Below are 72,089 nucleotides of genomic sequence, written 5' to 3' on the forward strand. Positions count from 1 at the left end.
GCGCCGCACCGAGCCGGGACGGCAAAATGGGGGAAAATCCACTTCTCCGATTTTCATGTTTTAAAATTTTTTAGCGGTATATAAGACTTCGCCACATCGTTTTATGAACTTATTTTTTCCTTAAAAGCGTTACTTACGTCGTGAAAAAAGAAAAAGTCTACTTTTCGTTTCGCGTGATTTCTTAGTTTCGTAACGCTTCCCAACCGATTTTGAAGAAAGTATGCGGCTAAAGAATCTGATTTTTGTACACGTGGTAGTGCAACATCTTAGCTTCGTATTGAATCATTTATCTTTCCATATTTCTTAACAGTCATTGTGAAATGATGCTATTTGTCAACGTTGTGCACTTGATTTACAAATCTTGTAGTGAAAAAGTTATGTAGCGGGTAGCTTAGTGTTAGATCCGTTTTAGACCATACATTGTTGGGAATGAAATGTAGCTAAAAGTACCAAAAATTTTTTGAAATGATAATGATACTGATATCTGTCTCTGGTCTCAAGTAATGCGAGCTATTCAGTGGCGTCAGTGCCGCGTCCGCAAGCCACGGAGTTCGCGCGGTTACAGCTTGGTTTAGTGTAGTCATATAATGCAGGACAGAAAAAAAGTAATTACTAGTGATCAGCGCAGACCTAGTGCCGGTCCCTCTTATTATTTTAATGGTCTCATTCTCTAGATAAATCCAAATGTATAAGAATTTTTCCCTCGGCTACTGGACAATCATCTGCTATGCTTTTATAATTGGCCACACGTTGCATCACAAAAGACAAACAATTATTTGTCATCAACATCCTACAATTAGTATGATTTACATTTCGTATTTCGAACTAAAAGATAACTGAAGCGCAATTCTGTAGTCTCGTTGTCTACTTTGACAGAAAAAATAATGGAGAGTTAATGAAACTACTGTAGATCGGCACAGATGTGCGTTTCATTGTTCTTCATTGTTTTTTTTTCTTCCTTGGCGGGCTGCGCTGCACTGTCAAGGTAATCCCCACTCTTTGGCTAAATGGCTGGCGGGAGGCCAAATAAATAAATTTAAAAAGATCTCCACCCTTCGACAGCTGACAAGCAAGTCAGTAGAAAACGCAGCTGCAGTCAACAGTTGCTCGCCTTTAGCTAGTCTGTGCTGTCATGTAGAACAATGTCTTCACTCTTTTATTGGTATTGTTTTGACTCTGCAGTAACTCGTCGAGTTTTGAAGTAGAGAAGAACTAGGAGGTTATGGATTCATCCCATGAATAGCGACAGACATTTAGGAGAGTTTTTTTCTTTATATGAAGAACTTAAAACCTATCCTGAAAAATTTTATTCATATTACAGAATGAATCATAATACATTTCAGTATGTGCTGCAGAACATTCAAGACAAAATTTCTAAACAGAACACAAATTTTCGCAGAAGTATAACAGCAGAAGAAAAATTGTGTATAACGATAAGGTAAGATTCGTTAGTACACACTTTTTGGCTCACAGTAGAACTTTGTACGGCATTCACTACCTCCAGTTAATTGTAGTCATGCTTTTGTATTTTAAATTTCACAAACGCTTACCTCTGAGGGGAAGAGAGTTTATGGGACTCCTGAGAATCATTAGAAAGTAATTAGCTTCGTCATTTTGGGTAATGTCTTGCTGTGCCTTCAACGAAGAATCGCAGAAATACTCCTTCAGAATTTTCCAACTTTTTTCTTCTTTTTTCTTCATGATGCAGCGCTTGGCAGTGGTGATGGTTCATCATGTGGAGCCACTGATGACCTCACAGAATTCTTTTCATTACCTTGTAAGATAGACAGATTAATAGGCGAAGAGTTTTGAGATAATGCCCTTTGACTCTGTGGCTCTATTTCCAGTGATAAGTAACTGCCACAGCATGACTTTACAATGCATTATCATCTGGTAGGGACACATTTCCGTCCCTCAGTGACACTCATATGTCTCCGTTCACAAGTAAATGCGAACTATTCAGTGGCGGCAATGCCGCGATCGCTGGCAAGCTATTGTTGTAAATGCATGTAAATACGGTAGATTAAATAAATGAAATAAAAGTAATTTCGCATGTATCATTATAATAAACGTAATTTTTCATCACTGATTGTGAAATGTGAGGTAACACCTTAAAATAAAAGACGTGTGCAGTCACACTTGTAGTGAAAGCAGAAGGGAGACGTGTGATGCGTGTACTGCAGAAGCCGTAGTGCTGCTCCACAGGCTCGCGCCTGCGGTCGGCTCGCGCCGGCAATATTAAACACTCGAGATGTCGCCGGCTCGGCTCCGGGAGGCTCACGCCGTGTCGTCGCGGCCCGGCCGCCAGTGTGAACACCGCAATTCAAAACCATGTGTTTGATACCGAAGCGAGCGGCGGCCCGGCCAGGCTCGGGTCGGCCCGGCCGGCAGTGTGAACGCAGCCTATTAGAGTCAGAATTCAATAGATCGTTGAAAACTTGCAGTCGAATAAGGCAGAAAGAATAGATAACATTTCTTCGGAATTTCGGATATCATTGGGGGAAATGACAACAAAACGACTATTCAAATTAGTGTGAGTGTAATATTCTGCAGAAAAAACTATCAGGCTTTCAGGGACGTATGCTCCAAACAATCCCGACGATAATAAGGGCAGACAAGTGCGAGAACCGTTGCACAGGCAGCTTAACGGCTCTTGCATCCAAGCTACTGAATAAAATACGGAATAATTGTGAGGAAAATTGAGTATCTGATAGATGACAATCATTTCAGCTTTCGGAAAGGCAACGGCACCCTAGAGGCAGTTCTGACGTTGCGGCTGATTACGTGACCAAGACTTAAGTAAAATCAAGACACGTTCATAAGATTTTTCATCCTGAAAAAAGCGTTCTACAATGTAAAATGGTGCAATATGTTCGAAATTCTGATAGAATATAATACAATTTATGGAAGTACCAAGAGGGGATGGAAGACTAGGGACGAAGTGCTCGGATTAAAAAGGGTGTAAGACAGGGATGCAGTCTTCCGCCCCTAGCCCTCAGTTTACACATCTAAGAAGCAACGGCGCATATAGCAGAAAGATTCAACATTAGAACTAAACTCCTAAGGATGTCAAAGATAAGTTTTGCTGATGACGGTGCAATCTTCAGTGAAAGTGAAGAAGAATTATATTTATGTATTCATTTAATCTGATCTGATTACAACCGTCAGACTCTCTCTTACACCGGACGAGGGCTTCACACACACACAGTATCAATTACATTGTACCTACCTAAGCAAATAACAATTTTAATATGACAGCTAACATTAAAATGATTTGAGCGTCTACTGTGGCCTCTGAGTAAATTATACTGACTACGGACTAACAAAGTTAATATTGGCATTAATTTTACTTCTGCATCTGTAGTCACTGATAATGATAATAACAATTACAAAAATAATAATAATAGTATTAAATATAATAATAAGGACAATAATTTTGACACTTAAAACAATAATGATAGTCGCAGATAAAAGAAGAGTTAATAGATCTATAAGACACATGTTTTTTGATATAGCGAATTCCAAAAAAAGGAAATTTAAGGAGACTTCACTGATTAAGAATCCTGGGAAAAGAAGCAGATCGGTTTCGAAAAAGGTATTTACAAAGTTAACGCTAATCTCATTGCTACTTTATTTGACAGGAGACCTGCTGAAACTGTACTCCAAAACGTACGTTCTTAGAAAAGTTTTATATTGCCATACTTCCATTTGCGTGTGATAATCTGCTTCTTATATCGTTCTTGCTTCGTCCATCATGTGTTCTGTCGCTTCAAAGGTAGCAGAATTCTTTCACCTACGTCGCGGTTCCCGATTTCGATGTTAACAATTTCTCTAACCTCATTTCTGCTACTCCTTCTTACCCTCGTCTTTCATCGGTTTACTCTCAGTCCAGCATTAATCAGATTAGTGATAACCTTAATATCTTACGTGAAGAATACAAAATAACATATGACTAATGAAGCAAGGAGGACATAGAAAGCAGATTATTGCAGGCAAAGAGAAGTCTGATGGTATAAAACACCTACGAGAAAGTACTTTTAGAACACAGCTTTGTAATGTACTGAATCAAGGAATTAGAAAGGCAGTGCATTGAAGCGTTTGAGATAAGGTGCCACAGAGAGATCTTGAAATTTATGTGGAGTGGTAATCAAAGGAGTGAGGTGGTTCTCAGCAGACCCGGCGAAAACAGGAACAGATGGAAAAAGAGTTCATCATAATATTATCTGCACCCCATAGTGTCTTGTGTCCTGATACCTGCTCTCACAAAAGACAGTTTTGAGTGAGAAACGTAGAACAAACCTGCGTCTGTCATTGGCTCCAGAAAATCGTGGTATTGTCAGTGGAGGATAGGCATAATAAACTGTATACTACAGTACATAGTGAAGGCAATTGAGGACAATGGCATATTCTATTTCAGAATGCCTGATTCTGAATCACAAAAGGTGCTAGGGGAACTACAGAAAGGAGGAAAAATACTTGCAATGGAAGATTTTCGTGACAGATAATTGAAAAGGAGTTTCCAGGAGGGCAGCTTGAAAACCGTTTCAAGAATAAATCTAGAATCGTAGCACCAAGTTAAAAAAGCGACCATCATATTGGTTTAATGTATAGAAAAAGGTATGTTGGTGAAGTTTCAATTTATCAAAAGGTAGACGTAGTTTGAACTGAAGTAAGTTCTAGAAAAATTAGCAGAGGCAAAGAGCAGGTGATCAGAAGAGATGAGGAGGAAATTTAGTGTATAAATGAAGAAGTGGGAAGGGAAGAACAGAAAAAGCAGCAAATTTGTTTTCACCACTGTAAGCCATATCGACGATGAAAAATGAAGTAATGATCAGTATTCTTGTATTCGGCACATACGAATGTGTTTCCCGAAGTATTTAGACCCCTGGGTGTGCCACAAGTGTCCTTAGTTTCGACTTGTATTTTCATTATTTTATCTAATTGCTTTATAAAATAAATTCTCACAAAAACCCTCACTTTAGGTTTTATTGGTTACTGTTTTCAGTACTGGGAAGTTGTTTTCTTATATATTTTCATCTGTGTTTCTCTGATGTGCCTTTGTACGAACAAAATTTTGTACCTGTCTGCGCACTTTTACTCTGGTGAATGCTGCACGAAAATCTCAGTGTTTCCATGACTCTCAATATTTTATGTTCCTATTTATCTGTTGATTTCGTACCCTTTTCATCTCATCAAGCCGTGCATGTAGTCATCTGAAACCATGCGAACTGATCTCTTACTGTAAGCCGGTTTGTTTTCCAGCGCCATCTGTTTTCATTAATATAATGCTCATACTCAATGAGCAGCTGCAGTTGCGTAATAAAACATTCTTAAACGGTATGAAACCGGTACTTGACTTAATTTCAGGTCACCTCGTGCAGTTACCGAAATGTTTTTTTACATCTAAGTCAACTCATAATTTTTAATTTATTAAATGGTTTATTTGGCTGGATTTCACGTTATATCATTTTCTACAGGCTGTTATTCAGCCCTTTCTATATTTTTACACTTCAGATTGTACTTCTAAGCTCTGATGTAGACAAAATGTTACTTTATCTGTCGCTGTTAAACAAAATATTGTCTTTTACATAAAGTACTGAATAATGTTTCTCATAATATTCGTCTGTCTACATTTGGATGTTAAATAGGCAAGTTGTACTTGCGGCTCCTAGCCGGCACTCTCGGTGCAATGTTCACCTGCCCGCAGTTGTTAACGCGGGCGCCTCAATCCGAAGCACGACATATGCGAGCAGCCCGTAGTGGCTCGCCTTCCACACGTTTTGTTTTAAATTGTGACTAAAGCTGTTTCGCTTCATATGTATTTTACACATGACGTGTAAGAACTGCTTCTTTTTGTACTGCTAATCAGTTTTCATTTTTCAAACTGTATTTCTCTGCTTTTGCATAAGCAAAGTGTTACCATGTCTGCTGTTGTCATATATAACTTTGTTGTGAGTTCAAGTACTAAATACTGTTCATTTTAACATTCAGCTGTCTATATTTTAAATGTCAAGTAGCCTATTTATATTTACGGCTACCAGATGGAACTCTTGGTGTCACTTCACTTGCCCGCACTTATTAACGCGGGCGCCTCAGGCTGTTGCTACCTGTGGCTTTACAGATATGAGCAGCCCATAGTGGCTCGCATTCATGCATTCTTTTTTTTTTTTTTAAAAAAAAGCACTTCTGGCCTGTTATTTATTTTATACGTGGCATACAAGTACTGTCTCTGTCTTGTATTGCTACTCAGTACTCACTTTTATATAAAAATTTTCTTTTCTCATAAGTTTGTAATTATATTATAGGCCACTTTAAAGATTTAAATTCTAATGAAGGTACTCTTAGAAGTGTTGAAGCCCGATTAATAAGGCTAAAAATTGTGACCGAGGCCTCATTTGTTTCAACTTTTATTTATGAACGGTCACTGAACCAAGCAACCACGTTTAAAACTTTGCGAAAAAGTAAAATGTAAATAGCAGTCTAGACGGGCACTTGTATTGTCTCACATATCGGCCACCTGGTCTATCTGTTCTCCAGTACTCCCATTGACTGAAAGCAAGCGTAACTCGGCAGAGGTGAACACGTTACAACACCAGTGCCTGCTGGAGAGATAACAGTACAGGATATCTTTTCGAAAGTTGAAAGACTGTTTCGCAATCTAATGTAAAGAAAACTGTGGATCATTTGAAAGTTCAGTTTCACATAGATCTTTCTAGATATGTGAATAAAATTCTGCCGGCCGAAGTGGCCGTTCGGTTAAAGGCGCTGCAGTCTGGAACCGCAAGACCGCTACGGTCGTAGGTTCGAATCCTGCCTCGGGCATGGATGTTTGTGTTGTCCTTAGGTTAGTTAGGTTTAACTAGTTCTAAGTTCTAGGGGACTAATGACCTCAGCAGTTGAGTCCCATAGTGCTCAGAGCCATTTGAACCATTTTTTTTGAATAAAATTCTAAATGTTCATTTCACTCAGTTTTTAATCTTTACAATCTGTGCACTTTCAAGCCAGCTTTTTGGGACCACCAGAATATTTCAAATTAAAAAGAAAAAACGGCGTTCGTTCACAAATGTGATTTTCAGATATACTGTGATGCGTTTCCTGCCCTGAGTTTGCTTATTCAGATACTTTCGTTTATATTTTACGAACTGAATTCAGCCACGACAGCAGCTAAAACACCTACTTGGGCATCATCATTTGTTGCAGGGCAAGATTGACATTTCACATGTGGCTGAACACTTCCTGTTTCCTTAAATACCGCAACTATCCGGCGAACGGTCCGAACACTTGGATGATGTCGTCCAGGATACCGAGCAGCATACGTAGCACACGCCCGTTGGGAATTTTGATCACAATAGTCATACATCAACACGATATCGACCTTTTCCGCGATTGTTAAAGGTCCATTTTAACACGGGTAATGTCTCACGAAGCAAATACCGTCAGCACTGGCGGAATGTTACGTGATACCACGTACTTAAACGTTTGTGACTATTACAGCACCATCTATCACAAAGCGAAAAAAGTGGTCCAACTTAAACAATCATATTTCTTTACGTACTACACGAAAATGTAATAAAAATGGGGGTTCCTATCTTTAAAAAAAACGCAGTTGATATCGGTTTGACCTACGGCAGCGTCATCTAGCGGGCCAACCATAGCGCCACCTGGTTTCCCTCTTCAAGCTAGACGAGTTTCATTCTTTTTAGTTTTTTTTTCGTTTGATGTTTATTTCGTGAGATATTTGGCCCGGTCACTATCAATGGACCACCCTGTATACTGTATATGGCCCGTCTCTCGCTATAGCTTATTTCTTTTTTCTCCGAAATTTCAACATCTTGCCACATTTTGCACAGTGCGACACTCTTTTTAGATCTGCACCTCCTATAAAAGTGTCTCTATTTAAGTCTTGCTTTCATTATCAGTGACGATGTCTCGCACTTATCTGCATTTGTTATCTTGTGAATTGCGTCGTTGATATTTTCCCGAAAGTGTAATGGTATTTCTGCAGGCTCATAGATTCAACATAACACTCTGAAAAATTGTTTGGTTGGCATTTCTTCCAATGATTTCGGAAATTCCTAAGGAATCTTACCTATCCCTTCTGCATTTAATTAATCTATTACACTCTGATTCTAATATTAGATCCCCTATGTCTCCGATATCAATTTCTTCTTTTATCACGTTATCAGACAAGTCCTTCCCCTCGTACTTCCCGTGTTCTCCTCTGCACTTAGCAGTGGAATTCCCATTGCACCCTTAATGTTGACATGCTTGCTTTTAAGTTTACCGAAAGCTGTTTTGAATCCATTTTTATTTCTGCACATTTTTCCTGTGATCATTTCACCTTGGTTTCCCCGGACTTTCTATTTAATTTATTCTAAGCGACTTATGTTTCCGTATTCCTGAAATCCTCAGAATATTTTTTTGTACTTTATTCTTCCACCGATAGTTGAAAATTCTTTTTATTAACTAACGTTACTTCGCAATTTACCTTCGAAGGCCGAAGTGGCAGAGCGGTTCTAGGCGCTACAGTCTGGAACCGCGCGACCTCTACGGTCGCAGGTTCGAATCTTGCCTCGGGTATGAATGTGTGTCATGTCCTTAGATTAATAAGGTTTAAGTAGTTCTAAGTTCTACGGGACTGATGACCTCAGAAGTTAAGTCCCATAGTGCTCAGAGCCATTTGAACCATTTGAAATTTACCTTCTTTGCATCTGTTGTGGTAGCTTCTGCCACCAAATACACTCCTGGAAATGGAAACAAGAACACATTGACACCGGTGTGTCAGACCCACCATACTTGCTCCGGACACTGCGAGAGGGCTGTACAAGCAATGATCACACGCACGGCACAGCGGACACACCAGGAACCGCGGTGTTGGCCGTCGAATGGCGCTAGTTGCGCAGCATTTGTGCACCGCCGCCGTCAGTGTCAGCCAGTTTGCTGTGGCATACGGAGCTCCATCGCAGTCTTTAACACTGGTAGCATGCCGCGACAGCGTGGACGTGAACCGTATGTGCAGTAGATGGACTTTGAGCGAGGGCGTATAGTGGGCATGCGGGAGGCCGGGTGGACGTACCGCCGAATTGCTCAACACGTGGGGCGTGAGGTCTCCACAGTACATCGATGTTGTCGCCAGTGGTCGGCGGAAGGTGCACGTGCCCGTCGACCTGGGTCCGGACCGCAGCGACGCACGGATGCACGCCAAGACCGTAGGATCCTACGCAGTGCCGTAGGGGACCGCACCGCCACTTCCCAGCAAATTAGGGACACTGTTGCTCCTGGGGTATTGGCGAGGACCATTCGCTACCGTCTCCATGAAGCTGGGCTACGGTCCCGCACACCGTTAGGCCGTCTTCCGCTCACGCCCCAACATCGTGCAGCCCGCCTCCAGTGGTGTCGCGACAGGCGTGAATGGAGGGACGAATGAAGACGTGTCGTCTTCAGCGATGAGAGTCGCTTCTGCCTTGGTGCCAATGATGGTCGTATGCGTGTTTGGCGCCGTGCAGGTGAGCGCCACAATCAGGACTGCATACTACCGAGGCACACAGGGCCAACACCCGGCATCATGGTGTGGGGAGCGATCTCCTACACTGGCCGTACACCACTGGTGATCGTCGAGGGGACACTGAATAGTGCACGGTACATCCAAACCGTCATCGAACCCATCGTTCTACCATTCCTAGACCGGCAAGGGAACTTGCTGTTCCAACAGGACAATGCACGTCCGCATGTATCCCGTGCCACCCAACGTGCTCTAGAAGGTGTAAGTCAACTACCCTGGCCAGCAAGATCTCCGGATCTGTCCCCCATTGAGCATGTTTGGGACTGGATGAAGCGTCGTCTCACGCGGTCTGCACGTCCAGCACGAACGCTGGTCCAACTGAGGCGCCAGGTGGAAATGGCATGGCAAGCCGTTCCACAGGACTACATCCAGCATCTCTACGATCGTCTCCATGGGAGAATAGCAGCCTGCATTGCTGCGAAAGGTTGATATACACTGTACTAGTGCCAACATTGTGCATGCTCTGTTGCCTGTGTCTATGTGCCTGTGGTTCTGTCAGTGTGATCATGTGATGTATCTGACCCCAGGAATGTGTCAATAAAGTTTCCCCTTCCTGGGACAATGAATTCACGGTGTTCTTATTTCAATTTCCAGGAGTGTATATCAGAATGACCAAATATAGCGGGAAGACACCAAGTGTAGTGGGTGGATGCCAGGAGGTGCCATATTAAAACTCGGCGAGAACTTTCCTAATGATTTATTGGTTTCCACTGTAGGGCTCTGTTCACCTCAGCCTGCATTACAGGGCCCCGCAATGCTGAAGCAGCACCCCAGTGGCCTGTTCAACGCAACTCTGTGTTGTGCCGGCCTTGTTCACCAGCTGTAGATTTCCGATTACATCAGGATGGCTGCGCCAGCAGTCGGCTCAGCGGCCATCGTCCCTGTTCACTCTGCGCTGCTCCACCGGGAGCTGTAGGCCAGCCCTACTGCTGCTTCTTCCTCGCTGGTGTCGCTGAGAATGCGGCGGCAACGACTGCCCACGATCTGGCGTCCGAATGTGCAGCCCTGCCTCGGAAGTCTCTGGCATGTGTCGGGAGCCGAGACGACTGCCCGCGGTGCAGTCCGGAACCGCGCGACTGCTACGGTCGCAGGTTCGAATCCTGCCTCTTGCATGGATGTGTCTGATGTCCTTAGGTTAGTTAGGTTTAAGTAGTTCTAAGTTCTAGGGGACTGATGACCACAGCTGTTAAGTCCCATAGTGCTCAGAGCCATTTGAACCATTTGACTGCCCGCGGTAGCGAGCCGAAGAGTGGCCCGCCGCTGGCTGGCTGTGGACCCCACGTTGGCCTCAGAGAGTCGAACCAATGACCCGCCATGGACTGGGAAGCTGTCGCCCCATCTGGTGCTACGTGTAGCCTGATGGTGTGACATGCCCCGTCATCCAGGAGAGCTGCGACACTTGAATCAATCTTGTTCGAAAATGGCACCTATTTATTTAAAATCGGCTGTGTGCGTTTGTTTTGTCAAGCACGCCACTTCGCATCACGTATGCATAACACTTAGATTGGCCAGTGGCCCTCTTCTGCATGTGACTTGCGCCATGGAAACTGCTGTGTGAGCCCTCTCCTGCAGTCTTCGCCCCTGTGGCCTCTATTTGCCTTCGCAACTGCTGGTATGCGCAACTTACTGCAATCTGGCCTGCACCTGGCTGTAACTCATGCTCAACATATAGCACAAAACTAACTTTCCCTATCCTAAATGGTGGTGCTGCTACACATCTATGTTGACCAAAAGTGTGGCAGGAATATCAAACTCTGGGACAGCATAAAAATTCTCTCTACCGAGATATAAATGTCAAAGCCGAAATTCATCAGGATGGAGATTTCAGTTTAAAGAAGGGGTTGGGTCCCGGCTCTCAGTTTGCTAAGATGTCATCCATCGGAGCTGTAAAGAGCCGAGCGACCGTGAATTTCATGGAATTATAGTGCTGCCTCCTTGAAACAAAGTAGTAACAACTGAGCGCCAAAGAAAGTGCGAACTCAGCCAAGATAGTGGTGCAGTATTAGCTGGACTGACCCTGTACAACCATCACACTGCCGACACAACCGAGGACCGACCGCGTACAGTCGGAGCTGTGCACAGATGATAGGGCAGCGCCGGCTACAGAGCGCCTGCAGGGAAGTAGCCACCTAGTGTGGCAAGCAGCTGCTCAGTTGTGTAGCAGCTAAAACCCAGGCCATCTTCATCACAGGCTGACGAGTTTCAAATTATCTTCAGTAGATCGGCATCCTCTGCAGCGCATTTCCCCAGCGCGATAAAGCACGTTAACTTGGCCTCGCGTTGGCCAAGCGTCTAACGCGTCGACTAGACATCAACGACATCGGAAGAAAGGCTCACGGAAGATTAACTATCACCTGCCTTTATTTTTAAAAATATTGTTATTATCTGTTGAACTTACATACTTAATTCATAATTGTAAACTGGAAATAATTTGAAGTTTATTAGAATTCTAGTGTTACTTGGTGGCGGACTCTGTGTAGTGCAGGGCGGGATGTGCGGGACGCACGTGAGCCGCCGAGACCCACCCAGCCTGTCTCTGCTTATCTCGGTCCTTCTTGGAAGTACCCGTCACAGCGCGACATTTCATTCACGGTTGCAGTGAGCCATTTTTCAGTCGGTTTAACTCTCTGCACTTCGCCATAATCGTGGTGTCGGCCGTGTTTACCCTTCGCTGTTTGTTCGTGGTATGAAGGACGTGCACAGGTCCAGTGGCTGTTTGCACAAAAAGAGGCAGTCCAGTAAAGTACCGTCACGAGACATTAAAAACGAGTGGGAATGATACAATAGAGGGATGAGAATTCTCAGTATCTATTGTGCGGTTGCATAGGCGACGCATACCGCAAAGTTTGCTATGGAATGACGATACAATATCATGCAGAAAGAATTTAAAGATTTAATCGACAATGAAAGAGATAAAAATTACAATAATCAACAGACCGAATTCATTGTTCTGTGCATCAATAAGCACATTATCCTACATTTGGAGGCAAGCACGGCAAGAAATTGGTAGTATGAGGAGTAAAATTTCTCAAGTCGTATGCTTCATTACAATATCAGTTACAATAGTTTACCATGAACCTGAACGTAGAGTATGGAGACATATACAGGATGATTATAATCAAAGTTAAGCTTTCAAACCGATGTAGAAATAACGCCACTGGTCAGAATGACGCCAAATTTCAACGGAATGCTATCGGAGAAGGGGCAAAACGTATGGCAGAAGAAAAATGAATAGTTAAAAAATGCAGCAATAGATGGCGCAGGAAGCATTATAATTTAAGAGTGGTCGACTACAAATGACAAATGAATCATACAACAATGCCTAAGGTGTTCGTTTGACGTCAAACAAACTACTACTCAGTGTGCAAAGGTGTACAGGTGTGATACTGTTAGTTACGTAAGCCCATCCACCATGGCACGCTCGTATGACATCTGATGGGAAAAAACAGTTTTTAATTGTCTTGAGGCCAAAAACCGCATAAAAACCATGAATCGTATCGGTTTTTAATTGTCCTGAAACCAAAAACCGCGTAAAAAGCATCAATCAAAATCAAATCGGATTATTAATTTCCGTGTGACCGGTGCAAACAATGCTCAATATGCTGTGCACCGTTTTCTGCAACAAGTTGAAATCGAGAAACAGCATATTCCACAACTTATCGAAGTGTTTCCGAGGTCACGTTCAGAATGTGTTGCGCAATGCGTGCCTCCAATGCAACTAAGTTTGATATCGGAACACTGAACTCAACGTCTTTCAGACATTCCCACAGCCAGAACTCACACGAGTTAAGATCAGGCGACGCCGGGAGAAGCGCACTCCGCTACTCGAAATTTTTCTAAGTCCGCGCCTTGGGTAACGTGTCGTCTATAAATAGTGTGTTTCCGGTAGCTGGCGCATAGTCGGCAGCATACCTCGTCGCAGGATACATCGTGTCTTCCGATGGAGGCCTACGATTTACATGTCTATTTTGGATGTGGAGACCGAGTATAACATGAACGCCAGTTCGTCCGTTTTACTTGATGTGTTTAAAGGACAGACTGTTTTTCGAGGAGGTCGTTTGATTTTACTTTTTCTGTTACCCATAATCCAGTCGATCAATGTTGGTTGACTGCTGCAATTCGTTGAGCCGGAGTCTGTCTGCGTCCGTAAGGAATAGTTTCATGTCACGCAAGAGACAAGAAGTTGCGTTCTTTCCAGAGATTTTCCTCTGCAAAAGTTCTGTAACATAGTGCTGCATTTCATATATAGTGTGTCCCATTCAAACCTCCCTGATTTCAAGGACCGAGGAGAGATAAACCACAGTAGATAAGACAATGAAAAATGCACCACATTGTAGAGCATCTCAAAGAACTTATATTCCCGCGTCAGAAGTGCCATGATTGTCGCCAGAGTGCAGCATGGTCGCATGAAGTGAAAATGGCTACAGCAGCGGACGCAAACAGTAGTGTGGTTTGCAGAAACAAAATCGTCGATTACTCTGAAAAGAAATTATCGTCGTGTGTGTGAATGTGATCCACTTGGTGTGAAAACAGTTAAGGAATGGTATAGGAGGTTTCTGGCAATGGGAAGTGTTCTGAAACATTCTGGCGGTGCACGTTACGGAGTTTCAGTGGAGGACATCAATCGTTTCTCAGAAGCCCACGTAAGTCAATTCGTCAAGCATCTAGGCAACTTGATGCACCTCGATTAACATTGCATCGTGTAGTTCACCACTATCGTCGTATGTGTACTTATAAAGTGCAAATTCCGCAACATCTGCCGCCGAACGACAAACCACACCGACAGCAATTTGCTGCGGATATGCTGCAGCGTATTGATATGGATGCCATGTTCCTGGAAATATGTTTATTCTCAGACGAGGCAGCCTTTCATCTATCAGAAAGGGTTAATAGGCATAATGTTCGGATTTGGGGTTCGCAAAACCAGCACGTTGTCATTGAACATGTTCGTGATCGCCCTAAACTAAACGTCTGGTGCGGGATAATGCACGACAGGATTGTTGGACCATTCTTCTTTGTGGAACAAACAGCGAATGGGTCAGAAAGAAAGATCCTTTATCATTTAGCTACAATATAGCAGGTCAGCAACTGGAAGCAGTTAATGACAAATTATCTGGGAGTACGCATTAAAAGTGATTTAAAATGGAATGATCATATAAAGTTGATCGTCGGTAAAGCAGATGCCAGACAGACTCATTGGAAGAATCCTAAGCAAATGTAATCCGAAAACAAAGGAAGCAGGTTACAGTAGACTTGTTCGCCCACTGCTTGAATACTGCTCACTGGTGTGGGATCCGTACCAGATAGGGATGATAGAAGAGATAGAGAAGATCCAACGGAGAGTAGCGCGCTTCGTTACAGGATCATGTAGTAATCGCGAAAGCGGTACGGAGATGATAGATAAACTCCAGTGGAAGACGCTGCAGGAGAGACGCTCAGTAGCTCGGTACGGGCTTTTGTTCAAGTTTCGAGAACAAACCTTCACCGAGGAGCCAGGCAGTATATTGCTCCCTCCTACGTATATCTCGCGAAGAGACCATGAGGATAAAATCAGAGATTAGAGCCCACACAGAGGCATACCGACAATCTTTATTTGCACGAACAATACGAGACTGAAATAGAAGGGAGAACTGATAGAGATACTCAAGGTACCCTCCGCCACACACCGTCAGGTGGCTTGCGGAGTATGGATGTAGATGTAGATGCAGATGTAGAACATATTGGAGCAGTTTTGTACCCTCAGGTACAAGACTTGCAACCCAAAATCATGTTTCAACAAGATGGAGCTCCGCCGCATTGGTCAACGGCTGTTCGCAAGATCCTGGACAGGAAATTTCCCGATCGCTGGATCGGACGCGGAGGACCAATTGCCTGGCCACCAAATTCACCCGACTTTACGCCGCTTGATTTCTTCATGTGGGTATTCGTGAAGGACCGCGTGTATGCGACCAGAGTAGACGACATTCCTACGTTGCGACATCGTATCACCAATGCGATTGCAACAACAACAATGGAAATTTTACAAAGAACTTGGCAAGAAATTGGATATAGACTCGATATTCTTCGTGCTACAAATGGTTCACATCTAGAGGTGTACTGATGATAAAAAATAAATTCTCTGAGATTCTGTACAATGCGGTGCATTTTTCGTTGTCGTATCTACTGTGTTCTTATTTCCTGGGTCTTTGAAGTCAGAGAGGTTTCGGTGGGACACCCCATGTAATACCATGCAGTGTCTCAGTGTACCTTGTGGTACATTGGCCATCCCTTCTGTTTCTCAATTTATGACATGTGACGGTTTCGCCTTGATCTTCCCTATTTGTGGCAACATACACGTGTTTCCTCCGTGAACTCCTAAATGCATCTTCGCCAAAGGCTTTTTCTGTGATGCAGGCTATGACATGGCCGGTTTCGCACAAAACGTCCACCACATCAGAGTGCTGCCATACGTCAGTTTTTTCCTGAAAACTCTCTTCTCACGAACAGAGAATCTCTTTGTGGGAACCAGCTTCTGAGATGTTGAATGCTTAGTTTCTGTACTCCCTAGTGGCGGTGTTTACCTGCGCTAGAGAGGTGTAAATGGCAGTAGTATGAGCAGTGTTTTGAGAAACTGGCTGATAACATTTGAAAGTCGACTGCATGGTGGGAACAGCACCGCGATGTGTAGAGAAGGTCGACGCTGGCCCTTGTGGGTAGGAGAAGAAGAACTTTACTTCGCGTGCGTGGGGCTGCCGCCATGTATCTGCCATGTGCAATTTGTCCACCATAGTATGCAGTTCGCGACACTTCTTTGTTCTGAAGACCGTGTCGTTGTCGGATAGCACACAGTTAAAATCGCCTCCTGTGGAGGTTCACTCAGTGCCTTTGAAGCAGTTTACAAGTTTATGTAGTAAAGGAGCGGCACTTATCTGTCTACTCCCTGCGTCTAATGGTGCATAGATGTTAACAAGGTGCGTCTGTCCGTCTCTCGTCAGTAGTCATGGGGGTTACGATTTCAAGATCTGTTTATACTAAAATCACTGGCCCACATTTGGTTTCTGGGGCTTATATAAGTGAGTGCAGTAGCCTGGTATCTTTTCCATACTGTCATTTGTCACTTCCCGTGATAATTTGAGGCCACCTTTGGTAAACACGATGAAGTCCGTTGGAGCTTATATTTTATAATTTGATTTATTATATTTATATTGATTGAAAGGATATTACACCCATGCTAAGTAAAACGTTATAAAAAACAAAATAAAACAATCGATGTGCGACATGAAATGTATTCACATTTGTGAATACGGTCAACCATCAACTGTATTATGGAATGAAGAAAATGAAAATTTGTACCTGGTTGGGGACTCGAACCCACATTTCCTGCTTATCGCGAGAGGTGAGTCAGAGCACGCTTCGCGGCCAGACTCAAACTTCCGTAAGTCATCATCAATTTTCTGCAACCTTTACTCGTATATTAATTATGCTGGGGGACAGGGGAGACATTTTAAGTGAAAATCGCTTCCGCGGTGTCGGTGCATAAATACCACATTGCAGTGCGTGAACTGTTCAGAATTACGATGCAGTGTTCCCTCCGACGAGCATGAATATGTGAAGGAACATTACATCGTACTTCTGAACAGCACACGCAATGGAATATCGAATCCATGTGTTGCAAAAGGGAACAATTACAAATGAATTGGGGAATCGCTTTCAGATTCATATTTACAATTAATCTTCTGGTTTCTCTTTCCAGATACTCTATTTAGTTGTCTCATTAACGACGGTGTCTCCTTCATCCTCTGATGTACTGTGTGCTGCCGAGAGGGATGTCGACGAGTCCCGGTCAGAAATATCTTCTCCCGACTCCTTTGTTCGTCTGACACGCGATTCAGGCATTTTGCGCTTCGTTTTCTACGCTAACGAATCGTCTTGCATAGCTAATATTTTGCTCTTCTTCTTTTTTACGTCTGCTGCTTTCCGCTGACTGTGTAGGAGTTTTGTATCGTGACGTATAGTTTCTCTTTTCGTTCACAACCGCTATTTCGGAGACTTCCGTAGCTTCTACGGATTTAATAATATCTGAAGGTTTGGGATTTGCGTGACTCTACTGAGCGCCCATCTGTTCGTCGCGGTTCAGTTGTTTTCCGGTCTTGTCTGTTGTGCTCGTCGTCATAAGAGCGTTTAACAGGACTGCTCTGTGATGGATTTTCTTGCGGTGTCCTGTGTCGCTCGGTTGCCTATCTGGGATACCACGTGCCCCTGAGCCACTGTCGCATATTTGTCGCCCTACTGCCTGCGGTATCGCACGTATTTGTATTGGTTTTCATTTTGTGCAGTTTGCGTGTATATGATCAGGCGAATTACATAGCGCACATGTCTGTGACTGTCCGTTGTATGAAATGAAAGCCCGATTCCCCGCCGTAGCTAGGATAGAGGAGATATGTTTGTTTCAAATCTTCATCTACATCTACATTTATACTCCGCACGCTACCCAACGGTGTGTGGTGGAGAGCACTTTACGTGTCACTGTCACTACCTCCCTTTCCTGTTCCAGTCGCGTATGGTTCGCGGGAAGAACGACTGTCTGAAAGCCTCCGTGCGCGCTCTAATCTCTCTAATTTTACATTCGTGATCTCCTCGGGAGGTATAAGTAAGGGGAAGCAATATATTCGATACCTCATCCAGAAACGCACCCTCTTGAAACCTGGAAAACAAGCTACACCGCAATGCAGAGCGCCTCTCTTGCAGAGCCTGCCACTTGAGTTTACTAAAAATCTCCGTAACGCTATCACGCTTACCAAATAACCCTGTGACGAAACGCGCCGCTCTTCTTTGGATCTTCTCTATCTCCTCTGTCAACCCGACTTGGTACGGATCCCACACTGATGAGCAATACTCAAGTATAGGTCGAACGAGTGTTTTGTAAGCCACCCCCTATGTTGATCGACTTCATTGTCTAAGGACTCTCCCAATGAATCTCAACTTGGCAACCACCTTACCAACAATTAATTTTACATGATCATTTCATTTCAAATCGTTCCGTACGCATACTCCCAGATATTTTACAGAAGTAACTGCTACCAGTGTTTGTTCCGCTATCGTATAATCATACAGTAAAGGATCCTTCCTTCTATGTATTCGCATTACATTTGTCTATGTTAAGGGCCAGTTGCCACTCCCTGCACCAAGTACCTATCCGCTGCAGATCTTCCTGCATTTTTCTGCAATTTGCTAATACAACAGCACCATCCGCGAAAAGCCACGTGGAACTTCCAACACTATCTACTAGGTCATTTATACATATTTATTTTATATATTATATATATTTCTTATATAATATTAGGCCTATATATATTATATATATTTATTATATATATTTATTATATATATTTTTTTCCTTTACGAAAGTTTCTAACGCCGTTGTCCATTTCATACCTAAATACCAAAAATACTGTTTAAAACTGGCTAAAATATCTCGTAATTGCCTCTTTCGGGAATTCGAAGAGCAAAATGATTCAAATGGCTCTGAGCACTATGGGACTTAACATCTGAGGTCATCAGTCCCCTAGACTACTTAAACCTAGACTACCTAAACCTAACTAACCTAAGGACAGCGCACACATCCATGCCCGAGGCAGGATTCGAACCTGCGACCGTAGCGGTCGCGTGGTTCCAGACTGAAGCGCCAGATCCGCTCAGCCACACTGGCCGGCTTCTAAGAGCAAGTTGAACATCCTCACAATTGTAATTTCGCATCCAACATGCGATATAGTTACGTTATTTGGAGAGCAATCAATATGTCGAAATTGCGCTTTTACACCCTTGTCTGTGGACACCCTTTCACAAAAGTCATCTTTGTTGATTTTCGTAAATAGACTATTTTAAGTAAGATATAATTGGAGATGTAGTATGCTATCCTCGGGTATATTTAATTCCTGATTGATCCACTCGTGCGTTTCGTAGGCAGACTGGTGGGCCCCGTTCCTATTAAATACACACTGAAAAGTCGTTTCCCTGTTGCAAGGTTTCACTAAACTGACACAATGTCTGCAAACAGAGTGAGCGCTAAACGCCGAAGCAGCTAGCTTCTGCCAGAGAGCCCTAGAAACCCACCGCCAGCCACAGGGAAACACAGACACCGCACCATACACTGCCACTGCACGAGCAGTTCTGCAATTAACTCAAACAATTGGAGACCTTAGAGCAGCGGACGTTGATATCGGCGTGATACCGTACAAGGCGCTGCCCCGACCTGCACTCGAGTACGCTGTGGTGGTACGGGGCACGCCTCTGAAAATCACATCAAGAGGCGCCCATCTCCGCTAAATTTGCATCTGGTGGAATGGGCTATGCCTGAAACCAAATAAAATAAAAAAAACGTCTCTACAGAACCGAGCGCCAAGGGTAGTGCGACCAGAGATCGTACATGAAATTACCGGCGTTCAACGTCTCCGTGAAAGCTTTCACGAGACTTGTGAGAGTACAGACATCAAACATAAACGATCGAGTGATTCCTTACGCTTCTTTTATGCAACGCAGCGGCATCCCTGACGGGGGTGCCCCATATTTCTAGAAGGGACAGTTTGGCGCCTGGGGATTGATTGGCGCCCCGGAGCAGGTCAGTCGAGACGGAATACGCCTGCAGGGCAGATCACAAGTGGCCACGCATGCCGCGATCGCGTATAAAAGTTAAGTACTTTCTGGAAAGCTTATAGTCAGTCGCACCACAGCCATCACGCGAGTCCGCCGCGAATGTTTATTTTTTTTATTTAATAAAATTGCCGCCATATAGCCATATACAGTTACTTTTTTTACATTCACGTATACATTTTACGTTTTTGCATATTCATTTATAGCTTGCACTCGTTTACTGCACAGTTCTATGTGATATCGTTCACAGGCTTCGTTACATAGTTCACACACACATGTTGTGGTTGGGCAGTGATAGGTATTGTTTTTGCAAATTAGACGATGAAATCCGTGAATAGATAATCTGGTTACGACACATCGCAGTTCGAAGTTTGGTGCTGTCCATGAGGGGTTCGTCACTGCTTTGGTGCCGTAGAAATCCGGTCATACTTCTTCTCGTTATCGTCCATGATCTTCAGTTGATTTCTGGAAGCCCTGGTGTGTGGCATCATATATCGAAGTTTGATGTCTTCATTTAGGAATGTCTCTCTCGCTAGCAGGTATACTAGTCTAGATCTTGTTGTCTTTGAGAGACCTAGTGCTCTTTTTAGATAAGTCGATTTTACCTTTTGTAGTGTTTCTAGTCTGAAAGTACTTGTATGGAGTGTAGCCATGTATGGAAGTGAAACATGGACGATAAATAGTTTAGACAAGAAGAGAATAGAATCTTTCGAAATGTGGTGCTACAGAAGAATGCTGAATATTAGATGGGTAGATCACATAACTAATGAGGAGGTATTGAATAGAACTGGGGAGAAGAGAAATTTGTGGCACAACTTGATAAGAAGAAGGGACCGGTTGTTATGACATGTTCTGAGGCATCAGAGGATCACAAATTTAGCATTGGAGGGCAGCGTGGAGGGCAAAAATCGTAGAGGGAGACCAAAAGATGAATACACTAAGCAGATTCAGAAGGATGTAGGTTGCAGTAAGTACTGGGAGATGAAAAAGCTTGCACAGGATAGAGTAGCAATCCATTCTCAGGACTGAAGACAACAACAACAACAACAACAACAGTGTTTCTAGATTTTTTTTCTGTCAGGTGGTCCCATATAACCTCTATGCCATAGGCCAGGATTGGCAAAATTTTTGCGTTGAATAATGGCCGTTTCTAGTCTGAGTAGGCGGGTGTTTTTGATGTCCTGAATTGGTATTATTGCTTGGACTGCACGTTTGTTGTATGTTTTGTGAAGCATTTGGCTGTTGGTTGCAATGTCACCCCTAGTTATTTAAAATCTGATGAGATTTTTATTTTGTGTTCTCTGATGTTGATTTCCGCAATCTTGGGTTGTTTTCCCTCCTTTTCTGAAAATCACGAATTCTTTGATAGGTTTGCTGTTCACTGCACCATTTATCTCTTTTATCAATAATTTTCTGCAGCTTCTGTATATCTGTTGATCCTGCGGCTATGTCGTCAGCATATGCGTATATGTATACATCTTCATTTTCTCCAATTCGCAGTACTTTTTCAGTGGCAAGAAAGTACAGCAAAGGGCTCACTGGGCGCCCTGTAAGACTCCGTTCGATTGCAGAATGAGGTTCGAAAAAGATAGATTGTCTGATATTGAGATTAAGTTGTATTCGAGGATTGACTTGATTATTCTTGCCCATACGCTATCTTCTCCCATTGTGTTTTCCAGTTTTCGGACTATGAGATCTCTTTCCAGTAGGTCAAAGGCTTTGGTAAAGTCTATGAACACTGTGTAGAACATCTGTTTCTTTTGTAGCGTTTCGTCTATGTTGTTTAGTAGAAGCCTGACGCGTATGTTCATGAGATGACGCGTATGTTTATGAGTAAAGTAAAGATATTGAAGCTCAGTACTAATTTCGTAGCGGGGGAGTTGTTATATAACTACACATGACCTCAAAGTAAGGAAACGGTAACGGTAAACTCATATAAACATAACTCTGTCCGAACAGACCACGATGTCCCAACGGTAACGACCGACCGCCGTGTCATCTCCAACCCACTGGCGCCCCTGGATGCAGATATAGAGGCGGCAGGTGGTCAGCACACCGCTCTCCCAGCCGTTGTCATTTCTCGTGAGCGGAGGCGCTGCTTCCCAATGGAGAACCTCCTCAACTGGCCTCAGAAGAGCTGAGTGCTGCTTGCCAACAGTGCTCGACAGACCGGACAGTCAACCATCCAGGTGCTACTCCTACTCCAGTCCGACAGTGATTAACCTCGGTGATCTGACAGGGATCGCTGTTGCCACTGCGGCAAGGCTGTTGGCGGTAAACTCATATAAACTCCTGAAAAAGGAGTGACCTTTATCGGAGAGTGAGTGAACCCAGAACAAATGAGGACGTAATACTTGAATTTAAAATGTTATAAATTAACTGTGTCGTACAAAAGTGTTCGCACATTACAACTTCTTCATTATTATTACAATATTTTGGAAATGATTTGTATAACAGTGTGAGAGGACAGACAGGGCATGCGTCGTAGGATCACGGCCTAAACTTCAGTTACCGGCGCACGTGCCCTGGGAGTAATCTCGCCCTCAAAAACTGGCTACTTATGAATGTCAGATGCCTAATTTTCCAACCAGCCGGACTACAGCAAGCAATAATCAGTTCTAAATCATTGAACAGCACGGTGGCGATTTGCAGACCGCTCGATGTTTCTACAGAAAAAGCCGGTCTTGCAGAACCTGATGATCCAGGCGTTTTACGAAATATTAAACTTCTGAGTATCCTCGAGATGGGCGGACCAACCGCTTGCCAATCCCAGACCAGCACCAGAAGACACTAAGAAAACGGGATCACCTATATGGAAAGACACAACGAAAACTGAACTAGGGAGAAGAGCAGCAGAACCAGAGAAATAAGCGCAGTATTTAAACTCCTAAAACAATAAGGAATAGGAAACTCCCAAAACAGATCCGCCAGCTACAATAGCATTTCACGTTTGGAGCCGGGCAGTGGGTACGTAAAAGAACACCGCGCGCAGCACCAGCGGAAGACAACGGGGTCGGTCGTCGAAAAATCGTGAAAAAAGTATGGTATCAACCTCTCGGCTGACTGAAGTGAAGACATGTTTTCTCTATCTGGACGTCAAGCCTGGCCTCATTCTACTCATTTTGCAGAGGTGCAAGAGCGATTGTTACGCGATTTCCTTTAGAAATAAAATGGTCTTTAATCTTTTCACTAAACACGTAATGCTTGATGCTATAAACATTTTTGGTCGCAGTTTTTCTCTTTGATCAGGCATATTTCCCAATTCATCCTTTTTAATGTCGCTGGTAAAGCCACGTGGAAGATGCACGACTGCAAAATGCTAATATTTTTAAGGCAAACTCTGATTATTGTAAGTTGTATACGTCTCAGCTGTTGGTCAAAGCTTGTATTGTCCCTTTTTCTAAATTAGAGACAATGGGTGCATTGTAGCCTTCATATACACTGATCAACCAAAACATTATGACCATCTACCTAATAGCTGGGATGACCTCTTTAGACATGGATAACAGCAGCGACGTGTCGTGCCATGGAAGCAATGAGGCCTTGGTAGGTCGCTGAAGGGAATGGACACCACATCTGCAGACATAGCTCACCGAATTCCCGTAAATTCCGGGGAGGGAGTGATGTACTCTGACACCATGTAGGTGTGTTCGATCAGGTTCAGGTCTGGCCAGTTGGGGGGGGGGGGGGGGGGAGGCGGAGGGGAGACGAGGTAGCACATCAATTGGAACTCGCCATTATATTCCTCGAACCACGCCATCACTCTCGTGTCCTTGTGACATGGCGTATTATCGTCCTGAAAAATGCCGTTGTCGTCGGGAAACACGATCGTCATGAAGGAGTGTACGTGGTCTGCAACCAATTTACGATACTCCTTAGCCGTCATGGTGCCTTGCACGAGCTCCAGTGGACACATGGATGCCCACGTGACTGTTCCCCAGAGCGTAATAGAGTCGCCTCCACCTTGTCACCGTCCCGCCGCACAGGTGTCAAGGAACTGTTTCCCTGGAAGAAGACGGATTCGCGTCCTCCCATCGACATGATGAAGAACTTATCAGAATTCATCAGGCCATGCAACGCTCTGCCACTGCACCAACGTTCAACGCTGATGGTCACGTTCCCATTTCAGCCGTTGTTTGCCGTGATACAATTCAGATTATTCAAGCATAACCGAGGATTACAATTCCCTCCGTGCAAGGAAACCCCTGTAACCAAACTCATGAAAACAGTCCTATCAATTAGAAAGGTATAATTCGACAATAAAAAACGATAATTCCATAAAATATGGCACGGAGTACAACGTGTAAGAGAACACTTTTATTGTTTTAAGAAGACGATTAGAATAGAACTGCAATCATTCCATTATCCAAGAATTGGATTTCGGTACTAATGAACAAAGATAACAAAATGTCACCCATGTGTGGATATTTGAAACTCTTTTTCGTAATATAATCATAATCGTGATTTCCAATTATATCAACCTTTTCTGGATGTAAAAGTAATTTTATGAATTGACATATAGTGTTCGAGTATAAAAAAAATATTAATTTTGTAGATATCTTCCTGTCCTATTGTACAGCAAGCGAGGTTTGTAATTACCACCTGCTAAACGACAGAGAGATTGAGAGACGGAAAAGTAATGAATTTCATGTTAGTAAGTCAACAGTGCAAGCATTTCGGTTTTACAAGTACCAACGCAAGCTTTCATTCGCAAAACAAAGCACGAAGGGCAGCCAGATATGAAAATTCGAACAGTCTACTGCAAGCATCCAACGACATTTTAATTACAAAGACAAACGCGTCACGTTTGACCCGGCATAAATTCAATAGTTACTGTGCTGAAGAATGAAAAAGTATTTCTTTGTTACACTGCGACGAGACAGAGCGTGTGTACAACTCGCGCGATTCAAATATCGCGGAAATGGAAAGCAACACGAGGATACCGAGATATGCAAATAGGAATTACGCAGCAACGACGCCGTGAAAAACCAGAGATAGCGGTTTGTACGGCTTCTGAAGTGAACTGCTGCTTCTAAAATGTCATTGTGTAGGAGTTACAGAGGTGAAAAAATTTGTCGACTGGAACGAGGAGAGGATTGTAAACATGTATTAGCTGAGGACGATGAACTTATGAAGGTAAAAATACGTGTGCTTTCTGATTCCAGTTACGATGAAACTTCTAACAGTCACGAGATGTGTTTACGTCAAACGGCATGCTGACGCTGTTCATAGACGACTCACACATTTTAGATATGTTGTTTATTTCCATACTATATTTTGTGTAGTGAAGAACTAGAACTTCCTTGTATTGAACGATATAGACTTCTACATTTACTAAATTTTTTCGTATTTCTAATTTCCGTATACACCAACCAGAGCCATTTACCATCTCGAATTTTTCTCCTTTCCTTGATGGTTTGTCATTTCCCACAATTCAGTCGCATCTTCAACACAGGTCGGTTTTTTTCTCGCAACGTAGTTTCACTTGTGATAGCTATCTATAAATCCTCATAAATTTAATAGTCAGTTTCGAAAGTAACTGAGTTTTTTGTTTCAAAAAGCTAAATATTATTTCTTCGTTCTGGGAGGAGAATGGAAGGAAAGAGAAGGTAGACGATGGTGGATGACATTAAAAGAAAAGGAAACTACGTGAAACGAAGAGAGCAGCAGATGAAAGAAGGACACGGATGGCAACTGTGGCAACACCTGCCTTTGCACTGAACATATAAGATTAAAACATAATTCAAGTTAAAGACGTCTGAGATGTAATCATGTCAGTACAACAGAAGAAAAAGACAATTGAAGTTCAGTGGATGCCAAGTCATTGTGTTTTAAATGGTAATGAAACAGCAGAAAGGGCACAAAAATTAAATATATCGGAAAAAGTAATTTGTAGTATACTGCAGTGGAACGCCGTATTAATAACATATTTCAAGAAAAATTAAAACGATCCAATAAACGTCATGTGACGAAGTGGACTGGAAAAACCTCTTTGTCGACTCAGTAGTAGAGGATAGACCAAGAAGAGAAGCAGTAACCACACTCTGCTTGACTATTGGACACGACTGTTTGGCCGTCCATTTGCACAAGACCTTCATTCTATTGTATCCGAAATGTGTGCTGTGTCACAAGACTGGTTCGATCATGGACAAAGAACATTTCAAAGAGTGGTCAAAAATTGGTTCAAATGGCTCTGAGCACTATGGGACTTAACTTCTGAGATCATCAGTCCCCTAGAACTTAGATCTACTTAAACCTATCTAACCTAAGGAAATCACACACATCCATGCCCGAGGCAGGATTCGAACCTGCGACCGTAGCGGTCGTGCGGTTCCAGACTGTAGCGCCTAGAACCGCTCGGCCACTCCGGTCTACCCTAGCACACTCCCCGTCAGATCCAAATACTCAACTTACCTACACACAACTGACGTAATGCCCCTCCGCATTACCCTCATTACTAGCAGCGTTTCGCCAATTCAGGTAAGAATTCGAGCGCGGTGAGCATCGGCACTGAAAGGATCATTGGCCATCCTCGCTTTAGTTACATTCGTGGTGTGTGTTTTTCCAGACATGTCCGAAAGAACAGACACCATTTTGATCCTGCAGCCTCTACGTCAGTAGTGTGTAGATAAGCTTAGACTTTGGGTGTGACCAGTAGTCAGTGCAGTTGCCACGACCAGTCAGTCCAGATGGCTCAGTGGTCAGAGCATCTGCCTAGGCGACCCGGGTTCGAATACCGGTCCTGCACAAATTTTCAACTTAAAACATTGATGCAAGTTAATGCCCACTGTGTAGCTCGTATCATTAATTTCTTTGTGTCTTGATTCGAAGTGACTGCAGAATCAAAATGGTGTCTGTTCTTCCGGGCATTCTGCGTAGACAGGTTGAGAATTTGGGTCTGACGGGAGGCGTGCTAGTGTAATCGGTGCAGTTGCGATGACCCTCAGACCGGTTGGCTCAGAGGACAGCCTGCCTTCGGCAATGGTGGGGCGAGCACCACTTGCTTGCGTCTCGCCTGTTGTGCTGCTTGCGAAAGCGGTCGTCTTTATTTGTGTCTCCATAGCGAATTGTCTTACAGTCTGACTTCACGGTTCTGCGACTGTGTAGGCTGCAGGTTCATCGACTTGCGCCATAGGATGGTGGGGTTTCGGGTTCCGCTGAATAGGTCTGGAACCCACTACACGCAGGAGGCAAATGCACGGGTAGCAGGGGGCTATGTGAATTGGACTGGGCGGTATTTTTTTATTTTTTTTTATTTTTTATTTTTTTTATTTTTTTGGTTAGAGGGTCTCTGGGAAATATAAAAGGGCTTCAGTCTTAATGGGTGCAGGTCGAACAAAGGGAACAATTGATAAAACAATTGTAAACTGTCGTAGCTGTAGTACCAAGCTCCAAGGGCTAACAGAAAGCACTGATGTTCAAATCGTTATAGGCGCTGAAAGCTGGCTAATGCCGGAGACAAGTTCAGCCGAAATTTTTGCAAAGAATCTACTCCGAAAGGCGGTGGCCTGTTAATTGCTGTTATAACTAGTTTATCTTGTAGCGAAATTGAAGCAGACAGTTCCTGTGAGTTGGTATGGGCAGAGGTCATGCTTGGCAACCGGAATAAAATAATAACTGGATCCTTTTACCGACCTCCCACCTCAGATGATACAATCGGTGAAAGGTTCGAAGAAAACTTGAGTTTAGCTTCAAACACATACCTGACTCATACAATTACAGTTGATGATGACTAATTTACCCGCGATAAGACCGCGAAAATAGATGTTTAATTCCGGAGGTACGCATAAAACGTCATCCGAAATTGTGCTAAACGCATTCTCTGAAAATTATTTCGAGCAGTTAGTTCATGAGCCCAGGCGAATAGTAAACTGTTGTGTGAACACACCTGATCTCTTGGCAACAAATAATCCTGAGGTAATAACGAGCATCAGAACATATACAGCGATTAGTGAACACAGTGTTGTCGTAGCGAGACTGAATATTGTAACCCCCAAATTCTCCAAAACTAAACGAAAAATTTACATTTTAAAAAGGCACTTGACGCCTTTCTGAGAGACAATCTCCACTCCTTCCATATTAACATTGTAAGTTTAAACAGGTATGGCTTGAATTCAGTGAAATAATATCGACAGAAATTGAGAGATTTAAGCAAATAAATCAACAAACGACGGAGTTGATCCCCCTTGGCACACAAAACGGGCTAGAACACTGTTGCAGAAACATCTGAAAAAGCATGCCAAATTCAAACGTACGCAACATCTCCAAAACTGGCGATCTTTTACAGAAGCTCGTACTTCAGCGCGAACGTCACTGCAAGGTGTTTACAGTAGTTTCCACAACGAAACTTTATCTCGAAATATTGCAAAAAATTCAAAGAGGTTCTGGTCGTACGTAAAATATGCTAGCGGCAAGACACAATCAATGCCTTCTCTACGCGATAGCAATGGAAATATTATGGACGACAGTGCTGCCAAACCAGATATACTAAACACAGCCTTTCGAAATTCCTTTACTAAAGAAGACGAAGTAAATATTCCAGAATTCGAACCAATAACAGCTGCCAACATGAGTAACTTACAAATAGATATCCTTGGAGTAGTTCAAATTGTTCAAATGGCTCTGAGCACTATTGGACTTAACATCTGTGGTCATCAGTCCCCTTTGGAGTAGTGAAGCAACTTGAATCACTTAATGAAAGAAAATCTTTTGGTCCAGACTGTATACAAATTAGGTTGCTTTCTGAGTTTTCTGATGCAATAGCTCCTTACTTATCGTATACAACAGCTCGCTCGATGGAAGATCTGTCCCCAAAGACTGGAAAGTTGCAGAATTCACGCCAATATTCAAGAAAGGTAGTAGGAGTAATCCACTAAATTACAGTCCCATATCATTGAAGTCGATATGCAGTATGATTTTGGAATATATATTGTGTTCGAACATTATTAAAATACCTCTAAGAGAACGTTATATTGACACACAGTCGACACGGATTTAGAAAATATCACTCTTGTGAAAGACAACTAGCTCTTTAAACACACGAAGTGTTGTGCGCTATCGACAGTGGATTTCAAATTAATTCGTATTTCTAGATTTCCAAAAGGTTTTTAACACTATATCACACAAGCGGCTTGTAATGAAATTGCCTCCTCATGAAATATCGTCTCAGCTATGTGACTGGATTCGTAATTTCCAATAAAAGAGGTCACAGTTCGTAGTAATTGACGGAAAGTCATCGAGTAAACCAGAAGTGATTTCTGGTGTTCCCTAAGGTAATTTTATAGGCATTCTGTTGTTCCTTATGTATATAAACAATTTAGGAGACAATCTGAGCAGCTGTCTTATGTTTGCAAATGATGCTGTTGTTCATCGTCTAGTAAAGTCACCAGAAGATCAAAACAAATTGCAAAACGATTTAGAAAAGGTATCTGAAGGGTGCAACAATTGGCAGTTGTCCCTAAGTAATGAAAAGTGTTAGGTCGTCCACATGAGTGCAAAAGGAATCCGTTATACTTCGGTTACACGATAAATCAATCTAACGGACATAAATTCTACTAAATACCTAGGAATTACAATTACGAACCTTTTAAATTGGAAAGGGTGGGGTGTGAAATCTTAAGGGACTTGACTGATAAGGTCATCAGTCCCTAAACTTACACACTATTTAACCTAAATTATACTAAGGACAAACACACACACCTATGACCGAGGGAGGACTCGAAACTCCGCCGCACAGTCCATGACTGCAGCGCCTCAGACCGATCGGCTAATTCCGCGCGGCTAAATTGGAAAGAACATGTAGACAATGTTGTGGAGAAGACAAACCAAAAATTGCGGTTTGCTGTCAGAGCACTTAGGAAACGTGCTGCGCTGTCTGGGATCTTTACTATATAGGATTAACGGAGTACATCCCGAAAGTTAAACGAAGAGCAGCACGCTTTTTATTATCGCGAAATATGGGAGGGGCGTGGATATGATACGGGATTTTGGATGAATAACATTAAAACAAAGGCGTTTTTCGTTGGGGAGGAATCTTCTCACGAATTTTCTGTCACGAACTTTCTCCTCCGAATGCGAAAATGTTTTGTTGGCGCCGACCGACATCATCATAATAAAATAAGGGACATCAGAGCTCGCACGGAAAGATATAGGTGTTCGTTTTTTCCGCGCGCTGTTCGAGAGTTGAATAATAGAGAATCATTGTGAAGGTTGTTCGATGAACACTCTGTCAGACACTTAATTGTGATTTGCAGAGTATTCATATGGATGTAGATCGATCGCTACCAATCCAAAATTGAATTAACTTCTCCTTTGGATCACGAACGACCGAAAGCGTATGAAGCAGAATGGGACGAAATGCTTCTCCTGCCGCAAGCTGTTCTCGGAATTCATTTTCCGATCCTCAGTACTACTGTGTACATAGAGCTGGCGAATGAAGAAATGTGCGCCGATGTAGCCTGGCGCCAAGATAATAATCTCAAGTTTCGATACTTTGACTGCCATATAGGGACTGTTGTGATTGATCGTTCTTGTTTTGGCCTCTGAACGTTGAGGGTTTTCGAACTCCCGTTTGGGGTGCCGTCAGACATTGTGGTCTGAACCTTACAGAAACGGTGTCAGTCACTTTGCTGAAACGTGGAAAACGTCCGAAACCCGAGGATAGACGTGCCATCCTACTTGGTTATTCCCGGCTGCAGAGCTGTCGTGAAGTACTATGGCCAGCAGCGCACTTTTTTAGGTTGTGGTAAGCAAGGCCATATCGTTCTGTGTCTCCGACGCAAACTGGTTCAGACGCCAATAGCAGTTGTCGCTGTACTTGCGGCGCCCTCTGTGTTACCTCTGCCTTAAGAGGCCGTGGTAGGGCTGCCTCCTACGCTCACTCTGAATCAGTCGGTCCTGGCGCCGACTCCTCTCGACGACGCGATTGACGCTTTTCCTGTCTCTCCTACACTGCTGCCGGAGGCAGTACCAATGGACGGTGGTCATTAGTATACGCAAGCCGTCTGTTTCGACGCAACGAAGTTGATGATGGAGCTGTACAGACATCCGCTTTTTTGCCGTCTGGCCGCAAATCGGACAAAGCTACCCGCGATCGGACAAGGAAAAACATGTTAGGGATCAACGATCGCCGAGGTAATGGAAGAGAGAACGCCATGCCCTTTCTGATGACTGCTTCCATCAGATGTGTGCACGGGATAACGACCCCCCTTCTGATGATGTGGTGTCCTCTGACGCCCTGGCACTGGAAGACGTTGCATCTCTCCCAGCCTCCGTCTCCAATCAGCATCCACCAATGGACACCGAACTTCCCCCCGGCTGTGTCTGATACGGTTGCCTCCGTTTCTGTATCTGATGCTACCAGTGGGAGCACCTCTGATAGTGTTCCACTGAAGCGGCCTGGTGAGACGTGTGTCTCCTGGACGGACGACGTAGATGCCGAGAACGGACGTTCTGGAGATGTACAGAACGATGGAACCCCCTTGGTGAGGTCGCCCCCCTCCACGTCAGAGTGATGTGCCCTTCCCTTGGGGCCTAACAGGGAGCTCCCTGTGCTTCCTCCTATCTGAATTGCCTGTTCTCCTGGCTATGAACGCTTTTCAGACTTATCACATAGTCACGGTCAATGTCGATACCATTCGCGCGCGCAACGAACTGGCTTCACTGGATGAAATGCTGTTTGCTGCGGACCCTGCCATGCACGACGTAACTTTTTAAGCTCCCACTGGCTTCATGCACACGTCTGCCATGCTTCCTTTACAGGTAGTGACTTAGCGATCCTCACTGATATAGTTGCCTATATCCCTGATCATCAACGACTCTGCATCATCTAGTTAGGGTCGCCGGTGCGAACATTCCATTTTCTCCTCCAAGGCAGTCACGCCTCATTGCCTGGCTCCGCTCGATGCATTAATCGTGGGAGGCGACCAACTCTGCCCAGGCGCCCAAAGACCAAATGTCACATCAGTCTCGATGCACGACGCTAGGGGCAATTCTCCAGAACATCAACCTTGTGGACTCTTGGCAACATGTTCATGGTGACTGCCCGGGGTTTACGCATTTCACTAGCCATTCTTCCAGTCGTCTCGACCGTGTTTATATCTCCCGCGGTATTTTCGTTGGTGTGCAGGTTGCTGAACTCCGGCCTGCTGCCTGCCGGTGTGGCCGAGCGGTTCTAAGCGCTTCAGTCTGGAACCGCGCGACCGCTACTGTAGCAGGTTCGAATCCTGCCTCGGGCGTGGATGTGTGTGATGTCCTTAGGTTAGTTAGGTTTAAGTAGTTCTAAGTTGTAGGGGACTGATGACCTCACATAATGATCAGAGCCATTTGAAACATTCTGGCCTGTTGCGTTGTCTGACCATTGTGGATATACCATCTATCTCTGCCGCCAAAGGTTGTGGCGCCGCCGGAGACCATGGAAACTGAACACGATCCACCTTACTTCACCCGAGTGACAGCAGCTCATCAAGACATGTGGGCAGCTTGTTGTCGAAGCCGTGATGCACATCAAGGTTCTCTGTGTAAAGCCTACCCTCGGCAAGGCCTTGATTGGGTATGAAACAGAGGTCGCGGCCTGATGGCGACGAACCCAGGGTTTTTACTTCGCCATTCTCCGGGAATATACAATGATGCAGTATTCCCCAGAGAGGCAGGCTATGATCCATTGTGCCAAGATACAGCTCACATACCTCTCTAGACATCACCTTGGAAGAGGTACGGCCAGTTCGCGCAGAAACGACTGGTTAGCGCAGGAGCGTCCATCTATGTTCCATGTGATAACAGAACGGCGCCACAATCAGAGAACTTTGGTTAACGTTCTTATGATTGATGTTGGACGGCGCTTGGACACCTAACGCGATACGGGGTCTGCCCTCAATGCAGATTGTGTTATGCTGTACTGCGCACAACGTAATCATCCTGTCAACGTTACAGCGGTCTCCCGACTTTTCTTTGGCTTTGGCTCGGTTCCGGGACATGCAACGATAGATCTTCTTGCCACTGTCACGGTGGTCGAAGTCTATGAGGCTATCCAGGCTGGTTCTACGAACAAGCCTTCCAGTCGTGATGGCCTCCCACTATTCATCGGACATTCCGTTCCCTAATAGAGCGAGTGTGAATGGAAATTTGTCGGAACCTTATGTCGCCTCTCGTGCAGATCCCAGATGTTTTCCTTGACGATCTGCTCCTCTCCATCCACAAGCTTCGGGCTACGTCACCGGCATGCAGTTACCGCCCTTTGACATTGTTCAACACCGACAAAGATCTGTTGGCTGCACATTTTAATCAGGCAGTCAAGTACGGGGTTTCCCCTGACCAAACTTTTTTCGGAGATACCAATAACACCCGCTCTGCCATCTGTTTATATAGTAACATATCGCTCTTGCTCACAGCCGTCGTGTGCTAGACTTTTGGCCGCTCATGTCTTTAGCCAGGAATTCGATCGGGTCCACAATGATACCTGGAAGGAGTGCTCCACAATATGGCATACCCTGGCACTACAGTCATAGTGCGTCTTCTTCGTTGAGCTATGTCCCGTGTGTTCTACAGTGCCGTCTCATTCCTCCCATCTCGATCAGTCGTTTCATGTGCCGAGGCTGCCCACTGTGTGAAGTGTTGTATGCTTTCACCATGGAAGTGTTGCTCTGTAGTCTCCATTAATTCGTGTCTGGGATGGCTCTCGGTGGCCATTTATTCAGCTTCACTGCTTATGCAGACAATCTCGTTGAACCGTGAATTTACTTTCAAAATCTTTTCTTAAAGGATTTACTTTATTTACTAGCGATCCATCAAGAACATTAACACATTTAATCACACTAGGTGAGCGTGGAAGTAGTTGCCAGGGAGTAACTGATGAAAATGAAATTACCTTTAACAAATGGGGATTTTATTCATAAAAGCCTTTTCAAAAACAGATTTAAAATTTATAAGCAGAAAAGCACCCTCGAAATATCAAGTTACAATTTTATTTAGAGGCAGAAAGAACAATATTGACGTATGAAGATTCGGGCTGAGAAGCTTGCCGCTCCCTTTCAACATGGCCGTAGTCACGACCGCTCACAACAATCTCTGAAAGACTAGACTGGTGCAAATCTGCAACACATCAGATTACTTTAAACTAAAAATTTTAACAACTCACACAAACACATTAACTATGCACCCCGTAAGAGGGATCGAAATGGTACAAACACTCCCACTAAGAAGTTATTTGCCACCGAAAGTGCAATTTGTTTTTAAAGGAACTCTTACGGTGGAAGGGTGGCAACTTTATAAAAATGACTATTTAAATAAAACCCATGAAATTCAGACTTACATAAAATGTACAACATGCTCTCCATTACACATATACCACCTCGCAAGAAGATAGGCAACATAAAAACATATTTCAGGAACTCGGCTTTTACACCTTAATTCTATAAATTCATTAACACCGAATCCAATAACATGACAGAGGCAGCTATTAACGTACGACAGACAGACAGACAGACACTAATGCTTAAGAAATGCAGACGGGAGACAGACGAGCAAGCTGGGGACGAGAGACTGACCAAGAAAACAAGCAGAAATTAACATATAACGAATCACTTAACTTCTAATAAACTGCGATGCCTCGCGAAGACCTGGCGCAGCACCCCCAAATCGCTCTCCCGAACCGTCCGCTGCCAGCCGCTTCAACGGACGCGGGGAGGGGCGCCGATCTCCCGTCTCACGGCGTCGCAGCTCGCGCCGGCCACGCCGATGTCGTGGGTTGACTCCTGTTGCTCTCGTGTCGGCCGCCAAGCCACTCCCCTCGCTATACGGCGCGGCCCGCTGGACTCACGTGGCGACCTCACATGCGCCGACTCTCAAGACGGACAAGTCATCTTTTGTCCCAGTACGCGACCGACCAACCGATCGATCCAACCGCCAGTGCCCATTGCCTGAACAAACTCGAGCAGACTGGCGGCCTAACACATAGTAGCACTCCTGACAACAGACAGGCACTGACTGGCCCACACTGATCCGGCTGACCAACTGACCAGACTCTCCAGACTGACCAGACTGACCAGGCTCACACTTATCGAGCTCATGGCGCCCTCTTAAATGCACGTGAACAGGCAACCTTTTCCCCTTACCCACCGGAGGGAGACACCGAAGCTGCGATTGCCACAGCGGCGCCACAGCATGGAACGGAGGGCGACTGCTTCACACTACGAGCTGCGGCGCGCTCTTCTAAACAGCAATTTTTACCATGGCTCACTCGTCATCGTTCTTTCTAGCGGTGCTGAGGTTAGGTAGTCACTGGCATTGTTTATCACCTAAGGCGAAGTTTCTGACAGCTACCTTAACATCGGCAAATAGAGCGCCATGACTATTGGTGCAGAGATTCCTGGGGGGACGCTGCTACATTGCGTGTAGCTGCTACTATTCGATGATTATCTATCGCTTTCGCAAGTGATGTGTGGTGCACGACTGCCCTCAACTGCCATCGGCTGCTGTCCCATCTAAGAGCTGGGCTGCTAGATCATAGTTTACGAGCCGTCGATTTCTGCAACGGACACGATATATAAAGCTATATTTTGTGTCACGTATCCTGCACGTGGCACTGACTGTTCCTATTCTGCTGTCCATTGCCCGCTACATCGTAGTGGCAGTGGGTTCATATACGTGTGCCACAGCTTCCTGTTCAAGGTAAGATTTAGGCCTGTATCATGTCTCTGTCAGCCCTCAAATTGTGCTGCAGTGGCGTTATCGTACGTACCTTACCAGCCTGTTGCCGTAGACCCTTACACCAGGCTCTCTCTCTCTCTCTCTCTCTCTCTCTCTCTCTCTCTCTCTCTCTCTCTCTCTCTCTCAGCCCATATCCTGCGACTCGCCGCTTTTCTTTTACTTCCGTTATTTTTTCCTCGAACTCTCCTATGTCCGTACTGCGATACTGCCAGCGCGCTTGACATTCACAAAGGCGATCTATGGCTTTTTCTTCTAATAATTTCCGGGTATGCAGCCGGATCCCGTCGACATTCTGCCACGATATTTCGGCCCAGAGACGTCCGGCCATCATCAGGTGAGTACACAACTACTGAAGAGCCCAGGTGCAGTCGCGGTATTTATGCCGAATCTCGCGCATGTGAAATGTACTGGCATCCTACAGCGCATGCGTCAGGTGTTGACATGCGCAGCATAGCCGAGTTGTACGTGCTGCCCTCGGTGGTGGAAATAAAGGTTCATCTAGTCATTGAGTATCAAATGACACTGTCGATTCCGCTGTGATTGTATAATTTTAATAACAGGATTCCAATTTTTATCCAGCTGAAAGCCGTTGTCACGATTTATAAGATTATTGGCAAGACGTATTTCGAGCCAGGTTGCTGTATTCACTAAATTTTTTACTGAAATGTAGAGACAATAACTTGATTCCAACTTTCGCCAGAGTTGTTCATTTTATTAATAGTGTGGCCGCCAACAATATAAAACGCAAGGCGAGTCTAGCTTTAGTAAGAGAACGAATCCGTTTTACGCGTCGTGAGTTAGACGCTGTCGCCAGGAATTTATATTATTTACATCTGAAGATTTCAGCAAGATGTTCTTCCCTTAGTTGGGACTGGATTGATGGCGTATCCTGGGCCAAGGCAGACTGGGCTCACAGGGACAGTACGAACAGACAAAGTGCGAAGTTTAGCCAACTCGTAACACGAAAACCGCAAGAAGCTATCTCTGGACGATCCGTGGTGAACCTCACGGAGAAATCTTTTGACGATGCGACGATGTCAGTGCTTGCGAAAGGTTTAAACTTCGCTCCTACACCTGCCTCACTGCCTTTAACGGATTTCATCAGTTCCATTGAGGAAGCCATTAGACGTCTCCCTGTGGATTCTGCAGACGAAATTCGACGTGAATCTTGCCGAACGTTGTTGAAATGTGCGCCACAACGGAGTAACATCTCGCCAGCTGAAAGAGCTGCTCTCCGCAGCCTGAGAGAAGATACTAGCACAGTCGTACTGCCTGCGGATAAGGGTAACGCCACAGTTCTTCTGACAAGAGAAGCCTACAACGAGAAGATATATTGTCAGCTAAATGATTCTACGTACCGTAGAATTGAAAAGGACCCAACAAGCCGAATATCAAGGAAAACTACTACTCTTTTGAACGACTGTTCTCTACCTGAAAAAGTTATCAAGAGATTGAGACCACACAATGCAGTACCACCAAGACTCTACGGTCTTCCGAAGATACACAAGGATGGTGCCCCACTACGATTAATAGTGAGTAATATTGGTGCTGCGACCTATTCTACAGCAAAATATCTGGCCTCATTACTAAAGCCGTATGTGGGTAAGTGTTGCCACCATATACGTAATTCCGAGGATTTTGTCAGTCGCTTGAAGGAAGTTAAGCTTAGCAGCTCGGATTTATTAGTCAGCTTTTTACCAAAGTGCCTTTAATGAAATCATTACATCTTATTGGTAACTTATTCAGTGCAGAAATGACGGCCTTGTTTGAACATATACTCTCCTCAACGTACTTTTTATTCAATGACGAATTCTTTGAACAAACAGACGGCGTCGCCATGGGGAGCCCTTTGTCGCCTATGGTAGCTAATCTCTTTATGGAGGACTTTGAGGAGAAAGCACTTGAGTCTGCTGTTTTAAAGCCTACGGTCTTCTGGCGGTACGTAGATGATACTTTTGCTGTATGGCCTCATGGCAGACAGGTACTGGAGAAATTCCTTCATCACTTAAACTCATTACATGAGAACATCAAATTTACGATGGAGATTGAAAAAGAGGGCACTTTACCATTTCTAGACGTGCTAGTACGCCGTAAAAATGATGGGTTATTAGGACATTCTGTGTACAGGAAAGCGACTCACACAGATCTTTATCTCCAGGCCTCAAACTGCCATCACCCAGCACAAACAGCCGGTGTTCTCAGTACCTTAATACATCGAGCGCATATAATATCGGACGATGAAAACCTCCACGCAGAATTAGAACACTTGGAGAAGGTTTTCAAAGAGAATGGCTACACTTCTCGCCAAATAAGGAAGGCCATGCGCAACTATCATAACAAGAAGCAACGCACTGAGGACGCAGATGATGACTTTAAATCAACTGCGTTCCTTCCATACGCCGGGAATGTGTCGTCGAAAATAGGCCGATTACTGAAGAAAAATAAAATCAAGGTTATCTTCCGTCCACCAGCAAAGAACCGGGCCCTGGTTGGATCCGTTAAAGACGATTTACAACTGAAGAAGGCAGGCGTCTACAAAATTCCCTGTGAATGTGGCGCTGCATATATTGGCCAGACGACAAGAACTGTCCATGAACGATGTATAGAACATGAAAGATACACCCGTCTGCGGCAACCGTCAAAATCGGCAGTAGCAGAGCATTGTATTTCTTTGGGACATTCAATGGAATACAATGCAACAAAAATTTTATCCCCGGTTTCCGGTTTTTGGGATTCCGTAATCAAGGAATCAGTGGAAATACGTCTTGCCAATAATCTTATAAATCGTGACAACGGCTTTCAGCTGGATAAAAATTGGAATCCTGTTATTAAAATTATACAATCACAGCGGAATCGACAGTGTCATTCGATACTCAATGACTAGATGAACCTTTATTTCCACCACCGAGGGCAGCACGTACAACTCGGCCATGCTGCGCATGTCAACACCTGACGCATGCGCTGTAGGATGCCAGTACATTTCACATGCGCGAGATTCGGCATAAATACCGCGACTGCACCTGGGCTCTTCAGTAGTTGTGTACTCACCTGATGATGGCCGGACGTCTCTGGGCCGAAATATCGTGGCAGAATGTCGACGGGATCCGGCTGCATACCCGGAAATTATTAGAAGAAGAAATACGCCGGGAAAATTTCAGAAGTCGATCTATGGCTTTATTCAGCAGCACAGGCCACCGAATGTGGTTGAGAGAAAACATACCCAAGTCGACTGGATTGCCGCCTGGCAATCGGTCTGCCCTCCGTATCTTGCCACTGATATCCAGTCTGTATGGTACCTTTCGATCAGTGGGAAGCAAGTCTGCTGTCACGCCTTCACGGGATTCACCTTGCATACATTCCGCTGCGTATCACCTGTGATGTTGTGGACAAGGAGTAGCATCACCTGGTGTTCGGATTGGGGACAAGTATCTGGTTCCTGGTACAACAGGCCCTAATTACCTGACGACTCCAGATCCGATACCTCCTCGCCTGCTATTCTTTCTGGACTCGGTACATTTCCCATAAATAAATAAGAACTCTGTGAAGTGGATCTGTGGATACAAGTTCATTACTTGTTTGCTGACGATGAGAAAAATGTCCTTGATTTTCGACACTTCCTTAATGAACACCATTATGCAGTTGTCCACAGTCCCAAATACAGACAATTTTTCTCCAATTTCCTTCACAGTATCTCCCTTAATCCACCCCAGAGTTGGAGTGTTACTGCAGTGAGGAGATGACTTTCCAGTTTTAGAACAGGTTATTCTTTGGTCATCGGAGTGTTCTCCGAAAATCTATGCGTCTGGCGACTTTCCGCTCCCTCCTCCTCCCGACATCTGTTTCTTGCTATTTTCGATGGTATTAATAATGATTTTTAAAAAAGGAAAAATAAATAAATATATCCAGAATGAGATTTTTACTCTGCAGCGGAGTGTGCGCTGATATGAAACTTCCTGGCAGATTAAAACTGTGTGCCCGCGAAAGGCAAAGGTCCCAAGTTCGAGTCTCGGTCCGGCACACAGTTTTAATCTGCCAGGAAGTATCAAATAAATATATCATTGATGTTCTTTGTACCTTTATTGCACGTCCCCTATGTTGTCCCTGGTTCCTGGGGAGAGGGAACAGGACATGGTGGCCAGACTTCGGGTTGCGACCCCTGCCTTCACCCCTCCCTTTGGGAGCCAGGAAGATTCCTTCGGAGGAAAAAAAAGTAGTCAGAGCATCTGCCTAGTAAGCAACGGACCCAGATTAGAATGCCCGTCAGGCACAAACTTTCAACTTTCTCCATTGATGTATATCAGAGCCCACTATGCAGCTAAATGTCATTAATCTTTTGTGTTCTGATTAATAATGGTTGCAGGATCAAAATCGTAACTGTTCTTTCTGTCATCTCCGAAACAACAGACACCGTATGTATACGAAAAGAATATTTAAAAGAGGGTAAGAACTTAAGTGACTGTAATTCAGACTTAAACAACGCTGTACTGCGAAGCAAGAAGGTGAATGATGATAAACCAAGTGCCAAAACTTTATTGTACTAATTTAAGTTTACTAACATATTCTCCTGTTTATTTGTCTTCGATAACTGTATATTCGTGTCGTTTATCTCTTGTCACTTTAGCGGTAGAGACGTCCGTGAGTATCAGAGGCGTTCCTGCAGTAACTCTTGTTTCCTCAGGGGAATTGTGTAGATGAAAGTTTTAAATTTATTAATAACCATATCCAAATCTTCCAGCTCTTCATAAGTATAGCGTAAGTTGATAACTCTGCAGAGCGCGATAAACTACATAACTATTTTTGAACCACATGTTACTTACAATGGCCGAGCGTAGAACCGTGTGTCCCATGAAATTTGGGGAGCATGTGACATTTACAGCTTCACATCATTTTCTTGGCAACTTTAGCAAACGCGGATTACAAGGCATAGGTCACTATGAGCTTGCGTATAGAGAAACAATAAGTTACGAAACATCGGTAAGAATTAAAGTTCCTGAGACGTGGGACACACGCTCAAATATACAACTCAATAAAGACAAGCCAATAATTACCAGTTAAACGCAAACTCTGGCTTGTAATTTCCAACAGATTTTATTTAATAATTGCATGACAACAGCTGTTACCCCAGAATAACGTTCATAATTGCCCTATATTTTGAAACATTTCTAAACATATAATGTGTCTAACAAGGGAACATCCCCATCGCACCCCCCTCAGATTTAGTTATAAGTTGGCACAGTGGATAGGCCTTGAAAAACTGAACACAGATCGATCGAGAAAACAGGAAGAAGTTGTGTGGAACTATGAAAAATAAGCAAAATAATCAAACTGGGTCGTCCATGTGTAATATAGGCAATATTAAGGGCAATATGAGACGAGGAGCGCCGTGGTCCCGTGGTTAGTGTGAACAGCTGCAGAACGAGAGGTCTTAAGTTCAATTCTTCCCTCGACCGAAAATTTTAACTTTGTATTTTCAGTTTATGTGACAAACTCTTATGTTTTCATCACTTTTTTTGGAGTGATTATTACATCCACAAGAAAACCTAAATCGGGCAAGGTAGAAGAATCTTTTCACCCATTCTCCAACTGTACTAGTTAGGTGGGTCGACAACGTATTCCTGTCATGTGACGCACATGCAGTCACCAGTGTCGTATACAAAATATCAGACGTGTTTTCCTGGAATCGGTTGACCTATGACCTTGCGATCAAATGTTTTCGGTTCCCATTGGAGAGGCACGTCCTTTCGTCAACTAATCACACGGTTTTGCGGCGCGGTCGCAAAACACAGACACTAAACTTATTACAGTGAACAGAGACGTCAATGAACGAACGGACAGATCATAACTTTGCGAAAATAAAGAAAGCAAAATTTTCAGTCGAGGGCAGATTTGAACCAAGGATCTCTCGTTCCGCAGCTGTTCACGCTAATATTGCCTATCTTACGCATGGACGACCCAGTTTGTATATTTTGCTTATTTTTTCATAGTTCCACACAACTTCTTCCTGTTTTCTCGATTGATCTGTGTTCAGTTTTTCAAGGCCTATCCACTGTGCCAACTTATAACTAAATCTGAGGGGGGTGCGATGAGGATGTTCCCTTGTAAGGGTGTCAAAGCCACCCCAAACAGTAAATAATTTTAAAACCCTCTTTACGCAAATGTTAAGAACCATACAAACAATAAGTGGTTTACTGAGAAAAACTCCCACAGAAGCAAGACACCTTTTAAGCTATAACATCAGAAACAACCAACACTTTCTCTTTCTGAATATATATTAAAAACCCAATTCAATTAAAGGCATCTTCCAGGTACTACAAAATTTCAGTGACAAGTAAATGCACGTGAGAGAGGCACGGAAACTGCAACTCACATCGAGCCTGAATAAAAGCTGGAAGGATCGGTAAAGAAGGAGAGACGGACGCCTCGGCGTCACCAGGAACAAGTAATAAAATACTCAACTAAAATTCGCCGAAGAACTGGAGTCTACTGATAAACACAGCGACCGTGCTATCGGTTAGAATTGAAATTGGCCGCCTACAAGGCGTCGTCCCCCAACTAAACGAGCAGCTACAACGGACGACGCGCACCGCTGATTATACCACTGAAACAACAACATAAAACCACACAGCACCTGGGCAGTATCCAGAGTAACATAATCCATAAGCGGGCTCATGTTGGCCGAGCGGTTCTAGGCGCTTCAGTCTGGAACCGCGCGACCACTACGGTCGTAGGTTCGAATACATTCTCGGGCATGGATGTGTGTGATGTCATTAGGTTAGTTATGTTTAAGTAGTTCTAAGTTCTAGGGGACTGACGACCTCAGAATTTAAGTCCCATAGTGCTCAGAGCCATTTGAACCATTTTTGAACAATCCTTAAAACATTAGGAAAATGTCAAAAAAGGAATACGGCCACTAGCAACCCACAGGCCATTCACATTCGGACTTAACCACTTTAAATATCTGCACTACTTTGTCATTAATAATATGTGCAGACTGGCTTATTACTGCCAAAGAAGGAAGTGATAATATACTCAGATATATAAGAAGCTAGCCATAGAGGTATATCACGCACCCGTAACTTAACCCATAACGTAACCCCAGAGCCGATTAATTGTATTACATATATTCCATAAACACACACTCAATAATTTCAGCACGACAGGACTCTAGCAAGAAATAAATTTCCAACCATTAAGCCCCTGCTTGTTTACATCTGAACACATCATCTAAATAGCAGGAGACAGCCAGAAAATCGGACCAGTAGTTATTGCGAAGTTCACAGACAAGCACACTCATAGCCCGTGTTTCAGGTGCGTCCAAAACAGGCAAACGTTTTTCACATAGGTAACCACTGTTAAATAAGTAGTGCACCAGTGGTCAATACGAAACAGATAACATAGGCGTCCAAACACTGGGAGAGCCGTTAATTGCAAAAACAGCACGAAACTAGAGCAGCGCATTAAGAACCTGAATAATTCCCACGATTTGATTCTGTAGCGTATGCGTTTGCAAGCTGACACATTCCAAAGCCACTTTCACAGGTTCCCATCGTTTAGCAGCGTAGACGAGACCTTCGGCCTCTCACTAGACGCAGTACTTACTCGTTGACAGCACTCACGTCTCTGTCCCCAGCCCCAGTGCCCACATGACAGAAAGAGCCACACAAGCGACAACGAGCCTGCAAACCGGAGCGCCAACCAACCGACCTAAAAACCAGGCCTGTCCCCACAGTGACGTGCGCTTAAGTAGCCGAAAAGCGACCAAAGAGGAAAAGCGCGTTCACGCGACGCAGAGTCGATCGCAGAGATCTTAAATGAATACAGAGAAGCGACTGCCGCCAACGGCGCCACTTGTCGGTTCAAACAGTTACCTGACATCAGCTAAAATGTATTATTCCGTGGATGGACACCTGCGTAAGTTTAGTCATTTGCGACGCCGAATTCGAAAGTAAAATTCTATGTACCGACTTGACAGAAAATCCTAGGAAGTTCTGGTCTTACGTTAAATCAGTAAGTGGCTCGAAACAGCATATCCAGACACTCCGGGATGATGATGGCATTGAAACAGAGGATGACACGCGTAAAGCTGAAATACTAAACACCTTTCTCCAAAGCTGTTTCACAGAGGAAGACCGCACTGCAGTTCCTTCTCTAAATCCTCGCACAAACGAAAAAATGGCTGACATCGAAATAAGTGTCCAAGGAATAGAAAAGCAACTGGAATCACTCAACAGAGGAAAGTCCACTGGACCTGACGGGATACCAATTCGATTCTACACAGAGTACGCGAAAGAACTTGCCCTCCTTCTAACAGCCGTGTACCGCAAGTCTCTAGAGGAACGGAAGGTTCCAAATGATTGGAAAAGAGCACAGGTAGTCCCAGTCTTCAAGATGGGTCGTCGAGCACATGCGCAAAACCATAGACCTATATCTCTGACGTCGATCTGTTGTAGAATTTTAGAACATGTTTTTTGCTCGAGTATCATGTCGTTTTTGGAAACCCAGAATCTACTATGCAGGAATCAACATGGATTCCGGAAACAGCCATCGTGTGAGACCCAACTCGCTTTATTTGTTCATGAGACCCAGAAAATATTAGATATAGGCTCCCAGGTAGATGCTATTATTCTTGACTTCCGGAAGGCGTTCGATACAGTTCCGCACCGTCGCCTGATAACAAAGTAAGAGCCTACGGAATATCAGACCAGCTGTGTGGCTGGATTCAAGAGTTTTTAGCAAACAGAACACAGCATGTTGTTATCAATGGAGAGACGTCTACAGACGTTAACGTAACCTCTGGCGTGCCACAGGAGAGTGTTATGGGACCATTGCTTTTCACAATATATATAAATGACCTAGTAGATAGTGTCGGAAGTTCCATGCGGCTTTTCGCGGATGATGCTGTAGTATACAGAGAAGCTACAGCATTAGAAAACTGTGGCGAAATGCAGGAAGATCTGCAGCGGATAGGAACTTGGTGCAGGGAGTGGCAACTGACCCTTAACATAGACAAATGTAATGTATTGCGAATACATAGAAAGAAGGATCCTTTATTGTATGATTATATGATAGCGGAACAAACACTGGTAGCAGTTACTTCTGTAAAATATCTGGGAGTATGCGTGCGGAACGATTTGAAGTGGAATGATCATATAAAATTAATTGTTGGTAAGGCGGGTACCAGGTTGAGATTCATTGGGAGAGTCCTTAGAAAATGTAGTCCATCGGCAAAGGAGGTGGCTTACAAAACACTCGTTCCACCTGTACTTGCGTATTGCTAATCAGTGTGGGATCCGTACCAGATCGGGTTGACGGAGGAGATAGAGAAGATCCCAAGAAGAGCGGCGTGTTTCGTCACAGGGTTGTTTGGTAACCGTGATAGCGTTACGGAGATGTTTAACAAACTCAAGTGGCAGACTCTGCAAGAGAGGCGCTCTGCATCGCGGTGTAGCTTGCTGTCCAGGTTTCGAGAGGGTGCGTTTCTGGATTAGGTATCGAATATATTGCTTCCGCCTACTTATACCTCCCGAGGAGATCACGAAAGTAAAATTAGAGAGATTAGAGCGCGCACGGAGGCTTTCAGACAGTCGTTCTTCCCGCGAACCACACGCGACTGGAACAGGAAAGGGAGGTAATGACAGTGGCACGTAAAGTGCCCTCCGCCACACACCGTTGGGTGGCTTGCGGAGTATAAATGTAGATGTAGACGTATATGTACAGCATCAGTGACCGCGAACGAGTATTGACACGCAGTGCGGCCCGCCACGAATTCCTTTCCTGTGCTAACCTCCTCATCTCAGAGTAGCACTTGCAACCTACGTGACCGAGCGAGGTGGCGCAGTGGTTAGCACACTGGACTCGCATTTGGGAGGACGACGATTCAATCCCGTCTCCGGCCATCCTGGTTTAGGTTTTCCGTGATTTCCCTAAATCGCTCAGGCAAATTCCGGGATGGTTCCTTTGAAAGGGCACGGACGATTTCCTTCCCCATCCTTCCCTCACCCGAGCTTGTGCTCCGTCTCTAATGACCTCGTTGTCGACTGGACGTTAAACACTAATCTCCTCCTTGCAACCTACGTCCTCAATTATTTGCTTGACGTATTCCAATCTCTGTCTTCCTCGACAGTTTTTGCCCTCTACAGCTCCCTCTAGTACCATGGAAGTCATTCCCTCATGTCTTAGCAGATGTCCTATCATCCTGTTCCTTCTCCTTATCAGTGTTTTCCACATATTCCTTTCCTCTCCGATTCTGCGTAGAACCCCCTCATTCCTTACCTTATCCGTCCACCTACTTTTCAACATTCGTCTATAGCACCACATCTCAAATGCTTCGATTCTCTTCTGTTCCGGTTTTCCCACAGTCCATGTTTCACTACCATACAATGCCGTACTCCTGCCTTTTTTTGCCACAGCGAGTCTGCTTTTGATGTTCTCCTTGCTCCGTCCGTCATTGGTTATTTTACTGCCTAGGTAGCAGAATTCCTTAACTTCATTGACTTCGTGACCATCAGTCCTGATGTTAAGTTTCTCGCTGTTCTCATTTCTACTACTTCTCATTACCATCGTCTTTCTCCGATTTACTCTCAAACCATACTGTGTACTCATTATACTGTTCATTCCGTTCAGCAGATCATTTAATTCTTCTTCACTTTCACTCAGGATAGCAATGTCATCAGCGATCGGACATTGATATCGTTTCACCTTGTATTTTAATTCTACTCCTGAACCTTTCTTTTATTTCCATCATTGCTTCCTCGATATACGGATTGAAGAGTAGGGGCGAAAGGCTATAGCCTTGTCTTACACCCTTCTTAATACGAGCACTTCGTTCTTGATCGTCCACTCCTATTATTCCCTTTTGGTTGTTGTACATATTGTATATGACCCGTCTCTCTCTATAGCTTATCCCTACTTTTTTCAGAATCTCGAACAGCTTGCACCATTTTATATTGTCGAACGCTTTTTCCAGGTCGACAAATCCTATGAAAGTATCTTGATGTTTCTTTAGCCTTGCTTCTATTATTAGCCGTAACGTCAGAATTGCCTGTCTCGTCCCTTTACTTTTCCTAAATCCAAACTGATCGTCACCTAACGCATTCTCAATTTTCTTTTCCATTCTTCTGTATGTTATTCTAGTAAGCAGCTTCGATGCATGAGCTGTTAAGCTGATTGTGCGATAATTCTCGCACTTGTCAGCTCTTGCCGTCTTCGGAATTGTGTGGATGATGCTTTTCCGAAAGTCAGATGGTATATCGCCAGACTCATATATTCTCTTGGTAATAATATGCCATTAATTCCCTCGTCGTGTCCCATACGTTCCTTCATGAAGAAGAACCTTAAAGAATGAGGAGCGAGCCAAGTTGTGCACTAACAGGCATAAACAGGCAATGTACGATACTTATCTGAAGTATGTCAACATCATATTACACTTTTACACTCATTATTAATTACTGGAATTATTTCTAGGCTACTTTTGAAAAACATTATAAATCAGGATGTTATGCGTATCATTACAGAAAGAGCTGCTCTAAAAAGAAAAACACAATTGTTCCTAATCTTACATCACACAGAGCATTTATGTGCATTTCAGAGAACTTGATCAACTGTTTAAAAGTGGAAAATTTGAACACTAGTGAAAGATTTCATCGTTTTTTGGGGATGTATTCTACATATCAACACTTCATCTTTTGATACTTCGAATGTGAACCTTACAGCTATCTCCAAGGCTTGTTGGTAACTGATTTCCATATTTTCAAGTGTGCCTAATTATACACTGATATACCAAAATCATGTGATTCAAATTATTTTACTTATTTACTTTTTATTGGCATTTTTCTTTACAGTGTATCCATTCATTGCAGTGCAGCAGCATCTAAGCCATAGTATGATTATATACACACAAAAGTTCTACTTCAAAAGATATTTTCCTGTTGCTGAATGCGCGACAGAGTCCAACATCCGTAAAATACACACAGTTGTGTTTGGTAACAGAATTTTGCTCCTCGTTAATGGTATGTACAGTTCCTTGTGTTGCTCTGAGTACTTTGAACACCCGAGTAGAAAATGATAAAGATTGACTATTTAATTCTGGTTTTCTTCACAGTACGGAGACTTTGATACTCTGATTTTGTGTATTGAGCTGCGTAGGATGTGTGTCCTAGGTGCATTATAATTAAAGAGCTGATCAGTCTCCTGGACTTAAACAAAGTTTCTACCAGACATATTTTGGTACTTATGGCTGCATTATAGCATAATGCCCATTCTTTTTTGTTTATCATACAAGCTAATGATGAAAGCCATCATTGATTAAAGTATCAGTTGTTATTGTCCATGAAGTCTGTGTAAGAAGTCCTATCCTTAGTTCTTTACTTTGTCAACTGGTCTACAGTTTCAGTGCGCATATGCTTTCGTGAGCCTTAATCGATACTAGGTTAATGGTACTGCAGCTTGCTTTAGCTTACTCGAACAGCAGCAAAACATCTTATATATAATTGTTCGTTCGTAGACTCCTATTCTGAAGTTACATATTTTGCAAAATATTTTTTGAATTTGAAAAAATTTAAATTTTGCCCCCATCTGATATGTTGTAGGCATAAAATTTCGGCTGTGTGAATACTAGTTCCCATAGGAGGTAGAATGTCATCTGGTAGCCAGTAGTAAGACGTAAAATGCGAAACCTATACCTGTCTAGTTTTGGAGACATCTAAATAAATCTGTAACTATTTCGACCAATTTATCTCGGGGGATCGCATGATACTCGTATTTAGTTCGCATAAACCAAGGACCTTTCCGTGGTAGGGTGGATCAGTTTGGATTCCGTAGAAAAGTTGGAACACTCGAGGCAATACTGACCCTACGACTTATCTTAGAAAATAGGTTAAGGAAAGGCAAACCTACGCGTCTAGCATTTGTAGACTTAGAGAAAGTTTTTGACAATCTTGACTGGAATACTCTTTCAAATTCTGAAGGTGGTGGGGATAAAATACAGGGAGCGAAAGGCTATTTACAATTTGTACAGAAACCAGATGGCAGTTATAAGAGTCGAGAGGCATGAAAGGAAAGCAGTTGTTGGGAAGGGAGTGAGACAGGGTTGTAGCCTACCCCCGATGCTATTCAATCTGTATATTGAGCAAGCAGTAATGGAAACAAAAGAAAAATTCGGAGTAGGAATTAAAATCCATGGAGGAGAAATAAGAACTTTGAGTTTCGCCGATGACATTGTAATTCTGTCAGAGAGAGCACAGGACCTGGAAGAGCAGTTGAACGGAATGGACAGAGCGTTGAAAGGATGATATAAGATTAACATAAATAAAAGCAAAACGAGGATAATAGAATGTAGTCGAATTAAATCAGGTGATGCTGAGGGTATTAGATTAGGAAATGGGACACTTAAAGTAGTAGATGAATTTTGCTATTTGGGGAGCAAAATAACTGATGATGATCGAAGTAGAGAGGCTATAAAATGCAGACAGGCGATGGTAAGGAAAGCATGTCTGAAGAACAAAAATTTGTTAACATCAAGTACAGATTTAAATGTCAGGAAGTCGTTTCTGAAAGTATTTGTGTGGAGTGTAGCCACGTATGGAAGTGAAACATGGACGATAAATATTTTAGACAAGAAGAGAATAAAAGCTTTCGAAATGTGGTGCTACAGAAGAATGCTGAAGATTAGATGGGTAGAACACATAACAAATGAGGAGGTACTGAATAGATTTGGGGAGAAGAGAAGTTTGTGGCACAACTTCACTAGAAGAAGGGATCGGTAGGCAGGAGATGTTCTGAGGCATCAAGGGATCACCAATTTAGTATTGGAGGGCAGCGTGGAGAGTAAAAATCGTAGAGACAGACCAAGAGATGAATACACTAAGCAGATTCAGAAGGATGTAGGTTGCAGTAGGTACTGGGAGATGAAGAAGCTTGCACAGGATAGAGTAGCACGGAGAGCTGCATCAAACCAGTTACTGGACTGAAGACCACAACAACAACAACATAGGTATTTAGAATAGAGTTAGATCACGTTTTGTGCAATAAATGCATTAATTCTGTTCTGATATATTTTTCAGAAAAGGCATACTTGAACTCACCTTACTGAAAAAATGTTATTTTTGTATGATCAAAACTGTATAATGTAAATAAGCATGAAAACTTAAGTGTGTGTACATATGAGATTTCTTAACAACTGTGTCAAATTTAGTTACTTTATCTTGAGAACTTAGGAATTCATAAGGTTTTTTCAAAGTATTGTAATTTCTCCTACATCCCCCCTTAGCATAATGCCCACAGGGCTACGGTTACAACAGTAAGCACCAAAATTAATCATCAGTACAAAAAAAATTACACAATGCCAGCATAAATAAAAACCACGTATTACGAACAGGGCTGAAACCCGATAATGTAAATTAGCGAAGTTGAAACAAGTAAACTCTGAAATTTAAAGCGGAACTTACTAAAACCTAAAACACACAATATAAAGAAAGATACAGCACAATGGGTAGTTCTGAATAGCTGTTCATACAGTCTACACACTAAGGTACTCACCAAACAAGTCCAACATGTTCTAATCACTACGTCTCAATAATCCCACTCTGACAGAGAATCCTGTAGCCACAGACGCTAGAAGCATTAAAGCCAGTAACATAACTTGAACTCATGCATGTAGAAAGTGGTTGAAGGACGGTGAAACCAAGAGTAGGCGACAAGACGTTGGACGTCCACACGTCATTACCTAAGATGGATGTAGGAGGCTTGTCTGCTCTATAATGTAGGATAGGTGGTGATCTGTGGTAGATCTGACGACAGAGTACAGTGCTCGTTCAGGCACAAATGATTCGGAGCACACCGTTAAGCCGACACTGGTAAACATGGTGCTCTGTAGCAGGCGACCCTACGTATTCCCGTGGTGACCCAACGACATCGTCAGTTGCGATTGCAGGGGGCATGGGATCATCAAGTTTCGTGAATCAATGGAGACATGTCACCTGTTCGGATGACTCACTTACACCAGCTCTGGATACAGCATCATCCAAGGGAAAGGCTGTTAGAAACGTGCTTCGCGCCACAGATGCACCTGCTGGGGGCAGTATTATGCTATGGTGGACACTCATCTATGCTGGTAATCGAAGGCACTGCGTGAACGTTATTTCACCTCGTCTGCTTACCTTCACGTCTGATGTTTCACCGACGGCGATGGAAGGATAGTTCTCCATGTCGAAAGACAACAATCGTTTTTCAATAGTTTGAGGAGCATAGCAGGACATCTTAAGTGAATCCTGTGGACACGTCTGCGACACTATCGGGCGTCTGCTCCATGCCCACAAGCCACCGCCCCATAATTTGCCGCAGTAGTGTGACCTGTACTTAGAAATCAGGTGACACACACCCCTGGCAAAGTAATACCGACTTTTAGAATCCATGCCATCCTGAATTGCAGATTATTACATTCCAAAAGCGGAACAATACGCTATTTAGGAGCTGGTCATAAAGTTTTGGGTAACTGGCGTAAATTGACATAAATTAAGACAGATGTTGTGAATCGAAAGTATTTTCACATGTATTCAATGGTTTAACTGCACGAAATTCTTATTCTTTTACACGTCTGGTTAGGGTCTTATTTTGATTATGACTGGCGAACAGATTGTTTCTCTATGTTCCTTTTCCAATACTGAATCGAATTATTTCCATTCTAGCAATTCTGTGGACTGAATGTAGGCAGACAATTTATTTCTGGAATGTAAGGAAGATAACACTACGTTATTAGTTGACGAGTCAGTTTTAGCGTGATCGCTTTCGCTGTTTCTCCCTGTAGGATACATGTTGGTTATTTAGTGTAAAAAAAATGCGGCTTGTTTTAATACATTGGAATGGACGTCTAATTAGTTGAGTTCTTGCCTGCGTAAATTAAACGCAAATCATCGAAGAAGTTCATACGTGACACAATTAACAGAACAGAGAGACGTCGAAATAAGACTTATAGTTTGTGCATCAGCTACACCTGCTATAAAAACCTGAGAACTTTTGACACTCTTTACCACTTCTACATTTGTTATATCCTTAAAAATACTGCTTGTCTCTCCCACACAATGAAAACTCATCAGAATGAAGCAAAGATCCTAGAATTGTAGCTGGTTGTATTTATTATTTAAAGGTCGCCTAACTATAGGAAATGCTTGGGATATAGAGGATCTCAAAACGTTCGTCGTATGCAGTATATCGAACTTTAATTTAATCTGATTAAGTGAGGAATCCATAACGTGTAGTGCACTGTTCTGAAAATTGTTGCAAAAAGCAAGAAAATAAATCTAAACTCAGTGGGATTAACGTATAGTTGAAAGAATCCATAAAGAGAAATGTGATGGACTTCCACATCTGGGCAGCTGCAAAAGAAAGATAAATGAGAAAATTATTCAACACACATAACTGAGCATACAAGATGCATAAACTGATGAGTTGAAAACCAGCTACTGAGAAGATGGATTGCACTGAGAGAAACTTACATTCTTCATGTCCAGCACGAGAGGACGCCGATCAGCACCAGACGAGAGCCAGGAAGCAAATCCACCAACTTATAAAATGTTCTCTCCACAAACACCACCATTTCCAAGCTCCACGTGCAGGGCAGACTGAACGCTGCTTCCAGTCCAATTCCCTTTCCTACGTAAAATCATGGCACAGCAACAGAAACTTCCCACTCAGACCCTGCAAAGAGCATCATTATGAATCATGTGGTTGGTACTGGTTTCGAAAAATCTCTCTCCATTGGTCAGCACCGAGCACACTGCGTCTGGTAGGGGGAGCGTCGTTAGGATGTAAAATCTGTAGCTTATGGAGGGAAACTGTGGTGTCACCGCCAGGCACCACACTTGGTAGGTGGTAGCCTTTAAATCGGCCGCGGTCCATTAGTATACGTCGGACCCGCGTGTCACTACTATCAGTGATTGCAGACCGAGCGCCGCCGCCACACAGCAGGTCTAAAGAGACTTCCTAGCACTCGCCCCAGTGGTACAGCCGACTTTGCTAGCGATGGTTCACTGACAAAATACGCTCTTATTTGCCGAGACGATAGTTAGCATAGCCTTCAGCTACGTCATTTGCTACGACCTAGAAAGGCGCCATTATCAGTTGCTATTGATATTGTAAATAATGTACAGACAAGAGCTACGTTCAACATTAATGGATTAAAGTTAAGTATTCCACCATCTGCGTCCGTTTTTCTAAGTTCTAATTTCCATTGTCCTGTTCCAGACCTCACGCCAGCCTGCGTGAGCTTAAACGCGTGCCTTTCGGCTTCCTCTAGATTTAGTGGGTTGGTCTCCTGCCAATCCACAACATTGTGGCGACGAGGTTTTCCGCGCTCTTATCGCTATTGCCCTGATTTACTTGTGTAATGGCTTCGCCACAATCTCCATATGTACTGTCCGAATTTTATCGCTTGCAGAATCAGCAGACGCAGGCCTTACTGGATGCCCTTGGACAGCTCATCCAGGGTCAACGTGCAACGCAAAACGATTCGGCAGCCACCGCTCCACCGCTAACGCAGCCACAACACGCAGTTGCGCCAACTTTTCGACCTTTTGATGCGGCACTGGAAAGCTGGACGGAGTGGTCACTCCAATTTGGATTCCATCTCGCCGCCTACAGAATTCAAGGTAACGAGCAGCAGTCATTTTTGTTGTCTTCCGTTGGCGTCCAAACGTACCGTGTGATCGTCAAATTATTTCCCCGACGCGACGTAGCAACTCTGTCCTACGACGAAATTTTGTCTGCATTAGATGTATATTTCAAAGAATCAGTGAATGTTGTTGCCAAACGGTATACCTTCTTTCGTACAAAACGTACGGCAGGTCAGACTCATCGGGAGTGGGTTGCAACCTTGCAAGGCCTTACTAGGGATTGTGCTTTTGAGTGTCAATGTGGACTCCCTTATTCAGTTACTGTGGTACGTGATGCAATTGCACAGAACGTTTCTGATGTTTGTATAAGGGAGCAGATTTTGAAACTAGTCAATCCCTCCCTTCAACAAGTGATGGACATATTGGATCAGCAGGACACACTTGTCTTTGCTCAGGAATCATTTGAAACTTCGGCACCCGTGTGTCAGGTTAATCGGCCCGCTGGGCGCGCTGCACGGAACAGTAAACAGTCCTCGTGCCTGGCCGCTAGCGGCCGCCAGGCTCTCAGCCACGTGTGCCGCGCAGGCAAGCAAATGCAGTGCTAAAATCATGCCCGCAGTGTGCTACTAGACATTCACGTGAGCATTGCCCGTCACGCCAAGCTATTTGCTTTTTCTGTAATAAATAAGGCCATGTTCAGAGTGTTTGCCAGAAAAAGCTCAGATCGGACACTCACAACCATTCCAGGCGCCGGAATCGGAATCGAACCAAGGATACTCAGGCTCGTGAACCTTCGCCCATGGAAATTCATGTCGTTCATTCCACTCAGCCCAGTGCCACTCTCTCTAACAGTGACTGTGTTTGTCCCACAAATAGTGTGCGTCGACGTCGCCGGAAATCCCGTAAAGTCGCAAGTGATTATCTACCAGTGCCCATTCACGTTGCATGAGACAGTCGCTCTTGTCGTCAGCAGGACAATAAACTTTTTGCAGACTTGGACATTGATGACAAAGTGATCCCATTCCAGCTCGATACCAGAGCTGCAGTTTCACTGATCAATCAAGACACGTACAAACAGCTGTGCACACCTCCGTTGCGTGCCGCAAATGTTAAGCTCAGTAGCTATTCCGGTCAGCATATCCCTGTGTTAGGACAGTGCAGCCTTCTTGCAACATACAAGGGACAAACAAAACTTGTGTCATTTTACGTCCTTCGTTCTTCTTCTGCAGTGAACTTGTTTGGTTTAGATTTATTTCAGTTGTTTAACTTGTCTATAGTAAATCAGGTCCTATCAGTGAACCAGACTGTGCCTTCAGACAGTGTTTCTCGTCTATGTGAAGAATTTGCAGACATTTTTGCACCGGGCCTTGGTTGCGCTAAGAACTATAAAGCACATTTGGAACTGAAAGTAAACGCGCAACCGAAATTTTTCAGAGTGCGCAATGTTCCCCACGCATTGCGTGATGAGGTCGCCAAAACATTACGCGATTTGGAATCACAAGGTGTAATTGAACGTGTGCAGGCTTCTCTCTGGGCATCACCCTTAGTAATTTTGCCAAAACCTTCTGGAAAATTGAGACTTTGTGTGGACTTCAAGGCAACAGTGAATCCACAACTAGTGATTGCAACCTTTCCTTTACGCCGCCCGGAAGATCTTTTTGACAAACTGTGCCCGGGTAAATATTTTTCGAAGTTGGACCTAGCAGATGCGTACTTGCAAATACCGGTGGACGAAGAATCCCAGCGCTTTTTGGTGGTTAACACCCATCTTGGTTTGTATCGATTCAAACGACTGCCATTCGGGTGTGCATCCGCCCCTGCAAACTGTTTGTGCGTCGGTCCCTACTGCAGCAAACTATCTGGACGATATTGTGATCTCCGGAAAGACGGAAGAAGAACATTTAGCCAATCTCAGGACATTACTTCAGGTCTTCCGACAAAATGGTCTTCGCTTGCGGAAGGACAAATGTGTGTTTTTTGCTCGGGACTTGCCCTACCTGGGACATGTACTCAATGCCCAAGGCATACATCCTAGTCCCGAGCACCTCCGTGCCATACAAGACTTGCCTTCGCCGCAGAATTTGAAGTAGCTACAGAGTGTGATGGGAAAAATCAACTATTATCATAAAAATATCCCACACGCCTCTTCCATTTCAGCTCCGCTTCATCGCTTACGCCGTCAAGGTGTTCCGTTCGTCTGGACGACGGAATGCGAACGCGCCTTTCGCCAGTTGAAATCGGCGTTGCTGTCCAATACTTGCCTTACGCCACTCGATCCTCAGAAGCCCCTTTTGTTTATGGTGGATGCATCGGATTTCGGGATCGGTGCTGTGCTTGCACACAAAGATGGATCGCACGATCGCCCTATTGCCTTTGCGTCCAAATTGCTCTCGTCTGCGCAAAGAAATTATTCACAGATCGAGAAAGAAGCATTGGCTCTCGTATTTGGTGTTACAAAGTCATGATTTCTTGTATGGTCGTCACTTTACCATCATCACAGACCACAAACCTTTGACATCGCTTTTTCATCCGAACAAGCCTGTACCTCCACGTACAGCACAGAAATTCATTCGCAGTATCGCTACGATATCTTGAATCGGTCCACTGCTAAGCACGGAAACGCCGATGCGTTGTCCCGTAGGCTGTTGCTGAGGATAGAGCATTCGATTCCTCCGAACTTGCTTGGACGTTCATTGATGCGGAAACCGATGACGTGGTCGAATCGTTTCCGATTGATTTTCGTCGTGTAGCTACAGCCACAGCTGCTGACCCTGTCCTTGCTACCGTTCTGCGTTTTGTTGCTACGCAATGGCCCTTGTCAAAGTCACGGATCGGGGATCCGTTGGTTCGCCGATTTTTTGCTCACAAGGAGAGACTTTTTGTACGACGTGGTGTTTCTGATAATGATCAGTCCAGGGTCGTGGTACCACGTTCGTTACAGTCCTCTGTCTTACAGCTTCTCCACCAAGGACATTGGGGTATCGTGAGAACGAAACAACTTGCTCGTCAGCACTGTACTTGGTTCGGAATCGATGCTGCGATTACGAATATGTGCTCTTCTTGCATGGTGTGTGCCGAACAACAATCCGCACCGCCGCGGAAATTCTTTGCATGGCCAAAAGCCACTTCCCCTTGGCAACGCTTACACATCGATTTTGCTGGTCCATTCTGGAATGCTCGATGGCTGGTTCTGGTAGATTCATTCAGTAATTTTCCTTTTGTTGTCCAGATGTCTTCCACGACGTCATCTGCCACCATCCAAGCGTTATCTGCTATCTTTTGCATAGAAGGTCTTCCGCAGACTACTGTTTCCGACATGGCCCACAATTCATGTCCGCAGAATTTCAGTCATTCTGCAAGGCCAATGGTATTCAACATCTGACATCCGCGCCGTTTTCGCCAGTCAAACGGTGCCGCTGAACGATTGGTCCGGACTTTCAAGTCACAGATGTTGCAGTTAAGAGTCGCATTCTCGGGAGGACGCGTTATTGCTCTTTTTGTCCTCGTATCGCTCTCAGCCCCGAGATGGTCGCTCGCCGGCTGAGTTGCTCCACGGTCGCCCTCATCGCACCTTGATGTCTTTGCTACATCCGCCGCATCCGGTTCCTGTGCAGCGGCAGACAACTGCTTTTGCTCCAGGCGACGTTGTCTACTATCGCCACTATCGAGGTTTACGGCGTTGGCTCGCAGGGCGCATTCTTCGCTGCCTCGGCCGCGCGATGTATTTGGTTTTGGGGGCCTCTGGTGAGGTGCGTCGGCATCTCAACCAGCTGAGCCTCTGTCGTCTCGTGGGATCTTCCGCTCGCCGTCTGCTTTCAGCGACGGTGCCGTCCGGTCAGCGCCCTGGGGACCCATCTACTGGCTCGCCTCAGCCCCAGGTGTTACCGACGCTGCCTTCAATTTTGCCCCATGGCGACGCGCCGCCGCCGCCGCCTGTTCTCCCGCCGGCGACGCCCGCACCGGACGCGTCGCTGCAACCGCCGGGCGCCTCCCTGGGTCACGCGCCGCCGATCGCTTCCCGTGACCGGATGTCCTCCGACACGGAACTCTTGCCCACTCCGGAACATATGTCGTCTTCCCTCGTCGGGTGCCCCGGCCCGATGGAGGTCGACCCTTCGACCCCTCCTGTCTCTCTGCGGGCGCATAAACCGCATGTTGGTGTGCACCCTGGAGCAGGTTTTCAGGCGTGTCCTAGCTCCCCTCGAACCGAATGGCAGGGTGCGGATGGCACAGCCTCGCCTGTTGTTAGGCTCCCCACCTCGTCGCATACGTCAACATGGGGTCATCCCCAAGGCGGGCGGAAGCCTTATAACACAACCGTACGCCGATTTGGGGGGGGGGGGGGGGGGGGGAGGAATGTGGTGTCACCGCCAGACACCACACTTGCTAGGTGGTAGCCTTTAAATCGGCAGCGGTCCGTTAGTATACGTCGGGCCCGCGTGTCGCCACTATCAGTGATTGCAGACCGAGCGCCGCCACACGGCAGGTCTAGAGAGGCTTCCTAGCACTCGCCTCAGTGGTACAGCCGACTTTGCTAGCGATGGTTCACTGACAAAATACGCTCTCATTTGCCGAGACGATAGTTAGCATAGCCTTCAGCTACGTCATTTGCTACGACCTAGAAAGGCGCCATTATCAGTTGCTATTGATATTCTAAATAATGTACAGACAAGAGCTACGTTCAACATTAATGGATTAAAGTTAAGTATTCCACCATCTGCGTCCGTTTTTCTAAGTTCTAATTTCCATTGTCCTGTTCCAGACCTCACGCCAGCCTGCGTGAGCTTAAACGCGTGCCTTTCGACTTCCTCTAAATTTAGTGGGTTGGTCTCCTGGCAATCCACATCAGAAACAACGTACTTTCTCAAGCCAGGAAAACGACGGGAGACGGCCTCCGCTATGATGTGCAGACAGGAATGCTACTGGCGCAGTCAAGCACGCTCAAGGGAAATCTGTGGTGTCTAAAGGCATCCGTGGCTGTGGCAAGCAGATTAGCGCCAGCAACCGGCCACAATGGGCATTTTGGGAAACAGGTTCAAATGGTTCCAATGGCTCTGAGCACTATGGGACTTAACTTCTGAGGTCATCAGTCCCCTAGAACATAGAACTCCTTAAACCTAACTAACCTGAGGACATCACAAGCCGGCCGGTGTGGCCGTGCAGTTCTAGGCGCTTCAGTCTGGAACCGCGTGACCGCTACGGTCGCAGGTTCGTATCCTGCCTCCGGCATGGATGTGTGTGATGTCCTTAGGTTAGTTAGGTTAAAGTAGTTCTAAGTTCTAGGGGACTGATGACCACAGATGTTATGTCCCATAGTGCTCAAAGCCGTTTGAACCATTTGACATCACAAACATCCATGCCCGAGGCAGGATTCGAACCTGCGACCGTAGCGGTAGCGCGGTTCCAGACTGTAACGGCTAGAACTGCTCGGCCACCCCGGCCGGCTGGGAGACAGGAAAACTGGCTGTTGTCCAGAAGGCGACCATTCCTTCCTACTGAGACACCACGAAAAACTTTCCCACAACCTTCAGGGACTATCTGATGCTCCGGACCCCCTCCCGGCTACCGAGAAATCGAATACTCGCATCTCTCAGCAAAATTACCAACCTAGTTGAATGAAGTACATCGTAATCGTGACAGACCGGAAACAAAATCGCAAAGCAATATGTGATACGTCAACAAGATTCTGCATTCAGCTAGAAATATAAAAATATACCTTCTATTATCCATTATGAGTAAATTACTAACACTCTTGTCTGTCCTTTCAATATAAAAATAGTAAGGAGCTTCCGAAACTACAAGGTACTTATTGTTCAGCTGACCACTTGACGCCGTAGGCCTCTCCTGTATTCCGTGTGTAGCGCCATTTGACTGGCGTCCCTGACCTGTGTTGCTGTGATCACCACTTCTGACATGTGTTGCTTACATAGTAACTTACCTGTTAATGAACGGAACTGCTTAGCTATAAAGCCGTCCGGCTGGTCTCGAGTCGATTCGTCGGTGTTTGAGTATCGCGGGGTGGCTAGATGAAGGCCAGTGAATTGGAGCTGGCGTGTGGGCAGCGAACCTAGCTAGACTGCTTGCAGGGAAGCGTGCGCTATGGGGCTTGTTGCACGCCGGAGGTAGCTCCGCGGGGGTGGAGCCTTGCAGCGCTGTGCAGTGGTGGTTATCCTGGTGGCTGTGCCTTATATTTTGTTGCACGTTGGCTGAAGGCAGAACTGATCTGAGCCTTTCATTTATCCATTGAAGCCGTATTTGTGGAGAATGAAGCCTATCTTCTTGAAACAAATGTTTTACTGTCACTATGTAATTGCCTTCTGTTGCACGTGTACTGCCAGCACGGCTGAGGGCTGGCTTGACATACTATTTTAAAATACTATCTTCAACTACTTTGATTCTGATTATGTGCAGTGTGCATTGGTTAAGCTAGCATGTGCATTTATCTGCATTGAAATTGATAGAAATCTTGGAGTGTTTTAGTATTGCCCACGTGGACTGCGAAGTTTAAACTATGGTTCCATAACAGGGTAGCTATTCTGCTGGATGTATCTGATATGTTACTTACTTGTGGGCTCACTACTGGAACTGTGGTAATCTATGAGACATTATAGTTCGATTTGCCTTGCTTTAAGCATTGTAATTCTTCGTGTAGCGTACTGCGAAGCATTGCAGGTGTTGGTGACGTAAATGTGTAAAGTAGTTAACATTTTATTTTAAATTATATATTTAAGATTTCTGTAAATTTCTTCTGCTGTCTACTCAGCAGATTAATTGTATTTTATTGCGTTTCGGTGCTCATGCATGTTACTGAGGTTTCAAGACAGTAAGCCCCAGGTATTTCGGGTGATACCTCAAATTTTTATCAGTCCCAGGCATAGTGGCCTGGTGCAAGGTTTTGCTAAAGAAAATTTAATATTCATATAGTAGTTCAAATTTGACCTACCCCTCTGTGGACTTAGCGCGAGTTTTCCCTCTGGTACCCCGACTAAAAAGTTTCTGCAGCCTACGTCTGTCTGCCATCCTAGTTCTATGTACTTGCTTGTGCGGGGATACCTTGCTTGCGTTAGTTTTCCAGTCTTGGGTCATTGAGAGGGTCAAGCTACTTAGCCCGCGCACCTGCGATCCTCAAGGGACATCTAGACATCGGGCGACACACCTTGTTGTCTGTGATCTTTCCAGGGGCTCCGTTTGCGTACTATGCCTGTTACAACTATTCTACGCAGCTAACGCGCAAAGTTAAGTTTCTCTTCATTGTTATCTGAAGCTGGCCTACAGCTTACAACATTGCATTAATAACTAAAACTTCAGTTTTCATGTTCCATGATGTTTCTTACTGTAGCGTTTCACGTTCTTGTATCTGGCCTGTTATTGCATTAATTAATAGTTTTATCCACCTAGTCTTTCCCTGATACCACATGGTTCACATTTCTCTAAGGCAATATTGTTGGACAAATTTTATTCTTATAAATTGATCTAGTTAAGTTTCTTGAAGGGTATAATTTTTGTTTGTCTAGTCGTACGTCAGGGGCTGGCTACCGGTAGTGAACGAATTTGTTTTTTTTTTTTTTTTTTAAAAAAAAAGGAAGTTTAGTGAACTGTTTTCTATCAACTATTAACCAAACCATGAATCTTGATTTTGTTGATTAATCAGCCGCATTACATCGTTTTGAGACTGGTAAAAGAAACTCTGATTTAATTGATGGCCTTATGTAACATTCTTTAATTAATTAAATTTTCCTTTGTTCTGAATGGCTACAAACTGTGAATGCTGTTGAACAATATTGGAGTCAAGCCCTTCTATGTAAGTGTTTTCCTAGAAATGCCTTAGTAACAGTTTGCCCATTCGAGTTGCGATGGCTGGCTCCTTTGCTGTACTAGATGATATATCTCAGTGTATAGGTTGAGAGTAACATTGCTGGTCAATCAGAACAGACCTTGGTTCCCGTCATGACTGTGCGTAGTTCCTCGTCTACCGCCATTGATTGTACCTGTATCTCATACTGTACAGAGAGACAGACACTATCGCTACATGAGGCACTCTCCATCGTGTTCCACCACTCGGAAACGTCAGAGAACCGTGTCCGCACGCGATGCTACAAATCTCAGATGCGTATTATTCCGCTCACTTTCGCGAACTGAATTGTGAACTTCAAAAGTTTAATAGCGGGGATATTATAGTATAGGTCCAATAAGTATTAATCTGACAATACTGTTGGTTACATTGCTAAGCAAAGATCACTGTCCCACTTCAAATCAAGTAAAACGCACATTCGTGGCAGTTAACGCAGCCCCGGACACAAACAAAGAGTATGCGCTGAAAATTAAATGTTACAAGCGCCGAGTATAAACAGAGAGCGGTTGTACATCAATAGTGTTTCCTTTTAAGTGGATATATATTAAAATCCACAATGAAATTTTCACTCTGCAGCGTAGCGCGGGGTGATATGAAACTTCCTAGCAGAATAAAACTGCGTGCCGGACCGAGATTCGAAGTCGGGACCTTGACTTCTTGCGGGAAAAGTGCTCTACCAATTGAGCTAGCCAGCTACGACGAAGAAACCTGTCCTCACAGCTGTACTTCGGCAAATACCTCGTCTCCTACCTTCCAAACCTTACAGAAGCATATCAGGGCACTGTGGCTAAGCCACATCTCCGCAGTATCTATCTTCCAGAAGTGCTAGTCTTGCTTCGTGAGGTTTGGAAGGTAGCAGACGAGGTATTACCGGAAGTAAAGCCGTTAGGACGGGTCGCGAGTCGTGCTTGGGTGGCTCAAATAGTAGCGCATTTGCGCACGAAAGGCCCTGGGATCGAGTGTCGCTAGGGCACAAAATTTTTTAATCTGCCAGGAAGTTTCATTAATTAAAATGTTTGGCTGATGGTGGAAACAATGTACTTTCTCAGGTCAGGAAAACGCCGGTATATAGCCTCCTCTATGATGTGCAGACAGAAACTCCACTTTAACACACAAACACGCTCAAGGGAAATCTTTGGTGTCTAGCGGCATCCGTGTCTCCGGCAAGCAGATTAGCGCCAGCAGCTGTCCGCAATGAGCATTTTGGGAAACAGGACTATTGCCGTGAAAATGCTACTCAGACACCATGACAAGCCTTCTCACGACCTTACGGGACTGCCTAACGCTCCGGACCCACTCCATTCTGGTGAGAAATCAAATACTAGCCTCGCTCAGCAAAACGTACCAAGCAGCGAAGCTTCACTCACTCCGTCTTCAGACCAGGAGTGGTCAACCGGGACCATCCGACTGCCGTTAATCCTCGGTGGAGGATGCGGATAGTAGGGGCGTGGGGTCAGGGGTCAGCACACCGTACTCCCGGTCGTAAGATGGTGTTCTTGACCGAAGCCGCTACTATTCGGTCGAGTAACTCCTCAATTGGCATCACGAGGCTGAGTGCACTCCGAAAAATGGCAACAGTGCATGGTGGCCTGGATGGTCACCCATACAAGCGCCGACCACACCCGACAGCGCTTAACTTCGGTGATCTCATAGGAACCGGCATACCCACAGTGGCAAGGCCGTTGCCAAGCAGCGAAGCTTCGGAACAAATATTCCGAAATATCGCAAGGGGTCGTGTTTTTTGGAATATTCTATCTGCTGGAAAATAATCACATATGAACTATAGTTTTGAAACTTCCTGCCAGATGAAAACTGTGTGCCCGATGGAGATTCGAACTCGAGACCTTTGCGTTTCGCGGGCGAGTGCTCTACCAACGGAGCTACCCCAGCACGACTCACGACCCCCTCCTCACAATTTTACTTTCACCAGTACCTCGTCTCCTACCTACACAGAAGTTCTCCTGCGAAACTTGAAGGACTAGCACTACTGGTAGAGCACTTGCCCGCAAAAGGCAAAGGTCCCGAGTTCGAGTCTCGGCCGAGCACACAGTTTTAATCTGCCAGGAAGTTTCAAATCAGCGCACACTACGCTGCAGAGTGAAAATTTTATTCTGGGAACTACAGTTTTGGCTGGAATTTACAAGTACGCATTCTAACATTTTGATGAATCATAGTAGTGGTCTTACTAGATGTTGAGCATGTGGGGTTTACCAATTACTTGTGTGAAGACTTTTCGCCAGACGCGAATGCAAAGTCGCTATGATCATCATCATAGAGAGAGAGAGAGAGAGAGAGAGAGAGAGAGAGAGAGAGAGACGAAGGAGCCGCTTACACACTAGTAAACTAGATAAGGCAAGAACGGAAAACCCTGTGTACGGCAGTTTCATGTAGATTAACATGACGAAATGCAAAATTAGGGTGATGAATAACCTCAACAAACACAGCATGCAGGAACTTAGTAAAACGAACTCCTTCACTTGAAACAGATCTTATGTAAAGAGAACTTTAAACCCATCAGTCGTTCCAAAGTCCTGGTAGATCACTTCAGAGCCCAGAGCGAATGAAACCAGGGACGAAAAAAGTACCCTTGCCAGTATACAACTGACAATGTCAATAGGATTCTGCGGAGAAATACCATGGCCGTGTATACCTCGCATGCGCCGGAGGGATCTTACGTAATAAGCTCAGTATACCACCGTCAATCATCATCATCATTTTCTTTGCGCCTTTGTCCCACTTCACCGAGGGGTCAGCCGTGTTAATATGGAGTTGGCGATGTCAGAGGATGGCCAGGTGCCCTTCCTGTTGCCATCCCATACCCCTCACAATGGAATGAGTGTACCCTACTTAATTCTGCGAACGTTTTTTAAATGTCTGCGAATCGTATACATGAGGCAGGACGTGGGGACCAGCCCAGTATTCACCTAGTGGTATGTGGAAAACCACCTAAGAAACACATCCCTCGTCGTTAATCCACCGGGCGGATTCGATCCTGGGCCAGCGCGCCTATATGAGTCCAGGAAGCAGCGCATTAGCGCCCGTGGCTAATCTGGAGAGTAGTGTACTATCGTCAATATAAAACTAAACACAGCCAGAAGATATCACATAACATTTCCGGGCTGAGATGCCGTGGTCCATACATAAGACTCTCCCCTGACGTTTCGCCTTCGACTGTGGAAGGCATCCTCCGAGGGACAATCGGCGAACTGCAACGAGAGCACTAGCGAGCGCCGTATATATAGGCCATCCAGAGGGCGCTGCTGTCAATCACGTGACGTCAGCTGTGCTATGATCTCTGATATTGCCAACTTTCTCAATTGAAACTAATCGATTGTCACGCTGTTGCTGCAATGTTGACATCCATACCTTATCCAGCTTAATGCCTTCATCTTTTCTATTAAAATTATTGCAGTGTACGGCAATCTCAACGACGTCTTTGCTATGAAGGTCGTCTCACAAAACTTTATTTTATGACCACCTCCCTGAAACACATGTTCCGCTACAGCCGATTTATCAATATGTCCGAGGCGGCAGTTCCTTTTATGTTCACCCACACGGGTGTTGACCCGTCTTTTCGTCGTGCCTATATAGACCTTTCCACAACTACACGGAATTTTATAGACACCTGGTGTAGCTAGAGGATGTCGCTTATCTTTTGCGGATTTTAAACGTTCTTTTATTTTCGTTGGGGGTCTGAAAACAGTTTCCACATCGTACTTGCTTAAAATTTTTCCAATACGATCAGTGACCTTACTGATGAATGGTAAGAACACTTTCCCCTTAGGTTGGTGTCCATCCTCGTCCGTCCTAGTTGTCAGTCTAGGGTGTAGTGCACGATCTGTCTCTCTGTTGGAATACCCATTCTTCTTGAAGGTCGCTCTAAGTTGTTCAATCTCATCATCTAAGTGAGCTGGTTCACATATTTTGTGCGCCCTGTCTATTAATGTTTTAATCACCCGTCCTCGGAGGATGCCTTCCGCAGTCGAAGACGAAACGTCAGGGGAGAGTCTTATGTATGGACCACGGCATCTCAGCCCGGAAATGTTATGTGATGACAACACCTGCCGTGAAACCCTTCATTCTATGAACAACCAGAAGACTTTGTGCCGAAATAACGTAGGAAAAGTTACTTACATCCGGCAGTTTTCCGGAGTTTTCGTAGGACAGCGATATAGTAATGATATGTCTCGCAATTTCATAGCGACATATGATCTATGAGAACAATATTTGAGTATCTTGATCGCTTAATTGTTTATAATACATCTACATCTACATGACTACTCTGCAATTCACATTTAAGTGCTTGGCAGAAGGTTCATCGAACCACAATCATACTATCTCTCTACCATTCCACTCCCGAACAGCGCGTGGGAAAAACGAACACCTAAACCTTTCTGTTCGAGCTCTGATTACTCTTATTTTATTTTGATGATCATTCCTACTTATGTAGGTTGGGCTCAACAAAATATTTTCGCATTCGGAAGAGAAAGTTGTTGACTGAAATTTCGTAAATAGATCTCGCCGCGACGAAAAACGTCTTTCCTTTAGTGACTTCCATCCCAATTCGCGTATCATATCTGCCACACTCTCTCCCCTATTACGTGATAATACAAAACGAGCTGCCCTTTTTTGTACCCTTTCGATGTCCTCCGTCAATCCCATCTGGTAAGGATCTCACACCGCGCAGCAATATTCTAACACAGGACGAACGATTGTAGTGTAAGCTGTCTCTTTAGTGGACTTGTTGCATCTTCCAAGTGTCCTGCCAATGAAACGCAACCTTTGGCTCGCCATCCCCACAATATTATCTATGTGGTCTTTCAAACTGAAGTTGTTCGTGATTTTAACACCCAGGTACTTAGTTGAATTGACAGCCTTGAGAATTGTACTATTTATCGAGTAATCGAATTCCAACGGATTTCTTTTGGAACTCATATGGATCACCTCACTCTTTTCATTATTTAGCGTCAACTGCCACCTGCCACACCATAGAGCAATCTTTTCTAAATCGCTTTGCAACTGATACTGGTCTTCGGATGACCTTACTAGACGGTAAATTACAGCATCATCTGCGAACAACCTAAGAGAACTGCTCAAATTGTCACCCAGGTCATTTATATAGATCAGGAACAGCAGAGGTCCCAGGACGCTTCCCTGGGGAACACCTGATATCACTTCAGTTTTACTCCATGATTTGCCGTCTATTACTACGAACTGCGACCTTCCTGACAGGAAATCACGAATCCAGTCGCACAACTGAGACGATATGCCATAGGCCCGCAGCTTGATTAGAAGTCGCTTGTGAGGAAAGGTGTCAAAAGCTTTCCGGAAATCTAGAAATACGGAATCAACTTGAGATCCCCTGTCGATAGCGGCCATTACTTCGTGCGAATAAAGAGCTAGCTGCGTTGCACAAGAACGATGTTTTCTGAAACCATGCTGATTACGTACCAATAGATCGTTCCCTTCGAGGTGATTCATAATGTTTGAATACAGTATATGCTCCAAAACTCAACTGCAAACCGACGTCAATGATATAGGTCTGTAGTTCGATGGATTACTCCTACTACCCTTCCTAAACACTGGTGCTACCCGCGCAATTTTCCAATCTTTAGGTACAGATCTATCGGTGAGCGAGCGGTTGTATATCATTGCTAAGTAGGGAGCTATTGTATCAGCGTAATCTGAAAGGAACCTAATCGGTATACAATCTGGACCTGAAGACTTGCCCGTATCAAGCGATTTGAGTTGCTTCGCAACCCCTAAGGTATCTACTTGTAAGAAACTCATGCTAGCAGCTGTTCGTGTTTCAAAGTCTGGAATATTCCATTCGTCTTTCCTGGTGAAGGAATTTCGGAAAACTGGGTTCAATAACTCCGCTTTAGCGGCACAGTCGTCAATAACACTACCATCGGCACTGTGCAGCGAAGGTATTAGAAGAAGAAAAATTTCTGAAATGTGATTGCAGTCTCTGAGGATTCATCGTCTTGTCGTCGTTCCATTGTTTAGCTCTTCCACTGCATTGAGTGCATAGATACGCGAGGATCCAACTCTTTATAAGTAAACCCACTTACACCGCTGTGAATTACTGCTAAATTACAATTATCATTGCACGTAAAACCAGTTCTCAAGCGCTCGAGATGTACTGAATGCAAGCATGGTGGAGACAATTGGACATTACTGATCTCAAGACTAAGTACTGTAAATGGAACAAGTCTGTTAGGAAACAAGGTTCACGGCGTCTACAGTCGACATTTTCACTGCGATGCAGGTTTTTTTTTTGGTGTACTACAGTTACTGAAGAGCAGTGGTGGTCTATCGAGTACAGTGCTTGGCTCCGACCTCGAAAGTCCTACGTTCGGTCCCGGATACGAACAGAAACTTTTCCTCGTTCCAGTCGCTCAGGTCCTCTCATCTTGCCAACGCATTGGGTACCTGGGATTTTCCTCTGGATAAAAGCAGCTGGGGCGATGAGCTCGCCAAATTCCCACCTCTGACCCCCCCCCCCCCCCCCCCCCCGGCCAATGAAAGGTTGCACTCTGCCTGCTGCCAGACGTGAAGCCGCTCACGGATTGAGGGCAGCAGACTTAACCTTTTCTAATACGGATGCTACGGTAAATTAGATAAGGAGTGAAAGAAAAAGCAGTTACTCTATACTACTGAGCCGCAGTCCCTTGTACCAAAGTTCTCATAAGATATGCCTGAACACTGTCCAAAAATGTGTCGATCGAATTTGAGTTCAGCCTGTATACAATTGTCTCTCCCGGTAAGCACTGAGCTATTTATTCACGATATGAATTAGTTTTACGAGCAGAAATATAACCTTTTTATAATGGACTGATTTGTATCAATTACACTTTTTAATGGAAAGAATTTGCTTCTGAAGCCAAGATCGCTAAATATAATATACTTTACAATGACCCGCTTCGACAGAAGCCTGCTATCACCATCTGATTTACAAATGTAGCAAAGGAGAAATGGCATTAAAAGGGAAATTTAATGATGATCAAAAAAGACAATTTTCCAGATGTTGGGTAACGTACAATAAATAAATTACATACTTTTAGAAATTTAAAGCGCAAAATAAGTCAGTCGCATATCGGGAACGCATTCCACTCATAAATGCAGTATTTTGTCATCAATAAGAAGACGAAATTATATTACACAGTTAGCGCCATATTTGTTACTGAAGTGAATGCGTACGAGTGGAATGTGTTCTCGCTACGTGATTGATCTGTACGCACTTTAAATTTCAGAGAGTATGTAATTATTTACAGTGTATTCCCCAACTTCTGGAAAATTTTTCTTCCACAACATTATAAAATTCTCACTTAGTGTCATTTATGCTTCGTTGCGTTTGTACATCACGTGACAGCAAGCTTCTGTCGAAACCGATCATCATGAGTTAAATAATATTTAGCAATTTTGGTTTCAGAAGGAAGTTCTTTGGACTAAATCGAAAGATCGCTTGTATTACATAAACATGTGTAGCCTACGTAATTCCACTTTTGTCCTCTTCTGTAAACAAGAAAATCGACATCATAGGTAACGGCTTTTGCCAGTACAGAGGTTGCTGCAGGTGAATATGAAATCGACGTCATATACAGGAAAAACCATGATTCTCAACTACCTTTCTGAATAATATCGCTAAATCCACGTCGTTTCCAGGAAGTCTATAATACACGCTACAGGCACGCCAGAATTTTGTCACGATGGAAATTAGCGCTAAATCTCTTAGCAACGGTCTTTTATGACTCGACGAGAGTTAAACTGTGTGAAATGGCGAGCTGTGTGATGCGATGTTAAAGACAAGAAAATAATTTTCGTAGAAACTGCAATGATAACTAGCAGTGCTAATACAAATTTTTAATGAACGCGTCGCCTTTTGAAGAGCCTTAATCGCATCGGTGAAAGCGTCCAGCTGCACACGAAGAGAGCCTGTAATTGCCCGCGAGGAGAATAACCTGATTTCTCATTCAGCGTTTCCAGGGCGGCTCTTGACGAATCGCTTTGTGGCTCTAAATGAATCTCGAAAGTGCGGTTGCTGAACCACTTTAATCCCGAATAGCGCCGAATTCCAATAAAAGAGCGCGTCCCTCTTTGTGAAAGGTCAAGAGGGGTCGAACTGTACCGTGACGCCGGAATGCAGACTCCTGCCACTTTTTCTCCTATGTCCTCAATTATTTGTGGGATGTATTCAATTCGCCGCCTTCCCGTACAGATTTTGCCCTCTACGCTCTACAGCTCCTTCTAATTGTTCCCTGAAGTCTTGAAATACGTCCTAGCGTCCTGTTCCCTCTTCCTGTCAGTGTTCCCCATATGTTCCTTTGTTCGTCGTTTCTGTTGAAAACCTTCTTATGGATTATCAGTCCATCTATTTTTTGACATCCTTCTGTAGAAGCTCATCTCAGATGCTTCAGTTGTCTTTCTTTCCAGGTTTCCCATAGTCCATGACTCATTACCATACAATGCCGTGTTCCAGACTAAATTTTCAAAAATTTCCCCCTTAGATTAAGGCTTATGTGTGAGACTAGCCGATTTCTCTTGGCTTCATCCGTCATATGTTTCCTGCTCCCATCGTAGGAGGAATCCTTAACTTCATCTTCTTCGTGGTTATTGTAGTCAGGAGTTTACAAGGTAGCTTAACACGTCAGACATCTATGAAGCGAATGAAATATTAACAGTTTTATTTACAAAAAAAATGGTTCAAATGGCTCTGAGCACTATGGGACTTAACTTCTGAGGTCATCAGTCCCCTAGAACTTAGAACTACTTAAACCTAAGTAACCTAAGGAAATCACACACATCCATGTCCGAGGCAGGATTCGAACCTGCGACCGTAGCGTTCGCGCAGTTCCAGACTGAAGCGCCTAGAACCGCTCGGCCACACCTGCCGGCTTTTATTTACAATATGTCCAGATGGAAAGATTGGTATGAATAGCTTTGAAAATGCTATGAGCCCTTCTGTGGTGCTGTGACAGATTAGTTATGAATTGTCCTGTATACAAACTGGTTCAATTGCTAGCAGTTACAACGAGCGTACAAAAATAATGCAAAAACTTTGTTTCTCTACAAATTTCCGTTCAAAAATGTGGAATTTGTTGTGCGACATCGCGGAATATTGCCGCTTTAGCCCCTGTAGTTTTATGAAGTTCCGATAAGTGGCGGTGGCATATGTAGACTTCAAAATGGTTTCTCTAACGAAGGTACAGTCCAAGAAGAGAGTTGTCACTGAGTTTCCTTAGAGGGCTAATCAGAGCGTCGCAAATATTCATAGACGAAACTTCCTGGCAGATTAAAACTGTGTGCCGGACCGAGACTCGAACTCGGGATCTTTGCCTTCCGCGGGCAAGTGCTCTACCATCTGAGCTACCCAAGCACGACTCATGCCCCGTCCTCACAGCTTAATTTCCGCCAGTATCTCGTCTCCTACTTTCCAAACTTCACAGAAGCTCTCCTGCGAACCTTGCAGAACTAACACTCCTGAAAGAAAGGATATTGCGGAGACATAGCTTAGTCGCAGCCTGGGGGATGTTTCCAGAATGAGATTTTCAGTCTGCAGCGGAGTGTGCACTGACATGAAACTTCCTGGCAGATTAAAACTGTGTGCCGGACCGAGGCTCGGACTCGGGAGTTCGAGTCTCGGAGTTCGAGTCTCGGTCCGGTACACAGTTTTAATCTGATAGGAAGTTTCATATCAGCGCACACTCCGCTGCAGACTGAAAATCTCATTCTGGATTCATAGACGCTTATAGAATCTCTACAGAGACCTGAGAGTGAACAAAAGCATGTGAGTCGTTGGACGAGGTCATACTGAAACTGTCCGATATCCCGCGTGCCGGCCGGCTGCACACAGCCGTGGCGGCTGTGATATTGAGACGTGCGGACACTCTCACTCGAAGTAACCGACGGATCAGGAACACCTCACTGTACAACTGGACGTCTTTGGGCTGACGCATTCGTACACCAACTGTGGTACTCAATGGCGTGTGCCTGATGGGTTCCCCGCCTCTTAACAGAAGATCATAGTGTGCAACGATGGTACGGAGGTAGGACGTCCATCCACCGGCACAGATGGGTGAAGCATCAGTGTTGCTGAGGACACTGAAGGCTGAACGGCAGGTGCAGGGTGGATGTCCGCGACTGCCATCGCAGTGAAGAAAGAGTCACATTCTGTTGATTATGTTACATGACATCGTAGAGGCGAATTTGTGATCCTAGGTGTGAATTTAGGGAACTACCGACTATGGTAGAACAGCGGTTTTAGTCGCTTAATGGGGAAGATGCATCGGGTTGACACAAACTGCTGCTTTAAATCATTGATGAATGTTGTACAGGAAGCAGTCAACAGCTTGAGAAGCCGAGAATCGCTAAAACTTTAATAACAGACAGGATTAAATTGGCGGTGGCATCTATTACTTTTTTATCATAGACCAAGTTAATGGGACTAAATTAAGCACAGCGTATAAAACTAAATCGTTGATGACGTCCGATGAGTTTATTGCTATAAAAAGGTAAAACATTACTTACTTTTTTTTAGAAGCTTGATCTATCCAAAACATAGTTTCAGCAGTCAACTCTTGTTTGACAACAGTTTTGTCTTGACTTTATAACGAAAAAAATGGTTCAAATGGCTCTGAGCACTACGGGACTTAACAACTGTGGTCATCAGTCCCCTAGAACTTAGAACTACTTAAACCTAACTAACCTAAGGACATCACACACATCCATGCCC

This window comes from Schistocerca piceifrons, chromosome 1 (genome assembly GCF_021461385.2).
Source record: "Schistocerca piceifrons isolate TAMUIC-IGC-003096 chromosome 1, iqSchPice1.1, whole genome shotgun sequence".
Classification (NCBI taxonomy): domain Eukaryota; kingdom Metazoa; phylum Arthropoda; class Insecta; order Orthoptera; family Acrididae; genus Schistocerca; species Schistocerca piceifrons.